The sequence below is a fragment of the Hordeum vulgare genome, chromosome 5H (assembly GCF_904849725.1).
Source record: "Hordeum vulgare subsp. vulgare chromosome 5H, MorexV3_pseudomolecules_assembly, whole genome shotgun sequence".
NCBI lineage: Eukaryota > Viridiplantae > Streptophyta > Magnoliopsida > Poales > Poaceae > Hordeum > Hordeum vulgare.
In genome coordinates, this window is record NC_058522.1 from 463,014,762 (window position 1) to 463,086,850 (window position 72,089).

Sequence of the window (72,089 nt, forward strand, 5' to 3'; positions counted from 1 at the left end):
TGTGGTTGCTAACGTCACCATCTTAACATACTTTGTTATCTTGGATATTCCCGAGGACGATGCCATGGCGGTCATCCTCGGAAGACCCTTTTTAAACACTGCAGGGACTGTTATAGATTGCAACAAAGGCAATGTCACTTTCCATGTCAACGGTAACGAACATACGATGCACTTTCCGAAGAAACAATATCGAGTACATTGCATCAATGCTATCAAAAAAACATAATCAATTCTTATTGGGAGCTTTGAATGCCCTATACCTCGTGTCAAGATGAAGTATGATTTGCTAGTTGGGGAGATACACATCCCCATTGAGGTGACCTAGTGATTATTCGTTAATTCTCCGTTCTCTTTTGTGATTCAAAAAGGTTTGTCGAGGAGGCTTGATCAACCTCACTGACGGATTTCTTTCGATGACCATGAGATGGTTGAATCGAGGAGTCACAAACCTCTGTTCCAAGCTTTCACCTTCTGTTGCTTAGAAGAAAAATGATAGGTTTAGTTTAGTTTTCCCTGTTTTCTGTTTTAGTGTCCGGTAGAAAAGTACCCCGAAAATAAAAGTTCTCCGAACGTCCTGAAAATCAAGTATGATTTTTTCTGGATTTTTTGAAAAATTCTAAGACAAAGAGCTTGTCTGGGGGCTGCACGAGTGGGCCACAAGCCTTGACGGCGCGGGCACCCCCCTAGCCACGCCACCCAGGCTTGTGGGGACCACAGGCACCCCTCCTCTCATTCTTGCTTTCATCTGGTTCTCCTACCTCTAGAAAAAATCGTTTCACAGCTCAAACCCGTGTTCTTGCTCCTCTTGCTGGGATTTTCGATCTCTTTGCTCAAATCACCATTCTCCGAACTGTTTTGGGAAATTACTCCTTGGTAAGTGACTCCTCCATTGGTCCAATTAGTTTTTGCTCTAGTGCCTTATACTCCGCGTATTTTTGTTGCCTTGGTGACCATGTTCTTGAGATTTGCATGCTGATTTTAGCTGGTCCCAAGTCGTTTTGATGCGTAATACGGCCTATAGGCACTTGTTGGAGTAGTTGCTCCTAGTTTTGTTGAGCCTTGTTCACTTTTCCTTAGAGTCACTAAAAATTTGAAAAAAATTCAGAGATAGAAAAGGGAAAAGATGAGGAGGTTCTTAAGAGGCTCTTCAAGCCGTGACCCCAAGGATGATGGAAGTGAGAAGAAGCCCAAGTATGTGGTCCCTCGAGTCGTGGAAGTTCGAGTTTGCGAGTGGCCAAGCAACGTGTTCTTACGCGCCACTGGAATTTATGAGGATTTTTATCACTTGGTGGAAAACGCAGGCCTTACCGCTTTCGTTGAAGATAAGTGTCCGCAATACCTCGTCCTCACTAATATCTTCGTACAAAGCTTTAACTTCTATCCGAGGAAGAATCCTCCTATGGTTGAGTTCAAACTTTATGATATCCCCCTGCGCATGTCACTCCAAGATTTTTGCAACGTTTGCAAATTACCTTACGTTGGGGATATTCATGAACCTCGTCCACGGGACTTGGAAGCTTTCATTGATACAATTGATGTAGGAGAGGATAGAGGAGTGTCTTGCGCTAGAGCTGCTAGCATTCATTTTCCCTTGCTTCGGTACTTCTCACTTTTTGTGGGAAAATGTTTGATTGGCCGTGGGAAAGCTGGGTCACTTAGTTCCCCAGATCTTGCGGTCTTGTGCGAAGCCCTTTATAACGATAAAACTTATGGCTTGGGCGCCATAGTAGCTCAACGGTTGAACATGAACCGTTCTAAGGGCATTGTCTATGGAGGTATCTATGCTACTCGTCTTTCTATACACTTTGAGATACCTATTAGACTAGAGGAGGAAGATGAGATTCTTCTTCCCGAGAGATATCTAGATTACGATAGCATGGTTCACCATGACTTTCTTGATAGAGATGTAAATAGAAGGATGATTTATAACCTGGTATTTAGTCTGGGTACTCGTGAGACTATTACTTTGCCTGCTCCTTCTTTGTTCAATCTTCATGCAGGCGGGTACAATATTATGCCCTCAGACATCTACGCATATTGGGGCCTAGACCAACCACAGGTGCCCGTGCCCGAGCCACCAGTCAAGTACCAGACGCCAGTTTATCAGTGGGAGCCAGAGGAGCTCACATAGCAGTGGCATCCTCAGTACACTCCGGAGTACCCCGGAGCTGGTTATTTCCCTCCTTGGGAGTAGACCAACTTAGGACAAAAGCCTAAGCTTGGGGGAGTACATGTTCTCACCGAATTTACATTCTTCCTTATGCTTTCACTTTGTTAGCCGGTGTTCACACTTTGCCACTGTATCATCCATGCTAGTTTATTTTCTTTTTCTCGTTTTCTTTTCGTGCGTCTGTCTAGTTTGAGAAAACCCAAAAATATTTTCTTTTTCTTCTTTTGCTTGTTGGGAGCTTTCCCGTGTAAATAGTTTTCTTTTCCTTTGGGTCAAGTTAGAAGATATTGGTAACAATGTTTAGTGGCTCTCGCATGCATACCTGTTTAGCTGTTAAAGAGCCATATTACTTTATCTTCTCCTTTGTGTTTGCATGCAAATTCCAGCGTAGTACAATGCACGAGCATGCTTATTATTGTTCACATTGTTCGGTCGTGCAAGTGAAAGGCAATAATGACGATATATGATGAATTGACTAAGCCTGGAAAAGCTGGTATGAACTCAATCTATTTTGTTTTTGTAAATATGACTAGCTCATCATGCCTGATTCAGCTTTGTTGTGAGAGAAACATGTTTGCAATGACAACTTAGAGATCGTAGTTGCTTATGTCATGCTTACTTAGCTAGGAGCTTATAATGGTTTGTCTTGGATGTCCACATGAATGTTGAGATGACTGTGTTGTAGTATGATAGGTGATTGACACTCTCTGGAAATGGCTAGACGAATGCTATTCTCGATTGCTCAACAATTAGAAATTGTCTTGCAATAACCCACCAGCGCGTGGGATCGAGACAGTTTTCGAGGGTAGAGTATTCGACCCAAATTTGTTGATTCGCCGGACAGGAAGTGAGAGTATACTCTCAAGTATTAGCAGCTGAATGTGTCAAATTCAACCACACCTCAAAGATTAGTATCCGCAAGCAAAGTATCAACAACAATGTAATATGATAACAAAGGTGTCAGAAATGATCTGTTGACGGCAGACTATTCCTAACGATTGTAGCAATGGCGCCAGCCGTTGCCTGAGACGGGAAATACTCTTTCCCGTCGTGCGAATAAGTATTGTAGCAGTTAGAAGCAGTGGCAAGGAACAACAGTACTGACAGCAGTAGCAAGTAGCAACAGTAGCAAGTAATAGCAGAGCAAGTAACAGCAGCAGCAGCAGTAGTAACAGCAGCAGAGCAAAACAAGTAACAGCAACAGTGCAAAACAAGTAGCACCAGCAATGGGACAAACTCGTAGGCAATGGGTCGGTGATTTGTTTGTATAATATTCATCATGCAACAGTTATAACACGGAGAGATATGTGGCTAGCTCCCGTTCTTCAATGTGATGTAGGCATGCATTCCGTGTGTCGTCATACGTGCTTAGGGAAAAGAACTTGCATGACATCTATTGTCCATCCCTCCCATGGCAGCGGGGTCCAAAAGGAAACTACATGATATTAAGGTTCTCCTTTTAATAAAGAACTAGACCAACACATTAGCACTTGGTGAACACATGAACTCCTCAAACTATGGTCATCATCGGGAGTGGTTCTGTTTATTGTCACTCCGGGGTTGCCGGGTCATAACACATAGTAGGTAACTACAACTTGCAAGATCGGATCTAAAACACACATATATTGGTGACAACATAAAAATTTCACATCTGAAATCATGGCACTCAGGCCCTAGTGACAAGCATTAAGCATGGCAAAGTAGTAGCAACATCAATCTGAGAACATAGTGGATACTAGGGATCAATCCCCGTCAAAACTAACTCGATTACATGATAGATCTCATCCTACTCATCACCGCCCAGCGAGCCTATGAATAGATTACTCACGAACGATGAAGAGCTTCATGGAATTGGAGAGGGAAGAAGGTCGATGATGACGATGGCGACGATTTCCCCTCTCCGGAGCCCAAAACGGACTCCAAATCTGCCCTCCAGATGAAGAACAGGATGTGGCGGCACCTCCGTATCGCAAACGCGACGAAATCTTCTCTCTTGATTTTTTTCTGGGACGAAAGTGAATTTATAGAGCTGAATTTGGGGGCAGCAGAGCCATGTGGGCCCCACATGCTTGCTAGCCGCCACCAGGGGGGTGGCGGCTACAGGGCTTGTGTCCCACAGGCACATCCCCTCCGGTGGATCTTTGCACAGCTATTTTTCATATTTTCCAGAAATATTCTCCGTAAATTTTCAGGACGTTCTGAGAACTTTCATTTCTGCACAAAAACAACACCAAGGCAATTCTGCTGAAAATAGCGTAAGTCCAGGTTAGTTCCATTCAAATCATGCAAATTAGAGTCCAAAACAAGGGCAAAAGAGTTTGGAAAAGTAGATACGATGGAGACGTATCAACTCCCCCAAGCTTAAAACCTTGCTTGTCCTCAAGCAACTCAGTTGACAAACTGAGAGAGAAAGAAAAACTTTGACAAACTCTCTTTGATCTTGTTGTTGCAACTATGTCTAACTCATAACCAAAATTTCAGCAAGATCACAAGTTAACCACATAAGCAAGTGACTCAAAGGTCTCACGGTAAACTAATATCAATGGCATAATCAGCTAACGAGCAAATAATAATGAGTTTCAAATACCAACACTTCAATCAAAACAAGCATGAAGCAATATGAATAGGTGGTATCTCGCTAGCTCTTTCTGAGACCGCAAAACATAAATGCAGAGCACTTTCAAAGATCAAGGGCTGACTAAACATTGTAATTCATAGCAACGAAGATCCAGTCATAGTCATACTCAATATCAATCAAAAGCAAAGCATAAAAATTACAGAGGTGCTCTCTAATTGGTGCTTATATAAGAGGAGGGGATGACACAATAAGAAAATAAATAGACAGGCCCTTCGCAGAGGGAAGCATTGATTTGCAGAGGTGCCAAAGCTCAAGCTTTGAAAACAAAGATAATAATTTTGGGTGGCATGCTTTCATTGTCAACGCAATCACCATGAGTTCTCAATATCTTCCATGCTACTCATGCTATAGGCGGATCCCAAACAGAAAAGTAAAGTTTTAACTCCCCCGCCACCAATCAATCACACTCCACGGCTAGCCGAATCCTCAGGTACCGTCCGTACTAACATCATTCCGGGGGGAGTCTTGTTTTACAGTTATGTTTTCGATTTAAGCGTGGAACTGGGCATTCCAATTACCGGCCCCTTTCTCGTGAATGACAGTGAAGAAACACATGTCGAGGATAACACTCCTAGCATGGAAGATACCAATAGCCCCTGTCACCACATGAGCGGTTCGGGCATGCAAAATAGATTATTTCTTGAAGGTTTAGAGAGTGGCACATGCAAATTTACTTGGAACGACAAGTAGATACCGCAAATAGGTAGGTATGGTGGACTCTCATGGAAAAACTTTTGGTTTTCTGGAAGTGGATGCACAAGCAGTATTCCGCTTAGTACAAGTGAAGGCTAGCAAAAGACTGGGAAGAGACCAACTAGAGAGCGACAACAGTCATCAAGATGCAAAGAGTTTGACTAACATTGAATGCAAGCATGAACAAGATATAAATCACCATGAACACGAACATCATAGAGGCTATGTTGATTTTGTTTCAACTACATGCATGAACATGCGCCAAGTCAAACCACTTGAATCATTCAAAGGAGAATACCATCCTATCATACTACATCATAGTCATCTCAAAATCTATGTTGGCATTCAAGACAAACCATTATAAGCTCTCAACAAGTTAAGCATGGCATCAGAAACTATGATCTCTAAGTTGTCATTGCAAACATGATTCTCTCACAACAAAGCTGGATCTGGGATGACAAGCTAGTCATATTTACAAAAACAAAATAGATAGAGTTCATACCAGCCTTTCCAGTCTCAGTCACTTCATCATATATCATCATTATTGCCTTTCATTTGCACGATCGAACGATGTGAACAATAATAAGAGCGCTCGTGCATTGGACTAAGCTCAATCTGCAGGCAAACACAAAGGAGAAGACAAAGTAATATGGCTCTTTGAAAGCTAAACAGGTATGCATGCAAGAACCACCAAACATTGTAACCAATATCTTCTACCTTGACCCAATGAAAAGAAAACTATTTACACGGGAAAGCTCCCAACAAGCAAAAGAAGAAAGGAAAATCTTTTTGGGTTTTCTCAAAAGGACACAAAACAAGAAAACAAGAAAACTAAAATAAACTAGCATGGATAATACAGTGGCGAAGTGTAAACATCGGCTAACAAAGTGAAAGCATAAGCACGAATGTAAGGTCGGTGAGAACACGTACTCCCCCAAGCTTAGGATTTTGGCCTAGCTTGGTCTACTCCCATGGATGGTCCTGGCGAAACCCAAAATCATAATGGGTGTTATACGGGAGTGCTGCAGCCACTACCTGAATAGCTGCCTCACGAAGTCGAGCAACTGTCGCCTCCCTCTCATACTCCTCTGCCTCTCCTATGGTTATGTAGTATCTTCATTTTACCTGAAAGTCAAAGAAAGCAGGAGCAGGAAGGGTAATATGGAAAACACGCTGCCAGTTAAATATCAAACGGAATAGGAGGGATCCATTATCCCTCTGAAGGAACTGGTAGCGTGTTAGAGCGACACGATCAAGGTAGGCTGTACGGAGAGGAGGGTCTTCTGAACGGATGGATACTCCAAGAAAATTTGCTAAGCGTGTAGCATAAATTCCACCAAAGAAATCCCCCTCAATGGCATTATTATTCAGCCTCCTTGCTATTATAGCTCCCATATTGAAGCTCCTGTCACCTGTTACTGCGCTCTTAAGGATACTAAGGTCGGAAGCGCATAGGTGACAATGTGCACCCTTGCCGTTAATGCACCTACCTATGAAGAGGGCAAAGTAGTGCAAGGCAGGGAAATGGATGCTTCCTATGGTGGCTTGCGTGATATCTCTAGTTTCTCCAACAGTTATACTGGAGACAAAGTCTCTGACCGAAGACTTAGAAGGATCATTAATACTACCCCCATCGGGTATCTTGCAAATCCTATTGAAATCCTCCAAATCCATGGCGTAGGATTTATCATACAGATCAAACAGTATGGATGAGTCACGGCCAATTGAAAATTTAAATCTACGCACAAAAGAGCAGTGAGCATAACATACTATTCACATTTATCTGAGAGGAATTCTTCTAACCCGGCATTGCGGACAAGCTTATCAAACTCATCCTTCAAACCTGCTTCGATCATGAACTCATCGGAAGGCCATTCACATGGTTGTACCGGTGCGTCCCTTAGTTGATAAGGTTCGGGCTCCCGAAAAGAAAGACGGGGACCCTTCTTACTTGAGGAACCACCATGAAACTTCCTCCCGAACATAATTTCCTTTTGCTGAAATTTTTGAAGTTCAAGAGAAAAGTGAATGGAGACCAACCACACCTTGTAGCAACTACTCCTACTAGTGCCTAGAGACCGTATCACGCGCTAAAACTACTTGGGACCAGCTAAATCAACAATTCTAGCTCAAGAACAGGGTCACCACGGTAGCAAGAATACGCGAAGGATAAAGCACTAGAGCAAAAACTAATTGGACCAATGGAGGAGTCACTTACCAAGGAGTAATTTCCCCAAAACGGTTCGGAGAATGGTGCTTTGAACAAGGAGATCGAAAATCACAGCCAAATCAGCAAGAACACGGGTTTGAGCTGCGAAACAATTTTTTTGGAGGTGGAAGAAGAGGATGGGAGATGGAATGAGTGGAGGGGGTCCATGTGGGCCCCACAAGCTTGCTAGCCGCCACCAGGGGGGCGGCGGCTGCAGGGCTTCTGGCCCACTGGTCTGGCTCCCAGACCAGCTCTCAGGCCCAGTATTTTTCAAATATTCCAGAAAAAATCATTCTAAATTCTCAGGACCATCGGCGAACTTTTATTTTTGGGGTATTTTTCTCCGGGACGCTAAAACAGAAAACAGGAAAAACTACACTAAATCTATCATTTTTCTTCTAAGCAACAGAAAATGAAACCTCAAAACAGAGGTATGTGACTCTTTGATTCATCCATTTCATGGTCATCGAAAGAAATCCGTCAATGGGGTTGATCAAGTCCTCATGACAAAATCTTCTCGAATCACAAGAGAGAACGGAGAATTTTCGAATAGCCACTAAGTCACCTCAATGGGGATATGTATCTCCCCAACAAGCAAATCATACTTCATCTTGACACGAGGAATAGGGATTCGAAGCTCCCAATAAAAATCGATGAAGTCTTTTCGATAGCATTGATGCAATGTACTTGATATCGTTTCTTCGGAAAGTGCACCGTGTGCTCTTTACCGTTGACATGGAAAGTGACATTGCCTTTGTTGCAATCTATAACAGCCCCTGCAGTGTTTAAAAAGGGTCTTCCGAGGATGACAGCCATGGCATCGTCCTCGGGAATATCCAAGATAACAAAGTCTGTTAAGATAGTGGTATTAGCAACCACAACAGGCACATCCTCGCAAATGCCGATAGGGAAAGCAGTTCATTTGTCGGCCATTTGCAGAGAAATTTCAGTGGGTGTCAACTTATCCAATTCAAGTCTACGATAAAGAGAGAGCGGCATAACACTAACACGGGCTCCAAGGTCACATAAGGCAATTCTTACGTAGTTTCCTTTAATGGAGCAAGGTATAGTGGGCACTCCGGGATCACCAAGTTTCTTAGGTGTTCCACCTTTGAAAGTGTAATTGGCAAGCATGGTGGAGATCTCAAGATCTGGTATCTTCCGTTTATTAGTCACGATATCTTTCATGTACTTGGCATACGGAGACATTTTGAGCATATCAGTTAACCGCATCTGCAGAAAGATGGGTCTTATCATCTCAACGAAGCGCTCAAAATCCTCATCATCCTTTTTCTTGGATGGCTTAGGAGGAAAGGGTATAGATCTCTGAACTCATGGCTCCCTTTCTTTACCATCCTTCCTAGCAGTGAAGTCATTCTTATCGTATCTCTTAGGTTGTGGGTTATGAGGATTAACCGTAGGTTCAATCTCCACATCCTCATCATTGCTAGGTTGAGCATTATTATGAACATCATTGTCCATATTGTCACCAGGTTCATGTTCATCACCAGATTGTGTTTCTGCATCAGACGCAGAAATATCATTAGGTTCTTCAGGTGTGATAGTATTTGGCGAACTGGCATGTAGGTTTCTATCATCCTTCTTCTTCTACTTAGGATGACTGGGTGTATCAGCATTAATTCCTTGAGAATCTTGATCAATTCTCTTAGGATGACCCTCAGGATATAAGGGTTCCCGAGTCATTTTTCCTCCTCTAGTAATGACTCTGACAGAGTTTTCATTTAATTCATTGAGCAAGTCATTATGAGCTTTAAGTACTTGTTCTACCTGAGTAGTAATCATAGAGGCATGTTTACTCAGAAGCTTCAGATCATTGACATTTCTGTCTACACAAGCACTTAAATGGCTAAGCATATGAGTACTTTGTTCCAAATGTCTGCTAACATAATCATTAAAACTCTGTTGTTTGGCAACAAAGTTGTCAAATTCATCAAAGCATAGGCTAGCAGGTTTGTCAAAAGGAATATCACTCTCATCAAACCTACGCAGAGAATTCACTTCTACTACCTGTATCGGGTTATCGAGACCATGGATCTCTTCGATAGGTGGTAGATTTTTGACAGCTTCAGATCTAATGCCTTTCTCTTGCATAGATTTCTTGGCTTCTTGCATATCTTCGGGACTAAGGAATAGAATACCTCTTTTCTTAGGAGTTAGCTTAGGAGGTGGTTCGGGAATAGTCCAAGCATTATCGTTGATCAAGATGTTATTTAGTAGGGTCTCAGCTTGTTCTACAGTTCGTTCCCTAAAAACACAACCGACACAACTATCTAGGTGGTCTCTAGAGGCATCGGTAAGTCTGTTATAGAAGATATCAAGTATCTCGTTCTTCTTAAGAGGGTGATCAGGCAAAGAATTTTGTAGCTGGACCAGCCTCCCCCAAGCTTGTGGGAGACTCTCTTCTTGGAGTTGAGCAAAGTTGTATATTTCCTGCAAGGCAGCTTGCTTCTTATGGGAAGGGAAATATTTCTCACAGAAGTAATAGACCATATCCTGGGGACTACTCACACATCTAGGAGCAAGAGAGGTGAACCAGGCTTTAGCGTCATCCTTTAAAGAGAAAGGAAACAACTTAAGGATGTAGTAGTGGTAGATCTTCTCCTCACTAGTGAAAAGGGTAGCTATATCGTGTAGTTTGGTAAGATGGGATACGACCGTCTCGGACTCATAACCGTGGAAAGGATCAGATTCGACTAGAGAGATTATCTCAGGATCGACAGAGAATTCATAATCCTTATCGGTGATAAAGATAGGTGAAGTGGCAAACTTCGGGTCGTATTTCATCCTAGCTTTCAGAGATTTTTCCTTCCACTTGATAAGTAATTTCTCAGCGTCATAGGCATCCTTACACGCAAGAAAATCCTCAGCTATCTCTCCCTCCATAACATAACCCTCAGGTATATCAAGCAATTCATATCTAGGAGAGCTAGATCTAGCAGGAGCAAAAGCAGGTTCTATCTCGATAGTATCGACAGTTTGAGAAGCATCACGAGCATTGGCAGTAACTCTAGCAATATGAGCATCAAGGAATACCCCTAGTGGAACATCAGGCAAAGTAGTGTCTCTAGCAGTATCAAGCATATCATCATCAGGCAAGGCAGGATCAGGCATAACATCTCTAGCAGTATCAGGCATTGCATCTCTGGTATCATCAGGCAAAGCAGTATCAGGCATAACATCTCTAGCAGTATCAGGCATAGCAGCATCATAAGCATCATCAAGCACACGCGACATATCAGGATTTCTAGCAGGAGGTGATGTCGCAAACTTACTCATAAATGAAGGTGAATCAAGAGCAGAGCTAGATGGCAATTCCTTACCTCCCCTCGTAGTTGAGGGCAAGACTTTGGTTTTTGGATCCTTCAGATTCTTCATAGTGATCAGCAGATATAAATCCCAAGTAACTCAGAGAATATAGAAATCCTTCCATGGCAACGGCGCCAGAAAAATGCTGATTGGCACTCTCTGGCAATGGCTAGACGAATGCTATTCTCGATTGCTCAACAATTAGAAATTTTCTTGCAATAACCCACCAGCGCGCGGGATCAGACAGTTTTCGAGGGTAGAGTATTCGACCCAAATTTGTTGATTAGCCGGACAGGAAGTGAGAGTATACTCTCAAGTAATAGCAGCTGAATGTGTCAGATTCAACCACACCTGAAACATTAGTACCTGCAAGCAAAGTATCAACAACAAAATAATATGATAACAATGGTGTCAGAAACGATCTGTTGACGACAGACTATTCCTAACGATTGTATCAATGGCGCCAGCCGTTGCCGGTAGACGGGAAATATTCGTTCCCGTCGTGCGAAGAAGTATTGTAGCAACTAGCAGTAGTATAACGAGTAGCAGCAGTGGCAAGGAACAGCAATAGTGATAGCAGTAGCAAGTAGCAAAAGTATCAAGTAACAGCATAGCAAGTAACAACAGCAGCAACAGTAGTAACAGGAGCAGAGCAAAACAAGTAACAACAGCAGTGCAAAACAAGTAACAGCAGCAGTGGGACAAACTCGTAGGCAATGGGTTGGTGATTTGTTTGGATAATATTCGTCATGCAACAATTATAACACGGAGAGATATGTGTCTAGCTCTCGTTCATCAATGTGATGTAGGCATGCATTCCGTGTGTCGTCATACGTGCTTAGGGAAAAGAACTTGCATGACATCTATTGTCCATCCCTCCCGTGGTAGCGGGGTCCAAAAGGAAACTACGGGATATTAAGGTTCTTCTTTTAATAAAGAACCGTGCCAACACATTAGCACTTGGTGAACACATGAACTCCTCAAACTATGGTCGTCACCGGGAGTGGTTCCGGTTATTGTCACTCCGGGGTTGCCGGGTCATAACACATAGTAGGTAACTACAACTTGCAAGATCGGATCTAAAACACACATATATTGGTGACAACATAATAATTTTAGATCTGAAATCATGGCACTCACGCCCTAGTGGCAAGCATTAAGCATGGCAAAGTAGTAGCAACATCTATCTCAGAACATAGTGGATACTAGGGATCAATCCCCGTCAAAACTAACTAGATTACATGATAGATCTCATCCTACTCATCACCGCCCAGCGAGCCTACGAATAGATTACTCACGAACGATGAAGAGCTTCATGGAATTGGAGAGGGAAGAAGGTTGATGATGACGAAGGCGATGATTTACCCTCTCCGGAGCCCAAAACAGACTCCAGATCTGCCCTTCAGATGAAGAACAGGATGTGGCGGCACCTCCATATCGCAAACGCGACGAAATCTTCTCTCTTGATTTTTTCTGGGACGAAAGTGAATTTATAGAGCTGAATTTGGGGGCGGCAGAGCCACGTGGGCCCCACAAGCTTGCTAGCCGCCACGAGGGGGGTGGCGGCTACAGGGCTTGTGGCCCACTGGCCCATCCCCTCCGGTGGATCTTTGCACAGGTATTTTTCATATTTTCCAAAAATATTCTCCGTAAATTTTCAGGACGTTCTAAGAACTTTCATTTCTGCACAAAAACAACACCAAGGCAATTCTGCTGAAAACAGCGTCAGTCCAGGTTAGTTCCATTCAAATCATGCAAATTAGAGTCCAAAACAAGGGCAAAAGAGTTTGGAAAAGTAGATACGATGGAGACGTATCAATAGGATGGTACCCTCCTTTGAATGATTCAAGTGGCTTGACTTGGCACATGTTCATGTATGTAGTTGAAACAAAATCAACATAGCCTCTATGATATTCATGTTCATGGTGATTTATGTCCTACTCATGCTTGCACTCAATGTTAGTTAATCTCAATGCATTTCGATGACTGTTGTCGCTCTCTAGTTGGTCGCTTCCCAGTCTTTTGCTAGCCTTCACTTGTACTAAGCGGGAATACTGCATGTGCATCCACCCCCATAAATCCAAAGTTGTTCCATATGAGTCCACCATACCTACCTATATGCGGTATCTACCTGCCATTCCAAGTAAATTTGCATGTGCCACTCTCTAAACCTTCAAGAAATAATCTGTTTTGCATGCCCGAACCGCTCATGTGGTGACAGGGGTCTATCAGTATCTTCCGTGCTAGGCGTGTTATCCTCGATATGTGTTTATTCACTATCATTCACGAGAAAGGGGCCGGTAATTGGAATTCCTAGTTCCATGCTCAAATCGAAAAGATAATTGCAAACAAAACTTCCCCAGGATTGATGTTGGTATGGACGGTACCCGAGGATTCGGCTAGCCGTGGAGTGTGATTGATTGGTGGTGGGGGAGTCAAAACTTTACTTTTCTGTTTGGGAACCGCCTATAGCATGTGTAGCATGGAAGATGTTGAGAACTCTTAGTCATTGCGTTGACAATGAAAGCATGCCACCCAAAACTATTATCTCTATTTTAAAAGCTTGAGCTCTGGCACCTCTGCAAATCAATGCTTCCCTCTGCGAAGGGCCTGTCTATTTATGTTCCTGTCGAGTCATCCTCCTCTTATAAAAGCACCAATTACAGAGCACCTCTATCGTTTTTATGCTTTGCTTTCAACTGTGTTGAGTATGACTGTGACTGGATCTTCTTTGCCATGAGTTATAATGTTTAGTCAGCCCTTGGTCTTTGAAGGTGATCTGCATTTATGTTTTGCGGTCTCAGAAAGAGCTAGTGAGATACCATCTGTTCGTACTACTTCATGATTGTTTTGATTGAGTGTTGACATTTGAGACATATTATTATATGCTCGCTAGTTGATTATGCCATTGATATGAGTTTACCGTGAGACCTAGATGTCATTTGCTTATGTGGTTTGCTTGTGATCTTGCTGAAATTCTGGTTATGAGTTAGACATAGTTGCAACAACAAGATCAAACAGAGTTCGTCAAAGTTTTTCTTTTGTCTATTTCAGTTTGTCAACTGAATTGCTTGAGGACAAGCAAGGCTTTAAGCTTGGGGGAGTTGATACGTCTCCGTCGTATCTACTTTTTCGAACTCTTTTGCCCTTGTTTTGGACTCTAACTTGCATGATTTGAATGGAACTAACCCGGACTAACTCTGTTTTCAACAGAATTGCCATCATGTTGTTTTTGTGTAGAAATCAAAGTTCTCAGAATGACCTGAAAATTTACGGAGAATTTTTCTGGAATTAATGAAAAATACCTGCGCAAAGATCCACCGGAGGAGGTGAGCTAGTGGGCTACAAGCCCAGGGGCCGCGGCCACCCCCTGGTCGCGTCGCCAGGGCTTGTGGGGCCCACGAGGCTCCACCGCCTCCAAACTCAGCTCTATATATTCCGTTTCGCCCGGAAAAAAAATCAGAGAGAAGGATTCATCGCTTTTTACGATACGGAGGCGCCGCCACCTCCTGTTCTTCATCTGGAGGGCAGATCTGGAGTCTGTTCTGGGCTCCGGAGAGGGGAAATCGTCGCCATCGTCATCATCAACCTTCCTCCATCGCCAATTCCATGATGCTCTTCACCGTTCGTGAGTAATCTCATCGTAGCCTTGCTGGACGGTGATGAGTTGGATGAGATCTATCATGTAATCGAGTTAGTTTTGACGGGGATTGATTCCTAGTATCCACTATGTTCTCAGATTGATGTTGCTACTACTTTGCCATGCTTAATGCTTGTCACTAGGGCCCGAGTGCCATGATCTCAGATCTGAACCTATTATGTTGTCGCCAATATATGTGTGATTTAGATCCTATCTTGCAAATTGTAGTCACCTACTATGTGTTATGACTTGACAACCCCGGAGTGACAATAGCCGGAACCACTCCCGGAGATGACCATAGTATGAGGAGTTCATGTATTCACTAAGTGCTAATGCTTGGTTCCGGTTCTCTATTAAAAGGAGAACCTTAATATCCCGTAGTTTCCATTAGGACCCCACTGCCACGGGAGGGATGGACAATAGATGTCATGCAAGTTCTTTTCCCTAAGCACGTATGACTACATACGGAATACATGCCTACATTAGATTGACGAACGGGAGCTAGTTAGTTATCTCTCCGTGTTATAGCTGTTACATGATGAATCACATCCGGCATACTCATCCATCACCGATCCAATTCCTACGAGTCTTTTACTACTGGTCCTTGCTACTGCTGTCACTACTGCTGTTACTTGCTGCTGTTGTCACTACTGTTGTTCCTTGCTACTGCTGTCACTACTGCTGTTACTTGTTACTTTGATGTTACCTGCTGCAAGATTTTTCTGGCGCCATTGATACAACAAGTCAGGAATAGTTTGCCATCAACACACCCTTTTCTGGCACCGTTGCTATCATACCACTTTGCTACTGATACTTTGCTTGCAGACACTAATCTTTCAGGTGTGGTTGAATTGACAACTCAGCTGCTAATACTTGAGAATATTCTGTCGCTTCCCCTTGAGTCGAATCTATAAATTTGGGTTGAATACTCTACACTCGAAAATTGTTGCGATCCCCTACACTTGTGGGTTATCATGTAGTAGACATCAATTACCGGTGACGCCCGAAACACTTCCAACGATCAAATCCTCACTTCCTATATATGAATCTTTACCTCCGGACCATTTCAAAGCTCCTCGTGACATCCGGGATCTCATCCGGGACTCCGAACAACCTTCGGTAACCACGTACACCATTCCCATATAACCCTAGCGTCATCGAACCTTAAGTGTGTAGACCCTACGGGTTCGGGAAGCATGCACACATGACCGGGACACCTCTCCGGCCAATAACCAACAACGGGATCTGGATATCCATGTTGGCTCCCACATGTTCCACAATGATTTCATCGGATGAACCATGATGTCGGGGATTCGATCAATCCTGGATGCAATTCCCTTTGTCTACCGGTATGATTCTTGCCCGAGATTCGATCGTCGGTATCCTTATACCTTGTACAATCTCGTTACCGGCAAGTCTTTTTACTCGTTCCGTAACACATCATCCCGTGGCTAACTCCTTAGTCACGATGAGCTCAGTATGATGATGGATTACCAAGTGGTCCCAGAGATACCTCTCCATCACACGGAGTGACAAATCCCAGTCTTGATTCATACAACCCAACACACACTTTCGGAGATACCTGGAGTGCACCTTTATAATCACCCAGTTATGTTGTGATGTTTGATACATCCAAAGAACTCCTACGGTATCCGGGAGTTGCACAATCACATGGTCTAAGGAAATGACACTTGTAATTAGAAAAGCTTTAGCAGACGAACAATATGATCTAGCGCTACGCTTAGAATTGGGTCTTGTCCATCACATCATTCCCCAATGATGTGACCCCGTTATCAATGACATCTAATGTCCATGATCAGGAAACCATGATCATCTATTGATCAACGAGCTAGCCAACTAGAGGTTCACTAGGGACATATTATGATCTATATATTCAAACATGTATTACGGTTTTTGGTTAATACAATTGTAGCATGAATAATAGACAATTATCATGAACTAGGAAATATAATAATAACCACTTGATTATTGCCTCTAGGTCATATTTCCAACAGTGTCCCACTTGCACTGGGGTCAATAATTTAGTTACATTGTGATGCATCGAACACCCATAAAGTTCTGGTGCTGATCATGTTTCGCTCGTGGAAGAGGTTTAGTCAACGGATCTGCGATATACTGATCCGTGTGTACTTTACAAATATCTATATCTCCATCCTGGATGTATCCATGAATGGAGTTGAAGTGGCGATTGATGTGCTTGGTCTTCTTGTGAAACCTAGGCTCCTTTGCAATGGCAATAGCTCCAGTGTTGTCACAGAACAGAGTCATCGGGCCCGACGCACTTGGAATCACTCCTAGGTCGGTGATGAACTCGTTCATCCAGACTCGTTCATGTGCTGCTTCTGAAGCAGCTATGTACTCTGCTTCACATGTAGATGCCTCCACGACGCTTTGCTTGCAACTGCACGAGCTAACTGCCCCATTATTAAAAATATACACGTATCCGGTTTGTGACTTGGAGTCATCCGAATATGTGTCGAAGCTAGCATCGACGTAACCCTTTACGACGAGCTCTTTGGCACCTCCATAAACGAGAAACATATATTTAGTCCTTTTCAGGTACTTAAGGATGTTCTTGACCGCTGTCCAGTGATCCACTCCTAGATCACTCTGGTACCTCCCTACCAAACTTATGGCAAGGTTCACATCAGGTCTGGTACACTGCATGGCATACATGATAGGGCCTATGGTTGAAGCATAGAGGACGGTACTCATGTTTTCTCTATCTTTCGCCGTGGTCGAGCGTTGAGTCGTACTCAACCTCACACCTTGTAATATAGGCAAGAAACCCTTCTTAGCCTTATCCATATTGAACTTCTTCAATATCTTGTCAAGGTATGTGCTTTGTGAAAGACCTATGAGGTGTCTTGATCTATCTCTATAGATCTTGATGCCTAATATGGAAGCATCTTCTCCAAGGTCCTTCACTGAAAAACTCTTATTCAAATAGGCCTTCATGCTTTCCAATAGTTCTATATCATTTCCCATCAATAATATGTCATCCACATATAATATGAGAAATGCTACAAAGCTCCCACTCACTTTCTTGTAAATACAGGCTTCTCCATAAGTCTGTACAAACCCAAATGCTTTGATCACCTCATCAAAGCGAATGTTCCAACTCTGAGATGCTTGAACCAGCCCATAGACGGAGCACTGGAGCTTTCATACCTTGCGAACATTGCTAGGATCGACAAAACCTTCCGGCTGTATCATATACAATTCTTCCTTAAGAAAGTCGTTCAGGAATGTCATTTTGACGTCCATTTGCCAGATTTCATAATCATAAAATGCGGCAATTGCTAACATGATCCGGACCGGCTTCAGCATCGCTAGGGTGAGAAGGTCTCATCGTAGTCAATCCCTTGAACTTGTCGGTAACACTTAGCGACAAGTCAAGCCTTATAGATGGTCACATTGCCATCCGCGTCAGTCTTCTTCCTAAAGACCCATTTATTTTTTTGGCTCGCCGATCATCGCAAGTCCACCAAAGTCCATACTTTGTTCTCATACATGGATCCTATCTCGGATTTCATGGCTTCAAGCCATTTGTTGGAATCCGGGCCCGCCATCGCTTCTTCATAGTTCGAAGGTCCACTGTTGTCCAACAACATGATTTCCATGATAGGGTTGCCGTACCACTCTGGTGCGGAACGTACGCTTGTGGACCTTCGAGGTTCTATAGCAACTTGATCTAAAGTTTCATGATCATCATCGTTAACTTCTTCTCTAGATGGTGCAGGCGCCTCAGAAACATTTTCTTGCGCTGCTCTACTCTCTGGTTCGAGAGGAGGTACAATTACCTCATCAAGTTTTATTTTCCTCCCACTTACTTCTTTCAAGAGAAACTCTTTCTCTAGAAAGGATCCGTTCTTGGCAACAAAGATTTTGCCCTCGGATCTAAGATAGAAGGTGTACCCAATAGTTTCCTTAGGGTATCCTATGAAGACACATTTTTCTGCTTTGGGTTCGAGCTTCTGTGGTTGAAGTTTCTTCACATAAGCATCACAACCCCAAACTTTCAGAAACGACAGCTTAGGTTTCTTGCCAAACCATAATTCATACAGTGTCGTCTCAACGGATTTAGACGGTTCCCTTATTTAAAGTGAATGCGGCAGTTTGCAATGCATATCCCCAAAATGATAGTGGTAAGTCAGTAAGAGACATCATAGATCACACCATATCCAATAAAGTGTGATTACGATGTTCAGATACACCGTTACACCGCGGTGTGCCAGGCGGCGTGAGTTGTGAAACAATTTCACATTTCCTTAGGTGCGTGCCAAACTCATGACTCAAATAATCTCCTCCACGATCAGATCGTAGAAACTTTATTTTCTTGTTACGTTGATTCTCCACCTCACTCTAAAATTCCTTGAACCTTTCAAAGGTTTTAGACTTGTGCTTCATTAAGTAAACATACTCATATCTACTTAAATCATCAGTGAGGGTGAGAACATAACGATAGCCACCGTGAGCCCCAACACTCATTAGACCGCATACATCGGTATGTATTATTTCCAACAAGTTGGTTGCTCGTTCCGTTGTTCTGGAGAACGGAGTCTTGGTCATCTTTCCCATGAGGCACGGTTCGCATGTGTCAAATGATTCAAAATCAAGAGACTCCAAAAGTCCATCTGTATGGTGTTTCTTCATGCGCTTGATGCCGATATGACCAAGGCGGCAGTGCCACAAGTATGTGGGACTATCATTATCAACCTTACATCTTTTGGTACTCACACTATGAATATGTGTAACATCACGTTCGAGATTCATCGGGAATAAACCATTGACCAGCGGGGCATGACCATAAAACATGCCACTCATATAAATAGAACAACCATTATTCTCAGATTGAAATGAGTAGCCATCTTGCATCAAGCGAGATGCCGATACAATGTTCATGCTCAAAGCTCGTACTAAATAAAATTTATTAAGTTTAAAACTAATCCCGAAGGTAGATTAGAGGTAGCGTGCCGACGGCGATCACATCGTCCTTGGAACCATTCTCGACGTGCATCGTCACCTCGTCCTTTGCGAGCCTACGCTTGTTCCACAGTTCCTGCTTAGAGTTGCAAATGTGAGCAACAACACCGGTATCAAATACCCAGGAGCTACTACAAGCGTTGGTAAGGTACACATCAATAACAAGTATATAACATATACCTTTGACGTTGCCGGCCTTCTTATCCGCTAAGTACTTGGGGCAATTCCGCTTCTAGCGACCGCCTTGCAGTAATAGCACTCAGTCTCAGGCTTGGGTCCTTTCTTTGGCTTCTTCCTGGCAACCGGTTTACCGGGCGCGGCAACTTCTTTGTCGTCTTTCTTGAAGTTCTTCTTACCCTTGCCTTTCTTAAAACTGGTGGTCTTATTCACCATCAACACTTGATGTTCTTTTTTGATTTCTACCTCCGCAGATTTCAACATTGAATACAACTCGGGAATGGTCTTTTCCATCCCTTGCATGTTATATTTCATCACAAAGCCCATATAGCTAGGTGGAAGCGACTGGAGGATTCTGTCAATGACCACGTCATCCGGAAGTTCAACTCCCAGTTCAGTCAAGCAGTTGTGCAACCCAGACATTATGAGTATGTACTCACCGACAGAATTACTCTCCTCCATCTTACAGCTAAAGAACTTGTCGGAGACCTCATATCTCTCGACCCAGGAATGAGCTTGAAAAACTAGTTTCAACTCCTCGAACATCTCATATGCTCCGTGTTGCTAAAAATGCCTTTGGAGCCCCGGTTCTAAACTATAAAGCATGTCGCACTGAACCAGAGAGTAGTCATCACTCCGTGACTGCCAGCGTTCCTAACATCCTGGGTTGCCATGAGAACGGTAGGGTCACCTAGCAGCGCACTAAGGTCATATGCCTTCTTGGAAGCAATGGGGATGATCTTTAAGTTACGAGCCGAGTCCGCATAGTTGCTCCCACCGTCTTTCAGCTTGGTTTTCTCTAGGAACGCGTTGAAGTTGAATGAGACATTTGCGTTGGCCATTGGATCGACAATATTTGTAATGACAATTTTAGACTAAGTTCATGATAATTAAGTTCATCTAATCAAATTACTAATGAAATCCCACTTAGATCGAAATCCCTCTAGTCATCCAAGTGTTACATGATTTATGTCGACTAGCCTGTGTTCGATCATCATGTGAGACGGACTAGTCATCAATGGTGAGCATCTCCATGTTGATCGTATCAACCATACGACTCATGTTCGACGTTTCGGTCTCCCGTAATCGAGGCCATGTCTGTACATGCTAGGCTCGTTGACTCAACCTAAGTGTTTTGCGTGTGTCAACCGGCTTACACCCGTTGTATGCGAACGTTAGAATCTATCACACCCGATCATCACGTGGTGCTTCGAGAAAACGATCCTTCACAAAGGTGCACGCTTAGGTGAATACATATCTCAAAATTTTAATGAGGGATCATCTTATCTTTGCTACCATCGTTCTAAGCAATAAGATAAAAAACATGATAAACATCACATGCAATCATATAGTGACATGATATGGCCAATATCATCTTGCTCCTTTGATCTCCATCTTTGGGGCACCATGATCATCATTGTCACCGGCATGACACCATGATCTCCATCATCATGATCTCCATCATTGTGTCTACATGAAGTCATCACACCAACTATTACTTCTACCACTATAGCTAACGTTTTGCAATAAAGTAACATAATCACATGGCTTGCATCTCATACAATAAATTAAGACAACTCCTATGGCTCCTGTCGGTTGTCATACTCATCGACATGCAAGTCATGAATCCTATTACAAGAACATGATCCATCTCATACATCACATCCTTTTGGCCATATCACATCACATAGCATACCCTGCAAAAACAACTTAGACGTCCTCTAATTGTTGTTGCAAGTTTTACGTGGCTGATTTGGGTTTCTAGGAAGAATGCTTCTTACCTATGTGACAGCCACAACGTTGATATGCCAATGCTATTTACCCTTCATAACTATTCTCTTCATCAAATCTGATCCGACTAAAGTGGGAGAGATACACACCCGCTAGCCACCTTATGCAACAAGTGGATGTCGGTCGGTGGAACCAGTATCACGTAAGAGTACGTGTAAAGTCGGTCCAGGTTGCTTCATCCCACGATGCCGCTGAATCGAGAAAGGACTAGTAACTACAAGCAATTGACAAAATCAGCGCCCACAACTTTTGTGTTCTACTCGTGCATAGAATCTACACATAGAACATTGGCTCGGATGCCACTGTTGGGGAACGTAGTAATTTCAAAAAAACTCCTACGTCACACAAGGATCTATCTATGGAGAAACCAGCAACGAGCTAAGGGGTAGAGCATCTTCATACATTTGAAGATCGCTAAGCACAAGCGTTGCTTGAACGTGGTTGATGGAGTCGTACTCGCACCGATTCAGATCGCGGTGGATTCCGATCTATGCACCGAACAACGGTGCCTCCACGTTCAACACACGTGTAGCCCGGTGACGTCTCCAACGCCTTGATCTAGCAAGGAGGGAGGAGAGGTTGAGGGAGAGCTCCGGCACCACGACGGCGTGGTGACGGTGGAGCTGTGTGGTACTCCGACAGGGCTTCTCTAAACACTACGGAGGACGAGGAGGAGCAGGAGGAGTAGGGTTGCGCCGAGTAAGAGAGAATTGTGTCCCAAAACAGCCCCAAACCCTCCACTATATATAGGAGCAGAGGGAGGAGGATGCCCACCCATAGGGTTTCCCACCCTAAGGCGTGCAACAGCCCTACGTGGGAAGGAGGGTGGCGGACAAGGGTGGAGGCGCCCTAGGGTGGGCCTTGAGGCCCAGAAAGCCCCTCCACGCCTAGGGTTTGGCCCCCTCCACCCCTTGCTGCGCCTTGGGCCTTTAGTGATGGCACACCAGACCACATATGGGCTGGTTCCCATCCACCTTTAGGCCCATATACCCCTTGGGGGCTGGTGGCCCTTCCCGGCGGACCCCCGGAACCCTTCCGGTGGTCCCGGTTCATTATCGGTGACGCCCAAAACACTTACTGTGATCAAATCCTCACTTCCTATATATGAATTTTTACCCGCAGACCATTACGGAGCTCCTAGTGATGTCCGGGATCTCATACGGGACTCCGAACAACCTTCGGTAACCACATACACTATTCCCATATAACCCTAGCGTCATCATAACTTAAGTGTGTAGACCCTACGGGTTCAGGAAGCATGCAGACATGACCGAGACACCTCTCCGGTCCATAATCAACAACCGGGTCTGGATATCCATGTTGGTTCCCACATGTTCCATGATGATCTCATCCGATGAACCACGATGTCGGGGATTCATTCAATCCCGTATGCAATTCCCTTTGTCTACCGGTATGATACTTGCCAGAGATTCGATCGTCGGTATCCCTATACCTTGTTCAATCTCATTACCGGCAAGTCTCTTTACTCATTCCATAACACATCATACCTTGGCTAACTCCTTAGTCACAATGAACTGAGTATGATGATGGATTACTGAGTGGGCCCAGAGATACCTCTCCGTCACACGGAGTGACAAATCCCAGTCTCGATTCGTACAACCCAACAGACACTTTCGGAGATACCTGTAGTGCACCTTTATAATCACCCAGTTACGTTGTGATGTTTGATACACCCAAAGCACTCCTACGCTATCCGGGAGTTTCACAATCTCATGGTCTAAGGAAATGATACTTGACATTAGAAAATATTTTGCAGACGAACAATACGATCTAGTGCTACGCTTAGGATTGGGTCTTGTCCATCACATAATTCCCCAATGATGTGATCACGTTATCATTGACATCTAATGTCCATGATCAAGAAACCATTATCATCTATTGATCAACGAGCTAGCCAACTAGAGGCTCACTAGGGACACATTGTGATCTATATATTCACACATGTATTACGGTTTTTGGTCAATACAATTATAGCATGAATAATAGACAATTATCATGAACTAGGAAATATAATAATAACCACTTTATTATTGCCTCTGGGCATATTTCCAAGAAGGGGCTGGCTGTCTAGCCCACGAGGGGCTGGTGCGCCACCTCTTAGGCCTATATGCCCCCGGGGTGGGTGGCCCCTCCTGGTGAACCCCCGGAACCCATTCGTCACTCCCGGTACTCTATTGGCAATGCCCGGAACTTTTCCGGAACTGGTATATCTCTTTCCTATATATGAATCTTCGTCTTCGGACCACTCCGGAACTCCTCGTGACGTCTTGGATCTCATCCGGGACTCTGAACAACCTTTGGTCAATAAATACAAAATTCAATTATACTGAAACATCACCGAACCTAAAGTGTACACATCTTGCGGGTTCGATAACTATGTAGAAATGTTCGAGACACTCTCCGATTAATAACCAATAGCGGGACATGGATGCCTATATTAGCTCCTACATATTCTATGAAGATCTTTATTGGTTGAACCTCTGTGTCAAGGATTCAGTTAATCCCGTATGTTGTTCCCTTTGTCCATCGTCATGTTACTTTCCCGAGATTCGATCGTTGGTATCTCCATACCTAGTTCAATCTCGGTACCGGCAAGTCGCTTTACTCATTCCGTAATAGAAGATCCTGATACTAACTACTTAGTCACATTGTTTGCAAGTTTCTTGTGATGTTGTATCACCGAGTGGGTCCTAGAGATACCTCTCCGTCATAAGGTGTGACAAATCCCATTCTCGTTTCATGCTAACCGAACATACACCCTCGGAGATACCTGTAGAGCACCTTTATAGTCACCCAATTACATTGTGACATTTGATACACACAAGGTATTCCTCCGATGTCCGGGAGTTGTATGATCTCATGGTCATAGTAACAAATACTTGACATGCAGAAAACAATAGCAATAAACTAACATGATCGTATGCTACGTTCATAGTTTGGGTCTTGTCCATCACATCATTCTCCAAACGATGTGATACCGTTATCAAATGACAACTCTTGTCTATGGCCAGGAAACCTTGACCATCTTTTATCAACAAGCTAGTCCATTAGAAGCTTACAAGGGACAGTGTGTTGTCTATGTATCCACACATGTATGTGAGTTTCCAATCAATACAATTCTAGCATGGATAATAAAAGATTATCTTGAAAAAAGAAGTACAATAGTAACTATTTGTTTCAAGCGACTCTCTAGTGCGTGGTCGACACGAGGACATGTAGCACCCAACCGACGTGGCGGATTTGTTTCAAGAAATCAGTCGAATGTAACTAAGCGTTTTCCAATAATTAATTCCTCCAAAAAATATAAGGATACTGTATACTCACAATCAATACCTTCATATTTTATATACAATTAAATATCAAAAATAGATAGCTTCGTAAGGAAAAAGGACTGAATTTTATTGCAATACATTAAAGACATACCCGAAAAATTACAATAAATACCTGAGGATTTTTTGTGATATTATATTCTAAAAATAGGCATCCTTAAATAATAACTTAATGTCCTCCAATGCATTATATCCCTAATTAAAATTTAAATATATGCTTAAGTGACATGCGCTACTTTCATATATATATATATATACTTTGCTTTACATTTCTATGAGCTACAACACAAAAAACCTAAAAGGTCCTTTTCAAGTTATGTCCATGGGAAGACTTGCAGAAGTGTTTATCGCCCTTACTGTCCTCTTTCTTTATACCGGCCTCCTAACTGAAGGTATGTGTTTCATACAGTGGCGAAGCCACACTATTGTTATGTAGTCAATTGACTACACAACTTTTGATCAAAACCGTCTAAATATACAAGTAAAATGTATTCATAAATTTATAAATATTGTAAGATTTAGAGAGGAATTATAGTTGACATCACAGGTTTATCATTCTGGCACCGCTGGTTTCATATCCTATATTATAGTTACTATATTACCACATGGTGTAGGTGATAAGCAACCTTAAAACAAACAAAAAATGTCAAGACAAAAGTTACTATATCAAGAAACAAAATTGCAATGGTAGATTTGCTAACACAATTTCACACAAACTTACTAATACACATTATACAATGTTGCGTGTAAATAACATGTACTCATGTAGCATGAAAGATATTTTTTCTAAGTTTGTTCATGTCAACTTTGAACCAACCTGCAATGATTGATACGGTAGCACAATTTTATTAATATAATATACATGTCAACTAGGAGCAATGGGCACCAACGTCATCGAACACGTCCCCATAGAATCACTGGAGCTCATGGGTTTGTCACAGGAAGTTGACCAAAAGATATGTAGACCATGTCATTGTTGCCATGACGGTACCTGCAACCAAACAAAGTGTTGCTATATGACGAAGTGTAACCAGCCCGGGAATCCACCCTTCACTTGTACACTGACTAAGCTCTCATGCGGCAGTTGTGATCCAGACTGCGCGTGATTATTTGCATGTACCCGATGGATTGATGGTGGATTAATAAAATATAGTCATATTTCCTTAATAAAATCTTTTGGTATTTCTTTTCTACCTGTTGAAGTGACATTACAAACAATTTTTAATATATTTCCGTGACATAATTTCACACCGTCGCCTTGCGAGTTTGTGCGATACAAGGGTCCAACCCACACGACACAAAAAAAATTTGTCTGTGATACGGATCAAAAATGCATACGTACGTTTGGCACAACTAAGCATATGCGATGTCCACATCTATCACCAACATGAGTCATGGGCCAACCATTTGTGATGTATCATATTTCCCAAATACTCCATCCTTGCTACTCGTGTGGGATCGCATTACCATCACATAAGCTATTCTGTGGTGCAATGTTTATGATGCGTGCCACATCACAAACAATTCATGATTATGAAGCGTGTGTGAGAAGGAGACTATCACGCAAATTTAGTTCCATGGTACCGTTTGTGATAGGATCTAAGAGTGCATACAGTTGTTCGTATAAAACCGTATGCGAAAGTCGAATCAATCGCACATGTTGCGCTGGTGATAAACGTTTGTGATATATAAAATGTTCAAACATTTCATACGTAATGCCCTTGTCGGATGAAGGCCCATCACACGCCTTCTTCTGTGACCAACGTTTACAATGTACACGACATCATAAACAGTTCATGATTGCAAAACTTGTGTGATAAGGAGAGTATCACAAACATTTGATAAGAAGGAAATGTGTGCGATGTTGTTTTTAATCTCACATGTTATTTCTTGGCTGATCATGTGTGCAGTAGAGATTTATCGCACACGTCATGATCTGAGAAACATGCGTGATCTTGATGTTGACCACAAACGTTGTGCTTTCACAAACTGTGTACATTGTAATGGTCTGCATAGCATAATTTATCCCTAATTTAATTCATGCATTTAAAATTCATAGATTTTAGTTATCATGATTACAAATATAGGTTCAAAAATGAATGCATAATTAAATTCACAAGTACATATATTGAAAAACTACAGAAGCACTAAATAAAGAATGATGAATCATAATTGTATTAAAGACCGAAAAGAGAGATACGAAAGATATTCTGGTTGGTGGAGAAGGTGAAGCGGAATGCCAATATTGTGCCCTCCTTCACGCCAATATTGTGCCCTCCTCCATGCCTAATGCACACACGACTCTAGACCAACCCCTTGGGATGGTCGCCTGCTCACGCTACTATGGAAAAGCATATAGGTGGTGATTTAGCAGTAGCACGTACTAGAGAAACTCACTACTGCTACATTACAGTAGCGCGGTCCAGTAAAACACGCTACTCATCCAGACTAATCAATAGCGCCGAAGAATAAAAATCGCTGCTGGTATGGTTACCCACCCGACCATCCAGAGTAGTAGCGCACGTCGTGGAAGCGCGCTACTACTATGTAGTTTAGCAGTATCATGTTTTAAAAAGACATGCTGCAAGTACTCTCAGGTTGTGCCACTTGATCGGCCCCACTTAGCGACCGCACGTCTTTAATAGACGCGCTACTACTAATGCTGATAGAAGTAGCCCATTCCACAGAAGCACGCTACTCCTAAGGTGCACAACCACCTTTAATTCCCCTCTCCCCTCCCCCTTCCTCTCTCCCTCACTTTCTCTCCCACTTTCTTCTCCCCCATTACTACTACCTCAGATTTCTTCTCCCTTCCATCTCCTACCTCTCTTCTCTATACTTTAATGCCCCCTCCATCATGTCCACTAATGTAGCTAACTAGATCTATTCCCTCCTCCCTCCACTTTAATGCTTCATCACTTTTCTCTCCTGCCTCCAATAATTAGAGCTAGCCATGCATCTCCTTCCCTACTAGGTAGAACCTATCAACTCCACAAGTAGATGTATTATTTAATGAAGTAAAGCCATCATCTTGTCACTTTGCTTCTCTCTCGAGATAGATTTGTGAGTAAAAAATTGTGCTTTGAAAGAACTAATGGAATATATGTGTTCGATATGACCGATAATAATGGCGGCGGAGAGTCGTCGCCTATATGTGTATTTGCTGAATTGTGGGTGACATGAGAGTCTCTTGTGTTTTTTCGAACTATCGATTTATTTCCATTTCGGTGAATTGCACGCAAACTCTATATGTCCTTTTTAGGAAGGTCATGCCCAATTTTTGTATGACTTTGATGCATGCATGCATGGATGCATTTATCATCCTTTTGCTTATTAATTATATCGCACGGGCAATCATGAAGGTCACTGGAACGATGGTGGAAAGATGGTTCCGATCCACGGGGCACGACATGTATGAAAATAACCGGAAGGAGATTTTACGTCCGTGTGGAAGATGCAAACGAGGAGTCTTGCACAACCCCTTTGAGGCCTGACATTTGAAAGAGCACCTGCACTCAGTGGATAAGTGAAGATGATGATTGTACCATTCGGTGGGCTCGCTGCGAAGGTGCAACGCGAAAAAACACCCCAAAATATGGCTATTAAGAGCAACTCCAAACGACCGACCTAAACGGACGACGCTTTTGTCCGCTTTTTATCCGTTTGGGTTGGCCGCTCGTCCCGCGTCCGTCTTTTGTTCGTTTGGGTTGGCCGCCCGCCCCGCGTCCGTCTTTTGTTCGTTTGGGTTGGCCGCCCACCCGCGTCCCTTTGTTTTTATTTTTCGGTCGGCTCTGCGTCCAATGCAGGCGACCTGTTTATGTTCGCACATTTAAATTAAAAAGCTCCCGATCACAGATCTTGCCAACGCCCAAGAGTTTATGTCGGCATCATGCCAGCGGCCAGCATACATTGCCAACCTATAGAAAACCATCACGCAGTTCATGCTGGTGCATTTGCCAGTGGCCGTCACACATGCCAGTACACCAAAAAGAGCGGGAATTCGATCACGCCATGTTGGCCCGTGGTCTTGATGACCCACAAGTATAGGGGATCAATCGTAGTCCTTTCGATAAGTAAGAGTGTCGAACCCAACGAGGAGCAGAAGGATCTGACAAGTGGTTTTCAGCAAGGAAAAACCTGCAAGCACTTAAATTGTCGGTAACAAGTGATTGTGTGGTGAGAAGATTCGTAGCAAGCATCAAGTAACAAAAGTAGCAACGGTGCAGCAAAGTGGCCCAATCCCTTTTGTAGCAAGGGACAAGCCTGAACAAAGTCTTATAAGAGGAAAAACGCTCCCGAGGACACACGGGAATTTCTGTCATGCTAGTTTCATCATGTTCATATGATTCGCGTTCGTTACTTTGATAGTTTGATATATGGGTGGACCGGCGCTTGGGTACTGCCCTTACTTGGACAAGCATCCCACTTATGACTAACCCCTCTCGCAAGCATCCGCAACTACGAAAGAAGAATTAAGACAAAGTCTAACCATAGCATTAAACTAGTGGATCCAAATCAGCCCCTTACGAAGCAACGCATAAACTAGGGTTTAAGCTTCTGCCACTCTAGCAACCCATCATCTACTTACTACTTCCCAATGCCTTCCTCTAGGCCCAAGTAATGGTGAAGTGTTACGTAGTCGACGTTCACATAAGACCACTAGAGGAAAAACAACATACAACATATCAAAATACCGAATGAATACCAAATTCACATGACTATTATTAGCATGACTTATCCCATGTCCTCAGGAACAAAAGTAACTACTCACAAAGCATAATCATAATCATGATCAGAGCTGTAATGAGTAGCATCAAGGATCTGAACGTAAACTCTTCCACCAAGTAATCCAACTAGCATCAACTACAAAGAGTAATCAACACTACTAGCAACCTTACAAGTACCAATCGGAGTCGCGAGACGGAGATTGGTTACAAGAGATGAACTAGGGTTTGGAGATGAGATGGTGCTGATGAAGATGTTGATGGTGACGAGTCCCTTCTGATGAGAGGAGTGTTGGTGATGACGATGGCGACGATTTCCCCCTCCCTGGCAGGATCGTCCTGCCGGAGCTATAGATTGGTTCTGCTCAAGTTCTGCCTCGTGGCAGCGGCGAAACCACGAAAAAGCTCCCTTCTGATTTTTTCCTGGAAGAAACCCTCCATATAGAAAAAGAGGGGGGCCAGTGGGCTAGTGGGCTGCCCACAAGCCCCCATGTCGCGGCCTCGAGGGTGGCCGCGCCGTGCAGGCGTGTGGGCACCCCCTGGTGCACCTCCGGCACTTCTTCGGCTCAGTATTTTTTTATAAAGTGGGAAAAAATCTCCGTTGATTTTCACGGTGTTTGGAGTTGCGCAGAATAGGTATCTCAACTTTGATCCACTTTCAGGCCAGAATTCCAGTTGCCGGTATTCTCCCTCTTCATGTAAACCTTGCAAAATAAGAGAGAAAAGGCATAAGAATAGTACCGTCAAGTGAAATAACAACAAAAGAAGCGATAAATATCAACATGAAAACATGATGCAAAATGGACGTATCAACTCCGCCAAGCTTAGACCTCACTTGCCCTCAAGCGAAAGCCTAACTCACTAAATATGTCCACATGTTTAGGGAGCAAGGTGTCGGCAAAACAAGATACGAACATGCATGCATCATGATCAAAATCATAACAACAATACCAACATATAATCTCTCATGCTAAAATGATAATTCCTTCACAAAGTAAAGCATGGATCAAGAACCTTACCGAGAAGTAACAACCAATAGCCTTTAGTCATTGAAGCAATTGCAATTTATCACAACATCAGGAGTCAAATAAGAGATTGTAAAGCAAATCCACATACTCGATCATTCTTTTGTTCTCTACAATTGCTACAACTCACGTGGTACTCATGAGATCAAAGTTTCAGCTGAACACACAGAAAGATAGGGGCTTATATTTGCCTCCCAACTGCTTACTTCAAGGGTAATGTAAACAATAATAATTCATGAATACTTACCTCCAAGTTGACATATGAATATAGATCTTTCCCAAGCATGTGACGGTAGCCAAGACAAAGGCAAAATAGGGAATTGGTGAAGATCACCATGACTCTTTCAAGGGCAAAAAGTAAAGGTACAAGATAGGCCCTTCACAGTGGGAAGCAGAGGTTGTCATGCGCTTTTGAGGTTTGGATGCGTGTCCTCTTAGTACGGAGGAACGTCACTTTATATTGCCCCCTGTGATAAAGAACTTTATTATGCAATCTGTCGCTTTTATGTCTTCTTCATCACATGTTCGTATAAAGCTTATTTTCCACACACTAATAGATCATACATATTAGAGAGCAATGTTTATTGCTTGCACCGATGACAACTTACTTGAGGGATCTTATTCAATCCATAGGTAGGTATGGTGGACGCTCATGGCAAAACTGGTTTGAAGGTTTATGGATGCACAAGTAGTATCTCTACTTGGTGCGGGAGTTTTGGCTAATATGAGGTGGAAGCAATCGTCACATGCTAAGGGATATCTAATCATATAACATTGTTCAGAGCCAAGCAAACACAATCCATTACGTTGTCTTCCTTGTCCAACATCTACTTCTAGGCATGCAATAGTTTGGTGAGTGTTCACAACAATAGATGGTGTCAGAGATGATATATTTATATGTGAACCTCTCCTTCCTTATCACTTCCTATTGATTGCAGCAATGACCAAGGTCTACGTTTGCCTACCCTCAACAAGTTTCAATCCTCATTCTTTTTATATGTGAAGCCATAACTTCCCATAAGATCATTACATGATCTTTCATGCTTTTGTTCTATTCTCACTCTTTTTATCATGGCAAGAGGCAAAGCCCTTCAACTAAGACACTCTTTATTATAAGGCTCACGAGCAAGAATACATCGGGGGTGACACAAGGCTAAACTCAAGACTAAAACGCTAAGACTTTTACTCTACTAGAAAAAAGAGAAAACTGAAAAGGAAAACTAAAACAAAGGTAAAGGCAAAAGATGTGATGGTGATACGATACCGGGGCAACTCCCCCAAGCTTGGCACAAGCCAAGGGGATTGCCCATACCAATGCTCAGTTGTCTTCCTTTGGTGGTGATGGTGGAGTTGTTGCAGAGGTCTTGAGCTTGTCTAATTTCCACTTGAGCATAAAGTTCTGCTCCCTCAGATCATCATTTTCCTCCTCAAGCTTCAACACCCTTTGGCATAATTCCTTCTTACTCTCCTGCAAGAAACGAGAAGGAATAAACAAGGTCTTAGGCTTCTTCCTTGAACTCCACATGAGTGCGTCCAGGTTGAGGTAGAGGAGCCTTCTCTTCATCGGAACTCGTTGGTTCCTTCCCCTTAGGATCATAGTCTTCTTCCTCATCAGTGGTCCAGCCATATGGCTCCAAGTCCCCATAGACCTTGCGGTTAGCAAGGTAATCTGCCACATAGCTCTCCCCCTGTGAATCCTGATAAGACATCTCGACCTAGATCTGCGGCAGAAAACAGGCTCGAAACGAAAAACAAAGGAAATATGCGTGATGCAAAGGTCAGACCAAACGGAAGTATATATAATGATTTTTTCAGACCAGAAGGAGTCCCCTGCACGAAAACAGAGTCCGGGAAGCGCACGAGGTGGCCACAAGCCCTCACGGCGCGGCCAGGTGGTGGGCCCGTGCCATGCAGGCTTGTCGCCTCCTCGCGCACTTTCCGGACTACTTCCATTTTTTGTATTTTTTCAAATATTCCAAAACGGAGAAAATTCCCTACTGGAAAAGTTTTGGACTCTGTTTTCTTACCGAATCACATACCTCTTCGTTTTCGGAGTCTGAAACAGGCTGATAAACATCCCTTAGGTATTCCTCCGGAGTTATGGTATTGATGATATTGCTTTCAACATTTATGGGAGTACCTAAGATATAATGCTTGATTCTCTGCCCATTTACCACTCTCGGACAATTACCTTCCGTGTTGTTGATCTTGATAGCACCGGAACGATATACTTCCTCAACAACATAGGGACCTTCCCATTTAGAGAGGAGCTTGCCTGCAAAGAATCTTCAACGAGAGTTATATAGCAAGACATAATCACCTACATTGAACTCACGCTTTTGTATCCTCTTGTCATGCCACCTCTTAACCTTCTCTTTGAACAACTTGGCATTCTCATATGCCCGAGTTCTCCATTCATCAAGCGAGCTAATGTCAAATAACCTCTTCTCACCGGCAAATTTGAAATCAAAGTTGAGCTCTTTGATTGCCCAATAAGCTTTATGCTCTAGCTCAAGAGGCAAGTGACATGCTTTCCCATACACCATTTTGTACGGAGACATGCCCACAGGATTCTTATAGGCAGTTCTATAAGCCCACAGTGCATCATCGAGCTTCTTAGACCAATTCTTTCTAGACCTGTTGACAGTCTTTTGCAGAATCAGTTTAATCTCTCTATTACTTAGCTCTACTTGACCACTAGACTGAGGGTGGTAGGGAGACGCAATTCTATGGTTGACATCGTACTTAGCAAGCATTTTACGGAAAGCACCATGAATGAAGTATGAACCACCGTCGGTCATTAGATATCTAGGGACTCCAAATCTAGGGAAGATAACTTCCTTCAGCATCTTGATAGAGGTGTTGTGATCAGCACTACTAGTGGGGATAGCTTCTATCCAATTAGTGACGTAATCAACAACAACTAAGATATGCGTATACCCGTTGGATTTTGGAAAAGGTCCCATATAATCAAAGCCCTAGACATCAAATGGTTCAATGACAAGTGAATAGTTCATAGGCATTTCCTGACGTTTGCTAATATTACCTATTCTTTGACATTCGTCACAAGACAAGAAAAACTTACGGGCATCCTTGAAGAGAGTGGGCCAATAAAACCTGATTGCAATACCTTGTGTGCAGTTCTATCTCCCGCATGGTGTCCTCCGTAGGCCTCGGAGTGACACTTCTGTAGGATCTATCCCTGTTCATGTTCAGGTACACAACGTCTAATAACACCATCTACTCCTTCCTTATAAAGGTGAGGATCATCCCAAAAGTAGTGTCTTAAGTCAAAGAAGAATTTCTTCTTTTGCTGGTACGTGAAACTAGGTGGTATGTATTTGGCAACGATATAGTTTGCATAATCAGCATACCACGATGCACTACGTGAAGCATTGATGACATTCAGTTGCTCATCGGGAAAGCTATCATCAATAGGTTGTGGGTCATCAAGAACGTTCTCCAACCTAGACAAGTTATCCGCTACTGGGTTATCAGCACCCTTTCTGTCAACAACGTGCAGATCAAATTCTTGTAGCAAGAGAACCCATCTGATAAGTCTAGGTTTAGCGTCCTTCTTCTCCATGAGGTACTTAATAGCAGCATGATCAGTGTGAATAATGACTTTGGAATCAACTATGTAAGACCTAAAATTTTCACATGCAAACACGACTGCTAAAAATTCCTTCTTCGTAGTAGCATAGTTTCTTTGGGCACTGTCTAGAGTTTTACTAGCGTAATGAATTACATTCAACTTCTTGTCAACTCTTGGCCCTAGGACAGCACCAACAGCATAATCACTAGCGTCGCACATGATCTCAAAAGGCAAGTTCCAATCAGGTGGTTGAACAAATAGGTGCAGCTATCAAAGCCCTTTTAAGTATTTCGAAGGCTTCCTCACAATCAACGTCAAAGACAAAAGGAATATCCTTTTGCAAGAGATTGGTAAGAGGCCTAGAAATCTTAGAGAAGTCTTTGATGAACCTTCTATAGAAACCAACATGACCAAGGAAACTTCTTATTCCTTTGATATCTGTGGGGTATGGCATTTTCTCGATTGCATCAACCTTAGCCTTATCGACTTCAATACCTCTTTCAGGAATTTTATGTCCTAAGACGATGCCTTCATTAACCATAAAGTGGCACTTCTCCCAATTCAAGACAAGATTGGTGTCTTTACATCTCTGTAAGACTCGATCAAGGTTGTTGAGGCAATCATCAAAGGAAGACCCGTAAACGGAGAAGTCATCCATGAAAACCTCAACAATCTTTTCACAAAAGTCAGAGAATATAGCCATCATACATCTTTGAAAGGTGGCAGGTGCATTACATAAGCCAAAAGGCATATGTCTATAAGCAAAGGTACCGAAAGGGCAGGTGAAAGTGGTTTTCTCCTCATCAGATTGTGCAACTGGTATTTGGGAGAAACCAGAATAACCGTCTAGAAAGCAAAAGTGTGTGTGTTTGGACAGCCTTTCTAGCATTTGGTCGATAAAAGGCAGAGGGTAATGATGTTTCCTAGTCGCCTTATTCAACTTCCTAAAATAAATCACCATCCTATAGCCAGTAATAATCCTCTGTGGGATCAACTCATCCTTATCATTAGGGACAACGGTGATGCCTCCCTTCTTAGGAACGCAATGCACTGGACTCACCCAATCACTGTGAGCAATAGGATAGATAATACCCGCTTCCAGGAGCTTTAATATTTCTTTTCTCACTGCTTCTTTCATCTTAGGATTCAATCTCCTTTGATGATCAGCAACTGGTTTGAACACAGGATCAGTTTTGATCTTGTGCTGGCCTAGAGTGGGACAAATGCCCTTAAGATCATCAAGCGTATATCCTATAGCAGCACGGTGCTTCCTCAGAGTTTTTCGTAACTTCTTTTCTTCGTGCTCCGAGAGGCTAGCACTAATAATAACAGGATATATCTCTTTTTCATCAAGATAGGCATACTTAAGAGTATCAGGCAACTGTTTAAACTCGAACACAGGATCACCCTTTGGTGGGGGTGGATCCCCACGCAGTTCAACATGCAGATTATTCTTAAGGATAGGATATTGTTCTAAGAAAACTCTATCTATTTCATCCCTTTCATCCATATGCATATCATTTTCATGCTCAAGCAAGTATTGCTCTAAGGGATCAGTAGGAGGCACGACAATAGAGGCTAAGGCAATAGTTTCATCCCTACTAGGCAACTCCTTTTCATGAGGTTGTCTACCAAACTTAGAGAGGTTGAACTCATATGACACACCTTCAAAGCCAACAGTGACAGTTTGCTTCTCACAGTCAATATGAACATTGACGGTATTGAGAAAAGGTCTGCTAAATATGATGGGACAAAAGTTATCTTGTGCGGTAGCAAGAACGAGGAAATCAGCAGGATACTTCGTTTTACCACACAAGACTTCAACATCCCTAACAATTCCCATAGGGCAGATAGTATCTCTATTGGCAAGCTAAATAGTGACATCAATAGATTCTATCTCAACAGGTGCAAGCTCATCTTTGACTTCATTGTATAAGGATTGAGGTATTGCACTAACACTAGCACCCAAGTCACATAAACCATGATAACAATGATCTCCTATCTTAACAGAAACCACAGGCATGCCAACAACAGCCCTATGTTTGTCTCTAACGTGAGGTTTAGCAATTCTAGCAGCATCTTCACAAAAGTGAATATTATGTCCCTCAACTTCTTCAGACAGAAGATCTTTGATAATAGCAATGCTAGGTTCAACTCTAATTTGCTCCGGGGGTGTAGGTGTTCTAATATAGCCTCTACGTATCACAGTTGAAGCTTTAGAATGATCCTTTATCCTAACAAGGAAAGGTGGTTTCTCAATGTAAGCACTGGGAACGACGGGATCATTATAGGCAATGACTTTCTCTTCAACTGGAGTGGGTTTGACTACATTGACTTCTAAAGGAGGATGATATTTAAACCACTTCTCTTTGGGGAGATCAATATGGGCAGCAAAGGATTCACACAATGAAGCTACTATCTCAGAGTCAAGTCCATACTTAGAGCTAAAGTCACAAAAAGTATTTGTCTCAACAAAGGATTTAACGCAATCAAACCTGAAATTCATACCTGACTCCTTAACTTCTTCAAGCTCCCAATCTTCAGAGTTGCGTTTAATTCTCTCCAATAAATTCCATTTGAATTCAATATCTCTCTTCATAAAAGAACCGCTACAATAAGTGTCAAGCATGGTGCGATCATCATGAGAAAGCCGAGCATGGAAGTTCTGAATGATAATTTCTCTCGAGAGCTCATGATTGGGGCATGAATATAGCATTGATTTAAGCCTCCCCCAATCTTGAGCGATGCTTTCTCTGTCACGAGGCCAAAAATTATAAATATAATTCCAATCACGATGTACTAAATGCATAGGATAAAACTTTTGATGAAATTCCAATTTCAACCGATTGTAGTCCCATGATCCAGTATCATCACATAGCCTATACCATGTCAACGACTTATACTTCAAAGATAAAGGAAAGACCTTCTTCTTGACCTCATCCTCAGGCATACCTGCAAGCTTAAATAAACCACAAACTTCATCTACATAGATCAGATGCAAGTCTGGATGTGATGTTCCATCTCCTGTAAAAGGATTAGCGAGCAGTTTCTCAAGCATACCCGAAGGAAATTCAAAGCAAATATTTTCAGTAGGTGTAGCAGGTTGAGGAGAAACTCTTTGTGCTTCCGTTCGAGGTGAAGATACCCCGAACAAGCCCCTCAAAGGATTAGTATCCATAGTGGCAAGTGACAACAAATTTCAGCACACTATATGAATGTTTCCTTACCAAGTTCCACTTACCAAAGGCACTTCACTCCCCGGCAACAGCGCCAGAAAAGAGTCTTGATGACCCACAAGCATAAGGGATCAATCATAGTCCTTTCGATAAGTAAGAGTGTCGAACCTAACGAGGAGCAGAAGGATCTGACAAGTGGTTTTCAGCAAGAAAAAATCTGCAAGCACTGAAATTGTCGGTAACAAGTGATTGTGTGGTAAGATGATTCGTAGCAAGCAACAAGTAACAAAAGTAGCAACGGTGCAGCAAAGTGGCCCAATCCCTTTTGTAGCAAGGTACAAGCCTGAACAAAGTCTTATAAGAGGAAAAACACTCCCGAGGACACACGGGAATTTCTGTTATGCTAGTTTCATCATGTTCATATGATTCGCGTTCGTTACTTTGATAGTTTGATACGTGGGTGGACCGGAGCTTGGGTATTGCCCTTACTTGGACAAGCATCCCACTTATGATTAACCCCTCTCGCAAGCATCCGCAACTACGAAAGAAGAATTAAGACAAAGGCTAACCATAGCATTAAACTAGTGGATCCAAGTCAGCCCCTTACGAAGCAACGCATAAACTAGGGTTTAAGCTTCTGTCACTGTAGCAACCCATCATCTACTTACTACTTCCCAGTGCCTTCCTCTAGGCCCAAGTAATGGTGAAGTGTTAGGTAGTCGACGTTCACATAACACCACTAGAGGAAAAACAACATACAACATATCAAAATACCGAACGAATACCAAATTCACATGACTATTATTAGCATGACTTATCCCATGTCCTCAGGAACAAAAGTAACTACTCATAAAGCATAATCATAATCATGATCAGAGCTGTAATGAGTAGCATCAAGGATCTGAACATAAACTCTTCCACCAAGTAATCCAACTAGCACCAACTACAAAGTGTAATGAACACTACTAGCAACCTTACAAGTACCAACCGGAGTCGCGAGACGAAGATCAATTACAAGTGATGAACTAGCGTTTGGAGATGAGATGGTGCTAATGAAGATGTTGATGGTGATGAGTCCTCTCCGATGAGAGGAGTGTTGGTGATGACGATGGCGACAATTTCCCCCTCCGGGAGGGAAGTTTCCCCGGCAGGATCGTCCTGCCGGAGCTCCAGATTGGTTCGTCTCAATTTCCACCTCGTGGCGGCAGCGAAACCACGAAAAAGCTCCCTTCTGATTTTTTTTCCTGGACGAAACCCTCCATATAGAAAAAGAGGGGGGCAGTGGGCCAGTGGGCTGCCCACAAGCCCCCATGGCATGGCCTGGGGGGGGGGGTGGCCACGCCATGCAGGCTCGTGGGCACCCCCCTGGTGCCCCTCCGACACTTCTTCGGCCCAGTATTTTTTATAAATTGGGAAAAAAAATCTCCGTTGGTTTTCACGGCGTTTGGAGTTGCGCATAATAGGTATCTCAACTTTGCTCCATTTTCAGGCCAGAATTCCAGTTGCCGGTATTCTCCCTCTTCATGTAAACCTTGCAAAATAAGAGAGAAAAGGCATAAGAATAGTACCGTGAAGTGAAATAACAGCAAAAGAAGCGATAAATATCAACATGAAAACATGATGCAAAATGGACGTATTAGTCATGCCAGCACACTTGTGGGCATACAAAAAAGGGAATGTGATTTTCATTGCAGATCACAGTTGGTCGAACTTGAGCATTTCGGTGTGATCTTCTCGAACCATAGCATCTTCCTCGACGACACGGTGTTCATATCAACCTTCATGATCTCCACGCCCGCCTTCATGCTTATGAGGGCCACTTCTTTTGCCTTGGTCTTGGCATTCGTGGCCTCGATCTCGAGCATCTTGGCTTGCTTCGCCTCCTCCAACTCAAGCATCTTGGCTTGCCTCTCCGTGTCCACCTCGAGCCTCCTACTTTGGATTTCCATGACGGCGTTCATTTGCTCTTCCTTTTCTTGCCGACGCTTCTCCTCTCTCAAGTCCTTCTTGCTTATCATGCCCTCCACTTTTTCAAGCAAGGCGATCGACACTGCGTCTCGCTTGTCCTCCTTCTTTGAGTTGGTCTTCTCCCACGGCAGGGCCTTCTCGCTGTCACCATAGTCCTTCACTGCTTCTTTCCCCCCACGCGCCAAGATGCCGGCATATTGCGCCTTGAAGTTCTCCTCCCCGTTGATGGTAGTCCAACAATGAGAGAGATGGAAGGCCTTGCCGTCGTGTTGAACCTTGAATGCCTCCAAAGCTTGGAACACCTACAATTCAAACCAAGCAAGCATATGTGGGGCAAATGTACATGCAATCAACGGGAGAATGCGTGTCACCAAAAGGAATGAGAGTTCATTCATACCATGTCTTGAATGCCGAGGCCACTCACGGGGCGTGCCTTGATGCTCTCATAGGTGGCACAAAACTTGTTGCATTCTTGTTGAATCACCCTCCAACGCTTCGAAAGTGACACCCATCCACGATTGCTTTCTATTTGGTATGGGGGAAACTTCTTGCGCTCATGGAACTCACGATGAACACGAGTCCATAAGGATGAAAACTTTGGTTCGGCGCCGACCTTCGGGTCTTGCCCAATGTCCCTCCAACACCCACAAAGGAGCTTGTCCTCGGACGGCGTGTATGCCTTCATCTGCTTGCTCTTGCGCTTCGGCTTTGCCCCGACAAAAGTTTGGTTGGCGAGCTCCTCCTCGAACAAAGGCTCCCCATCGATGTCCATGTCATCCTCCTCCTCCTCGAGGCCATAGTCCTCCGGGAACTCATGGTCGAGCGGGAAGCCGTCTAGGCCGACCAGATCTTTCATGAAGGCGTCCTTGCTGGCTTGTGTGAATGGAGCTCGACCGTCTTGGCTTTGGATCTCATCAGGATCGTAGGCAGCCGTTGAGTAACCATCAGTTGCCGGCGCACCGCCTTCAGAGATCATGTCCGCGAGGAGAAGGTTGGCCGTGTCATCGTCGATGGCCGTCGGCATTCCGTCGAACAGATTGCGGGCACCGGTGAGTATGTCGGCTGGCATATTGCGCTGGCGTTTCCTCGTGCCTCCGGACGATGATCTGCGTGCCACCGACGTGGCATTAAGGTCGATGGTCGTCGGCGTGGGCGTGGAAGGGGCCACAATTCTCACCTCCGGCGAGCATTCCCTGAAGAAGCGACTGCCTTGTGGGTAGACATGGTAGCCGGGAATCGGCTGCGTGGAAGATGCGCGCGGCGACTCCGGCAGCATCATCCGAGGATATGCTGACGAGCCTGTGCTGGCCGCGGTCGTAGCAACGGCGGCGTTTGACAAGCCCGTGCTGGCTAGGGTTTACCCTAGGTACAACAAGGCCTTCCTCGTTGCCTCCTTCACCCGAGCAATTGTGTCAACCTGCTGCGCGACAACAGCGATGGTGGTGGCAGCTGCCTCGCCCCTTGCATCCTGCGCGTGCCTCCGGCCCTTCCTCTTGGCCGACTACACGGCCCACTCCTCATGCGCCAACTCCTTCTTCTTCTTCTTGGGCGGCGCAGCGGCCTTGTGGGGAGCGTGGAGCTTGCTTTTGGCTGCGGCGGCGGCACCGGAGGAGTCGAGGGAGGCGATTATGGCGTCGGCCTCGAGGTCGTCATCCATGGTGGTGGGAGCGGGCGCGGGAGCGAGCAGGAGGGTTGGGCGAAAATGGAGGAAAAAAGTGGTCTCTTTGCCATCGACTTGCGGGTCACGGAGGCGAGTAGGCGCGCGTCACGGCCGTCCGCTTCGTGTCCGTGCCGACAAAAATCAAGCTCAAAATTGGGTCGGGAATGGGTCGGCAGACGGACAAAAAGAGGATGTGCATCGACTTGGGTTGGCGCGTTGGGCCAACTTTTTATCTGCACGGACCTAAACGGACGGCGGCGGACGAAATGGGTCACCCCGTTGGAGTTGCTCTCACGGAATTGATCACGCTCTGTCACACTCCGATAGGCGTCACGCTAACCACTAGAGAAACTAAGTGCTAAAACAAAAAAAACAAAGTGTTAGTGACTGTTTTTTGCATGGTAATATGTGTCTCATTCATATCATAAAATACAAAATACAAGTCACTTAAAGACCGATATGACAAAACTAAAAAGATAGCAGAACATCGCTAAGCTTCACACCAACGCCTGTCACCTGCCTCCGACACCACCAAAGTAGCCACCCGAGCTTGACGCGGCTCCATTGCTGATATGCAGCTTTGCGGTCCTTCAAGCTGGCTCACCAAAAGTGAAGCCATTGTTGTTGAACGAATCAGACCGGGGCAACACCCCGGACACGCCATCAATCTCCAGATCTCCCACCCCACCACGACTGAGACGTCGAAGGAGGAAACCATACCTCACATCCATCAACCATGAACCCTGCACACATTCTGTCTTCCAGATGTCGACGATGCAGACCACAATCCACATCCGCTCCTGGACTACCTCCCAAGCTCCCCAACGGCGTTGGAGCAAACACCATCGCAAGGACGGTACCCGAGGACACATGTCCACCACGAGGATGACGCCGCCACAGCATCCTTGCTTAAACAAACTGATTTCCAAATTCATCCCCAACCATAGGATTGATTGCCTCGTTGGGAATAGATCTGAACCTTCTTTATTCAGCGCCACCATCATCGCCTCCGAAGCGAAGACGATGAACATGTGAAAAAACCAAAGCTACTTGGGCCTAACCTAAAGCTACACGATCCACACACGTAGATCCGGCGACCCCCCTCACCACCGACGATCGAGGTCGCCGGCGGAGGGGAGCCATCGGAGGAACGAGGCGAAGGGACTCTCCTGGCGGCGGCTAGGGTTTCTAGTCGCTCGCTTGAGAGGATAGTGTATTGGATCTAGTTGGACTTTGTTTCTTCGCTAATGACTGTTTACAGCATGGATCTTGTAAGAACAATAATAGAAACACTATTTATTGCACATTACAGTGTACCATTTACATTTTTGCATTTTTTCCGAACATTTTGGAAAACATGATTTAAAAAAAAACTATGAACCAAATTTGTTAGTTCACAGATTTCAGAAAAGTTCACGAATTCGAAAAAGTCCATTTATTAAAAATACATGTTTTAAAAAAACAGCAAATTTGAAAACAGATCATGAATTTGAAAAATCACAAAATTGAAAAAAGTTTGTGTTTACAAAGAGCGCATCGATTTTGGAAAAATGTTCATTGAATACGAAAAAAGTCCATCAAAGTGAAAAAAGTTCATCAAATTTGAAAATTTTGATTGAATTTTTAAATATATCACCAAATTTGGAAAACAAAACCATCAAATTTCAGAAAATTTCATCAAATGTGGGAAAACAAATCATTGGTTTTGGAAAAAGTTCAGCCAATTTAACTTTTTTGATGAAATTCAGAAAACAAAATCATGAATTTAAGATAATAAGAAAAGGAAAAAGAAAAACAAATAAAAACCATTGGGCCAGCTAATGAAGCATATGGGTAACCATTGTCCGTCCTTGATAAATATACAAGGCAACTACAAATGCAATACAAATATAATCACATGCGTGAAATTCACGAGAAACATTCTTCAAATGGTTTACTTGATTTCATTGTTGTTATTATTTTGTCGTAATTATGAGATGAGGAAAGGCCGAAGCATAAAAGAGAGTCTCATAGTACATTCACCTGCTCAAGAAAACGGCTTATGTATCGATAAATGAAGTATGGGAATGATCATTGTTAATGTAAAACCCACATAATATAACAATAATCATTTGAAAATAGCATAGTATTTGTTTTTTTTTTCAAATAAGTAGCTTAACTTACGGGCTCTAGTTGTTCGATTCTCTTCTTGGCTGCGATTGGTCTTTGCGCCAGCTGCAATTGGCTTGTTTAGATTGTCCACATAACTTTCATTTTATGTTTCAAACAGTCCACTTAACTTTTGAGTTGTAATTGGTGAGTTGGTCTCTTAAAATAGTTCACTTGACTTCTAGTTTATGCTCAACAAAGTATACTTAACTTCAGAGTTGCAGTTGGTTTCTGCGCCAATTGACGAATAGGGCCATCTAGTTCCTATAAAGACTAATTTCCAGCGGTGCAGAACGGATACCCGATGCCAGGATTCTAGGGTCATAGGGGAGCGGAGTTTGAAGTTAGCCCATAATGTGTCGCCCCGTGCTAAGGGTGCCTGGGAGTGTGTGTGTGTGTGGGGGGGGGGGGGATCAGTATCGACTTAGGTCACAAATGTTGTACATATCTTTTAAAATCTCGTGTCCTTTATGTTTGATCCCTTCTTCGTTTTCTTGCATCTCGTATCTCCAACATCCTCAATTGTGGGGAAGAGGAGCGCTAGAACGAAGGCATGCTAGTGGAAAAGTAAAGACTGTTCGTCTGCCACGAGGCTCACTAGCATAACGCCTCCTTGCTTCCACAAAAGTTATTGGGATTCCCTCAAGTGTAAGGATGAAGTAACCTGACAACAAGTATTATCCGTAGTTAAAGATTACGTATCAGTTCAGTAGGAGTCTTCCAACTAACAAAGTGAACGATACGTGCATTGTTTGGACTGATTTTTATTTTATTTCTGCTGAGCAACATTCAGATGTCCGAACAAGCTGAAAATAGAAATGGATCTCACACCCTCAAACATCTTCCAGAAAAAAAAAGTCATTTTTTATATTTTTAATATAGTTTAACTGTTCACCGAGATGAGATGAGCTCAGGTGCGGAAATGGATTTCACCTCTACACAGCACATCATAAAAGCAACACTGGTTGCACATCACTCATTACACCGAATCCCTCCACCGATGCGCAGAACTATTTTCTTTCCCGCAAAAAAAGACGTGCGGAGTTAATCACCCCTCCATCTCCCGCCAACCCTTTTGTCTCGGCCCGATGGCCACTCATCACTCGCTTGAATCATTTGGTTTCGGGAGCTGAATGCCAGACCAGACCACCACTTGCAGCCATGCTGTTTGCAACCAACCACATGGTGTTGCTGCCCCTCTGCTGTTCGTTTGTTTGTTTGTTCGTTCGTTTGTTTGTAGGGTAATAACTAATACAAGTAATAACACAAACGATAAGCACACTTGTTACCCGGCCAAGCGAGGATGAAAGGAGGGGCCCGGGAGGCCGGGGCACGGCCAGTCCAGCTCAGGCTTGATTTGGCCGCGCGCCTGCAGCGCCACACGCAGGTTGCAGGCAGGAGGTCGTGGTACGTCCTGACATGTGTTTTTTATCTGTCATTACCGGCGGCCAGCCTCAGGTTGAATTCGTGTGTAGGTGGCGTTGCACTGCGATGCCGTTTTTCCATTTCGTGATGGGGCGTTTTGTCCTGGGGTGGGCAGAGTGGACAAGTGCTAGAATCTGAATCTGTGGGTGCAACTTGCAGCAGGCTGCTTGTTTTTCTCCGGTGCCAGCCAGCCACAATGACGCACGTATAACATACTAACATAGCCTGCAAAGCCGCCTATCGCCTAGGATGCATATCCGCTTGGCCTCCGGCAAGGCATCACGCACGCGGTTTCTCAAATTCTTGTTTTATATTACGCGCGTCAATCTTAACTTCTTCGCAGAGATATCTCATCTCCACGCAAAATCAACTGAACCCAAATCAATGGAGAATTTGAAAAGAGATGCAACTATTTTCTAAAAAAAAATCGTAAAGGTGAATATACACTCGGCCTCAACCGTATTATTAGTTATTGAAACAATGTCACGCAAAGCTAAGCACCGAGGCCGATCGAACGAATGAACAAAAATTGAAATGAAGAAAAATGAGCTCATCCACATATGACATGCCTCACGGCAGCATATCCAGATCCTACCACAAAATCTAGAAGCTATGTACACTAGTAGAAAAAGGGCATTTAGCCCCGGTTTAGTTGGGCCATTAGTCCCGCTTCGCGAACCGGGACTAATGCTAGCCCCGGTTCGGTCCCGAACCGGGGCTAATGGCCTTCCACGTGGCGAGGCTGGGAGCGAGGGGGGAGGGGTACTACGAACCGGGGCTATTTCTTCGCTGTTTTTTGAGTAATTTTTTGGTTTAGGGTTTTGCACTAAATTGGATGGGGCTATTTTGCTGCCCCTATTTTCCCATTTATTTGTTTTGGGCATTTTTTTAATTTTTGTTTTACACTAAATTGGATTGTACATACACAACAATAAATAAACAACTATATTGCACATCGTCACGAATATATTACACCATCTCATCCATCGTGCTTTGTCGAACGTATTTACAAAATGTAGACATGAGTTACATGCACATATATGCATCTTTTTTACACTATATCATTTCATATCTTTTTCATCGAATGGCAATAGTATTCTCCCTTGGGATTTAGGACCTGTGCATCAAAGAATCCGGCAATTTCCTCTTGAATTGCTCGTACACGTTCGTGTGGTAGAAGACCGTCCCGCAACCGTTCGATCTAATTTAAAGAATGGATCGATATATATATATATATCAATGAAACCGAACACAATTCACGGTAATAAAATAAAGCTGTGAGTATTGTTTATCGTACTTCGTTTTTTATGTCTCGGGTTTTGCCCTTCTCATGGGTCGTCTGGCGAATGAACTCGCAAACATAGTATCCACATAAATTGTTCCCGTGTTCCTGCCTCAAGCACTTTACGAGAACAGAGTTCAATCAAAAACATAATCAAGAATTATAATGGTATTGAAACTAGAATAAAGAGATGCGCGGATCTAGCTAGTAGTTACTTACATCTATTTGTTTAAATGTAAGCTCTAGCTTCCAATCACCTCGAGCCTTGGCGGTGAACCATTTCCAAGCCCTGCCAAGAAAATGAAATGAATAAAAGAGTTCTATATTAATTCCTTGCTATCAGGAAATGAACGAGAAGTTGCCGATATAGTGCCATAATAATTGAAATTACCTCTGGAGGCATTCTTGCATGTTCGTCCATTCAACGAGGGGTGTGCGTTTCGGGTCCATGACTATTACTTGTCCATCTTTAGATACAATGATTAAGAAAATAAAGTGGAACCTACGCGCGCATAACGAGTCAATTATATGTACACTTATAATAACATCGAGTAAGCGAAAATAGAATGTGTGTATAGTAACACTCACTTGAAGTTGTAAGGAAATAGTATTTCCCTTTTGGTACTACAAAACCTTAACCCTTGTACCAGGTTATTCTCTGTCTCGCGGGGATTCGTTTCGACACTTTGGTAATGATTGTAATATGGGTCAATGAACCCAATGTCATAGATTTGTCCTTTTTTACATTCGAGAATCTTCATTCTACAAAATTAATATAGTGATGAGTAAGATTATACATGCAAGAACGAGCTGAGTACGACTTAATGACATAAATTAATAATACTTACAAACAATAGGCACTGATGATAGATTTGTCGAGGGCGTCTTGTTTGTATAACTGAAATAATTCGTCGAATTCAATCATAATCACGCCTCGTCCAGTCCCGAAATGCTCGTCTTCATATACAACGTAGATCCAGTTTTTCTGTTTATCACATGCTTGCATGTACCAGTCATGCAATCTTCACATTTTTGTTGGTAGCTTGTTGACTAACTCAGGTTTGACCAGAGGACGCCCGTACCGGTACGTGTATTCTATGTCAGTGAATACCTCCAAATGGTTTAAGTACTCATCAATAGACATGCCTTGAGCCTTGGTCGCTTCTCCGTATTGTGCAAGAAATGCCGGATCGATGTCAGCTGTTTCATCATTCCTCTGCTGGACCGCAGCTCCGCTCGAGCACACATTTGTGTCGGAATACACTTTGAGCGGGGGGCACGATTGGTTTTTCTATTGTGCGAGCTGGGCAACTGATTTCCCGGTGGACGTACTACTCTTCAACCGCTGCTTTTTTGCCTGAGCCGACTTGATAATAGATCGTTCATAGTCTGCTAGCAACGGTGGCGGGGGATCTGCAAGGTTTTTCAGCATTTTCACACACGCGGCGGGATCTTCTGGGGTGGCCGGGTACTCTGGCTCTTTCGGTTTATTCTTGTTAGCCACTTGAGCCTTCCACTGTTCGTGATGGGCGCCTGCCCTCTTAATATTATCCTCTCCAGTATAGTCCCAAGGTCTCTTCATCATATTCTTATGAGGTACTTTTAGGAGGGGCGACAACTTACGTTTTGGTGACCAGATCCCCTTTCTGCCGCCACTACTAGCGGGGGTATGTTTCCGCTTTTTGCTCTGATCCTGAGTGGATGGAGATGGCTGACGGGGCGGTGGAGACGGTTGACGGGGCGGTGGAGACGGCGGATGCAGCGGTGGAGACGGCTGCGCTGGAGACTGGTGAGGCGGCGAAGACGACGGCTGCGCTGGAGATTGGTGAGGCGGCGAAGACGACGGTTGCGCTGGAGACTGGTGAGGTGGAGGCGAAGAAGGATTGCTGCTATGAGGAGTCGGTGGTCTTGGCGTCCAATTTGGAAGGAAGATGTCCTCCTTTGGCCATACAATGGTTTGTTTCTTGACTTCTCCAAGTTGAGTCAAATCCCTATCTTCACCTGCAGGGTGGTCGAGCTTCAGCTCCTCATAATCTTTCATCACTTCATCCACCGCGACGATAACGTACCCTTGTGGAACCGGAGAGCAATGCTAAGTTGGATTACGTCCAATTTGTATGGCCATGCCGACCGCCACTGTCAACCTTAAGTTAGCAAGTTTCACCTTTAGCTGACAGGGTGTGCTCTCTGTGATATCATCCACTGGGTAGCGACGAGGAGGATCCGTCGTCAGTGTACCATCACCCTCATCCTGGAGCTGCGTGGAAGCGACACTGCTTTTCCGATTTGATGCAGCTTATATCATGAGCCGCTGAGGGCCACTACCTTGTTGTCTATCGATTTGATCCTGCTGCAGCCGCTTTATTGCTTCTTCTAGATTATGCAGCCGGTCTTCCTCAGCCGCTATATCAAGTGTATCCTTTTCCTTTCTCCTCTGATGGCTTATATCGGGAAATTTCTTCCTTTCCTCGGAGAACGCAAGAATCCACGGTGGGGAGCCTGGTAAGCCTCGTGCTCACCCTTTGTGTTCCTTATTCCCAAGGGCGCATGTGAGCTCGTCGTTCTCTCTATCGGGTAAGAACCGTCCCTCTTCAACATCCTGTACTGCACATCTAATCTCCTCAATGGGTAGGAGATTATCCTTGTGTCTTTGGTTATATATTGCCTTCCCTTCTGTGTCCAACAAGCCCCCATGCCCGTAAAACCAGTTTCTTTCCCGTTCGAGCCATTTTATGGGCTATGGAGTGATTTTTTGTCCAGAAATGATGCCTCAAGTGCTTCCCACTTAGCCATCTTAGCACCGTAGCCACCAGGTCCCATAATATGGTGGTACTTCTTCTTACCTGCATTCATCCTATTTGTTGTAGACTTTTTCAAGGCGTCCTCCGATTTTTTGTACGCCACAAATTCGGCCCGGTAGTCTTTAATCTTCTCATAGCCGTGATCGAAATCTGGAGTCTTATCTTTCAAGATAAAATCCTGGTGCAATCTTTTTTTCCAGCCCTTGAATAGATCGGCCATCTTCTTAAGAGCCCACTCCTTGACTTTTTTCTCTAGGGCCTCTTTTTGCCTATTCATTTCCTCCTCATTTGGCTCCTCCTCATCTGGATCCACCTCTGGCGCCGGCACGGTGAAATGAAGCATGAGCTTTCTCCAAAGGTTTTGTTTGGTTGCTGTGCATATGAGACTCCTTCCTCCCTTGGCTTAATCCATTCTCGAGTGGTGATAGGGATGTGGTCCCAAACAACAACTCCGCATGCCTTCACAAACTTATGCTTTACATGTGTGGGAGCAATTGGTTGCCCGGAATTTGAGATTGTTTTGATCATGTATCTCTCGCCGTCATCCATCTTCTTGGTTGGGCCTCGTTTCGTTCATACTGAAGATTTGCTCGATCCGGAGGGCTAAAAGAAAGAGCGTTAATATATGTATTTAGACAAGAGAGGATTAATTTATTTTATATATATATATATATATATATATATATATATATATATATATATATATATATATGCACCTCGCCGGAGCGGTCGGCTTCTCCCTCATCGGCTTCTTCCTCATTGGAGCCGCCGATTCCTCCCTCGCCCGAGGCATGGGCGTCTACCTCACCGGAGCTTCTACCTCGTGTGTTGAGAGACTCATCTCCCTCGCCGGACTCGTTCAGAAACTGATTGGTGACATCGACATCACGAACTAAAATATCATCCCCGCGGATGACACCATGCATCACGTCTTCCTGATATTCGTCACTGCCGTGTATCGGATCCATATTATCTACAAATTAATTAAACATCATCGAATAATCCACTTAATTAATGCATCATCGGATAATCCACTTAATATTATCGAATATATAATCTGGAATACATAAATAATACATCTCTCGAATACAGTAATACATCGAATAATATATAACTGATCAATCAACAAAGAGATGTCACTGTACTAAGGCGCGGGCGGTGGACACTCAAGGAGAAGGTACCATCACCGGATCATAGCTCGGGTAAGATCACTGAAGAACCTGTCAGGTACTGGAGAACCTGGCATCCAACGCCTCCATGTACCGACGGACGTGCTCGTCCTCCTCCCTGACATGGCGACATACGTCCTCCTCGGGGGCCGGCAACCTAGGCACCAAAAGTGCCCCCGCCACCGCCACCAAAGAAGCTCCGAATCGACGATGGAAGCCTGGTTCCTCACCAAGGTGCGCGCCCCGGAAGGAAACTCCTCTCAGTGCCAGCCCGGCGGAGCCCAGTCCCACACATGTTGGCGCCTATCAAGCAGGTGGCCGCCACCGAGTCGACGACGAGGATGCGGACCGGGCATCGTATCTCCTACTATTTAAATTCCTACTATTTAATAAACTTTTCTAAACTTGTACTAGCTACCTCCGTTCCAAAATATAAGAACTTTTAAAGATTTCATCACAAATTTACGTAACAAAAAAAATAACATAAATAACCTAATCTACTTATTAAGCATCTACCTAATCTACAAATAACCTAATTAATCTACTAATTAAACTAAAAGGCCTTAAACTCTAATTAACACTAATTAACATATTTAACACTACTAACCTACCTAACCCTAAATTCATCAAATATTCCACAAAACACTAATTAAGCAATAATCTACAAAATACTAACCCTAAATAATCTACTAAACACTAACCCTAAACAATTAAGCACATACATATAATCTACAAAAACACTAATAAAACAATTATAAACATATACGTACACATATGCATGTTGATCGATGATCGATCGAGAGGAGAGGAGAGGAGAGAGGCTCACCGGTGGGGAGGTCCGGCGCCGGCGAGGAGGACGGCACGACGACGACGACGGCAGGGCGCGTGACAGTGACGACGAGGAGGACGGTCGGCGTGTACGGCGAGGAGGCGAGGAGGTCTGGCGCCGGTGACGGAGAGGAGGACGGCAGGGGCGACGGTGACGGCGAGGAGGACGACAGGGGCGACGGCGACGGCGTGCAGCAGCCTGGCGGTGTCGAGTTCGTCCACGCGGTTGTAGGGGCGAGCGGGACGAGGAAGAGAAAGATCAAACTGCCCTGAAAATTTACAAGTCCCGCTTATATAGGCGGAGCTTTAGTCCCGGGTCGTGGGAAGACCCGGGACTAAAGGGGGTCTTTAGTCCCTCGTCGCGCCACGACCCGGGACTAAAGACCAATTTTTGGCAGGCGGAGGGACGGGAAGCGAGGGCCTTTAGTCCCGGATCGTGGCTCGACCCAGGACTAAAGGGGGTCTTTAGTCCCGGTTTGCGCCATGACCCGGGACTAAAGGCCTGGGTTGGCTCCGGCGCAGCGCAATGCAACCTTTAGTCCCACCTCGCCTAGCGAGGAGCGCCGGCAGTGCTTTATAAGCACTGCCGCGCCATCTCAGTTGAGCTTCTCTCTATTGCAGGCCTATGGGCCTAACTCTCTTGTTGTTGCATGTTGGGCCTATTGGGCCCGCGGCCTGCATCCTGGCCCACCTGTCGGGTAGGGGTTCTAGTCGTATGCAAGCCGTGATGGCCCAATAGGCGGCATTCTTTTTAACAAATAAAATACTTTGATAATTTTAGTTCATTCTTTTTAATTTTTTCTTCTTAGTTAATGTTTTAGTTGACACTTTTTTTGTTTTCTATTAAATATTTTAACAAAAGAACTTTATGAAATTTCTAACTTCATTTGGTATTTTTCGTGCATTTACTTTTTTTAAAGCTAGTTGACCGTGAAATTGAAAAGCACTACAAGTGAACTCTGGAAATGTTGGAAGTTGGAATGGTATCATCATTTCACCCACATAGCATGTGCTAAAAAGTTGAGAGGGTTACGGCAAAAACTGGATGCACTTCGTGTACAAAACGGACAATCTCTCTCGAGGTATCAGGGTTTCGAACGAGAACTCATCTATTACAAAGGGATTTCGTTTTTTTGAGCTGATTTGAACTCCATACTTTTTGTGTGTTGAAAATGCACCATTCAAAGGCACATCACAAATTTTCAACAATTTCTTACTTCATTTGATATTTTTCGTGCATTTACTTTTTTTTGAGCTAGTTTACCCTGAAATTGAAAAGCACTAGAAATGAACTCTGAAAATGTTGAAAGTTTGCATGGTATCATCATTTCACCCACATAGCATGTGCTAAAAAGTTGAAAGGGTTACGACAAAAACTGGATGCACTTCGTGTACAAAACGGACAATCTCTCTCGAAGTATCACGGTTTCGAACGAGAACTCATCTGTTACAAAAGGGATTTCATTTTTTTGAACTGATTTGAACTGCATAACTTTTGTGTGTTCAAAATGCACCATTCAAAGGCACATCACAAATTTTCAACAATTTCTAACTTCATTTGATATTTTCCATGTATTTACTTATTTTTTTTGGACTAGTTGACCGTGAAATTGAAAAGCACTACAAATGAACTCTGAAAATGTTGAAAGTTGACATGGTATCATCATTTCACCCACATAGCATGTTCTAAAAATTTGAGAGGGTTACGGCAAAAACTGGATGGACTTCGTAGTACACATCACATAAAGTTTAATACATCACATAAAGTTTAATACATTAGTACACATCACATACAGTTTAATACATTACATAGATTTATATTTTGATCCCTTGCCTATGATCTCTTTGGACGTAACCATGGAGAATCTTCATTATTTAACGGGATGCTTGGGTCAATTCTCACTATGAAGGGCAGAATTTCATCAAACTTATTATAATCTGCTGACATGTCTGTCTTGTCCTCGATCCCCATGATGTTTCTTTTCCCTGAAAGAACTATGTGACGCTTTGGCTCATCGTGCTATGTATTCATTTGCTTATTTTTTTTCCTTTTTTCGGTCTGGAGGACATGTCTTTCACGTAGAAAACCTGAGCCACATCATTGGCTAGGACGAATGGCTCGTCTGTGTAACCAAGATTCTTGAGATCAAATGTTGTCATTCCATACAACTGGTCTACCTTTACCCCTTCTCCATTCATGTTCACCCAACTACACCGAAACAAAGGGACCTTAAAAGTAGGTCCGTAGTCAAGTTCCCATATCTCCTCTATGTAACCATATTACGTGTCCTTTTTCCCATTCTCGTGTGTTGCATCATAGCAGACACCACTATTTTGGTTGGTACTCTTTTTATCTTGGGCGGTCGTGTAAAATGTATTTCCATTTATCTCGTACCCTTGCAAATGTAATACAGTCGAAGAAGGTCACGCAGCCAACAAGTAGAGTTGATCTCCAACAGTGTTGTCATTCATGAGACGTGCTCGCAACCAACTGCCAAAAGTATCCATGTGTTTTTCTTCAATCCAGGAGATAGCCTTCCTCGGGAACTCGGAGCGTACCAAATTCTTGTGCTCCTCGATATACGAAGCCACGAAGGTGGAACTTTTTAGAACTGTGTAGTGTGCTTGAGTGAAAGAATGCTCGTCCCTACATATCATTGCTTTCTTTCCTAGTGTGCCTTTTCCACTTAGTCTCCCCTCATGTTGCAATTCAGGAACACCAATCGGCTTAAGGTCAGGAAGAAAGTCTACACGGAACCCAATGACCTCCTTTGTTCCATAGCCCTTGGAGATGCTTCCTTCTGGCCTAGCACGGTTATGAACATAGTTCTTTAAGACAGCCATGAACCTCTCGAAGGGGAACATATTGTGTAGAAATACAGGACTGAGAACGGAAATCTCGTCGACTAGGCGAGCAAGGAGATGCGTCATAATATTAAAGAGGGACGTGGGGAACACCAACTCAAAACTGACAAGACATTGGACCACATCCTTCTGTAGCCTTTCCAGACGTTCTCGATCAATTACCTTATGATATATTGCATTAAGGAATGCACATATCTTCACAATGGTAATCGAACATTTTCCAATAGAAGCCCCCTCAATGCAACCGGAAGCAACTACGTCATAATCACGTGGCAATCATGACACTTCAGGTTCTTGAATTTTTTGTCTGCCATATTTATTATTCCCTTTATATTAGACGAGAAGCCAGCGGGGACCTTCATACTGCTGAGGCATTCAAAAAAGATTTCCTTCTCTGCTTTGGTAAGAGGGTAGCTGCTTAAGTATTGACGCACTTTATCAGTCTTCTTGTCGTATGGGTCTTTCATACGTTGCTGCTCCTCCCGTGCTTCTGTTGTATCTTTTGTCTTTCCATACACTCCCAGGAAGCCTAGCAGGTTCACGCAAAGATTCTTCGTCACGTGCATCACGTTGATTGAAGACCGGACATCTAGGTGTTTCCAATAGGGTAGCTCCCAAAATAAAGATTTATTATTCCACATGGGCATGTGTCCGGTAACGTCGTCTTTCGGAACAGATTGACCATTGCTACCTCTTGAGCTTGCGTTGGTTTTTCCCTTAAAGAGGAAAGGGTGATGCAGCACAGTAGCAGTAAGTATTTCCCTCAGTTTGAGAACCAAGTTATCAATCTAGTAGGAGTATCAAGGCAAGTCTCCAAAGTACCTCCGGAAAAACAAGAAAACTTGCACCCAACGCTACAAAGGGGTTGTCAATCCCTTCACGGTTAAGTGCAAGGTGAGATCTGAAGGCGGAAAGTGCAACAAAGTAAAAGTGTAGAGCTGGAAATATGATGTGAAGTAGACCTGGGGGCCATAGTGTTCACTAGAGGCTTCTCTCATGATAGCAAATATTACGGTGGGTGAACGAATTACTGTCAAGCAATTGATAGAACCGCGCAAAGTCATGATGATATCTAAGGCAATGATCATACATATTGGCGTCACGTCCGAGACAAGTAGACCGATACTGTCTGCATCTACTACTATTACTCCACACATCGACCGCTATCCAGCATGCATCTAGTGTATTAAGTTCATAACAAACGGAGTAATGCCTTAAGCACGATGACAAGATGTAGAGGGATATATTCATGCAACATATATAAACCCCATCTTTTTACCCTTGATGGCAACAACACAATGCGTGCCTCGCTACCCCTTCTGTCACTGGGTGAGGACACCGCACGGTATGAACCCAAAACCAAGCACTTCTCCCATTGCAAGAATTATAGATCAAGTTGGCCAAACAAAACCCACAACTCGAAGAGAATTACAAGGATACGAAATCATGCATATAAGAGATCAGAGGAAACTCAAATAACATTCATAGATAATCTGATCATAAATCCACAATTCATCGGATCTCGACAAACACACCGCAAAAGAAGATTACATCTGATAGATCTCCATGAAGATCATGGAGAACTTTGTATTGAAGATCCAAGAGAGAGAAGAAACCATCTAGCTACTAGCTATGGACCGGAAGGTCTGTGGTGAACTACTCACGCATCATCGGAGAGGCAATGGTGTTGATGAAGAAGCCCTCCGTGTCCGAATCTCCCCTCCGGCAGGGCACCAGAACGTGCCCCAAATGGGATCTTGCGGAGACAGAAGCTTGCGGCGGCGGGAAAGTATTTTCGTGGCTCTCTCCCGTGGTTTCAATTTTTTAGGGAATTTATAGGCGGAAGAACTGGGGCAGGGGAGCCACAGGGGGCCCACAAGCCTGCTAGGCCCGGGCCTCCTAGGCCGGGCCTGGGTGGCTTGTGACCTCCTCCGAGGTCCCGTGCCTTGGTTCTCAAGTTTCCTGTGTATCTTCTGTTATGGAAAAAAACATTCCGCATGTTTTATTCCGTTTGGACTCCGTTTAATATTCCCCTCTGAAAAAGGTCAAAAATACGGAAAAAACAGGAACTGGCACTTGGCACTGAGTTAATAGGTTAGTCCCAAAAAAGATATAAAATAGCATATTCATGCATACAAAGCATCCAAAGTTGAGAAGATAATAGCATGGAACCATCAAAAATTATATATACGTTGGAGACGTATCAAGCATCCCCAAGCTTAACTCCTGCTCGTCTTCGAGTAGGGAAGTGATAAAGACTAAATTTTTGATGTGGAATGCTACCTAACATACTTGTCCTTTGTAACTTCTTTCATGTGACATGAATGTTCAGATCTGTAAGATTCAAAACAATAGTTTGCTATTGACATGAAAACAATAATACTTCAAGAAAACTAGCAAGGTAATCATGAACTTTCGAAATAACAAGGCCAAAGAAAGTTATCCCTACAAAATCATATAGTCTGGCTATGCTCCATCATCCCCACACAATGAATTTAAATCATGCACAACCCCGGTATTGGCCAAGTAATTGTTTTCGCACTCTTACTTTCTCAAACTTTTTCAACTCTCACGCAATACATGGGCGTGAGCTATGGATATAACACTATAGGTGGAATAGGGTGTGGTGGAGGTTGTGAGGCAAACAGGAGGAGATGGTCACATTGACTTGGCGTACTAATGAGCTATGGAGATGCCCATCAATAGATATCAATGTGAATGAGTAGGGATTACCATGCAACGGATGCACGAGAGCTATAAGTGTGTGAAAGCTCAAAAGGAGAACTAGTGGGTGTGCACCCAACTTGCTTGCTCACGAAGACCTAGGGCAATTTTGAGGAAGCCCATCGTTGGAATATACAAGCCAAGTTATATAATGAAGATTCCCACTAGTATATGGAAGTGTCAAAACAAGAGACTCTCAATCATGAAGAACATGGTGCTATTCTTGAAGCACAAGTATGGAAAAAGATAGTAGCATTGTCCCTTCTCTTTTTCTCTCTTTTTTTCTTTTTTTTGTTTGGGCTCTTTGGCCTCTTTTCATTTTTTTGGTGGGCATTTCTGGCCTCTTTTTTCCCCTCACATGGGACAATGCTCTAATAATGATGATCATCACACTTTTATTTACTCACAACTCAACACTTAGAGCAATGATGACTCTATAGGAAATGCCTCCGGCAGTGTACCGGGAAGTGCAATGATCTAGCTTAGCGTAGGACGTTGAAACATCTCGCTAGCTATCTTACGATCATGCAATGGCAATATGAAAGTGACGGCATAAGTCATGAGATGGAACAGTGGGAGTTGCATGGCAATATATCTCGGAATGGCTATGAAAATGCCATAATAGGTAGGCATGGTGGCTGTTTTGAGGAAGGTATATGGTAGGTTTGTGCACTGACAAAAGTTGCACGACACTAGAGAGGCTAGCAATGGTGGAAGGTGAAAGTGCATCTATACCATGGACTCACATTAGTCATGAAGAACTCATATACTTATTGCGAAAGTTTTATTAGTAATCGAAGCAAAGTGCTAAACGCATACTCCTAGGGGAAGGGTTGATAGGTGTTAACCATCGCGTGATCCCGACCGCCACACAGAGGATGACAATCAATAAATAAATTATGGTCCGACTTCCTAACATAGCGGTTCACCATACGTGCATGCTACGGGAATCACTAACTTCAGCACAAGTATTTCTAGATTCACAACACCCTACTAACATAACTCTAATATTACCAAATCCATGTCTCAACACTAATTGAGAGGAATCAAACTTCTCTTTATAATCAATGCACAAGAATATGGAAGTTTTTATTATATCCTCTTTGGATGCCTATAATCTTTTGGACTACTTTCATAGCAAAAGCCAACTACCAAGTTACTCAGAGAGAGCACTTTCAAAAAGATATAAGTGAAGATCGAGAGTTCTTATTTCTCCAAAATATGACACCGTCGTGCTCTGAAAATATCTAAGTGAAACACTTAGATAAAAATTATCTAGTTCAAAAGATATAAGTAAAGCACATGCGAGCTAAATTGACTAACTCAAAAGATATAAGCGAAGCTCAATGAGTATTCTAGCAAAATCACGATGAGTGCATGTCTCTCTCAAAAGGGTGTGCAACAAGGGTGATTGTGACACAACAAAAAGAAAAGACTCCTATAATACACGATGCTCCAAGCAAAACACATATCATGTGGTGAATAAAAATATAGCTCCAAGTAACGTTATCGGTGGATTGAAGACGAAAGAGGGGATGCCTTCCCGGGGCATCCCCAAGCTTAGAATTTTTGGTGTCCTTGAATTTGGCTTGGGATGCCTTGGGCATCCCCAAGCTTGAGCTCTTTCCACTCTTTATCCCATTGTCCATGAGAACATCACCCAAAACTCGAAAACTTCACAACACAAAACTTAAACAGAAACTCGTGATATCATTAGCATAAGAAAACAAACCATCAACTCTTTAGGTACTGTAGAAAACTTGATTTATATTTATATTGATGTTAGATTACTGTATTCTCACTTTTCCAAGGCTATTACCCCCGATACTATCCATAATTTCATCACAATAAGCAATCAACACAACAAAAAACAGAATCTGTCAAAAACAGACCTGTCTGTAACAATCTGTATACTTTGCATACTTCTGTTATCTCAAAAATTCTGAAAAAATATGAAAATTTGGCAAATTAGCATATCAACCAGCATAAAAAATAATCAACTCAAAAGCTCTTTCTGGATAGGAATGAAAAATAATTTCGTGAGCGCAAAGTTTTTGTCTTTTTTTTTGAGTGTAAGACAGTAGGATAAAATCCTACTGCATGTATATATAAAGCCAATAGTTACACATGTACATGATGGGGAGGGGGTGGAATGGGGATGGGGGGAGGTGGGCAGGGTGAGGTTACATATTACATGATATCAGCTAGGGTTGCCACAATGTTATCTATGTTTTGCACCTTGCTAGTAGGCACACGGTGTCTAAGATTGGAGAAGTCTAGTACAAACCGACGTCGCGAGGCCCCAAGAGATGGGGTTATTTTCTCAAAGCACTTGTTATTTCTTTCCTTCCATAGACTCCAGGCTGCCACCAGAAAAATATCCATGAACATGTCCCTGGGGTGTGTTGTCCTCTGATGCTGTAGTTTCTCTAGTCTATGTTGTTGTTCTGACCATTTGATGTTGAGCATATTCCAACAACGTTGGCTAAAGCTGCATTCGAAGAAGAGATGTTCCAGTGTTTCCTCCATGTTTCGATCGCATAGCATGCAATCGAGAGTATCCCCTATGTTGTAATGTCTCCGTTTGAGCATATTCCTCGTGTTGAGCCTGTCCATGAGCAAAAACCATCCAAATACCTTGATCTTCGGGACACAATTTGTTTTCCACAACCAGTGAAACGCTGGGTGCACCGTAGTCTCTTTGAAATAGAAACGTCGATATGCTGCCGTTTCAAAGGTGCCAGCCCCCCAAGAACACACCCAGTCATCTCCCCTAGGGTTTAGCTGCACGTCTCTGATTTTTTGTTGCATCATTGTGAGTTCATCATGCGCTTGTTCTGACAGGGGCAGCGAGAAGGCTTCTTGAAGCGAGCTAGTCCCCAAGAGGTTCTGAACCGAGGCATCTTCAGTTCTAGCAAAGGAGAAAGACCGAGGGAACTTTTCTGCATATACGACATTGTTCCAGTTGTCTTTCCAAAAGAGCGTTGAGAGGCCATTGTTAACATTGACTCATGTTATCCCTCGGAACACCGACATAAGTTTAGTCAATTCTCGCCACCAGAAAGAGCCACAACGATCTTGCACATGGGGGATTGCTCCCCCGTAGTGTGTGTTCCAGATCAATGCTACCCATGGGATTTCTTTTCTGTTGTAGAACTTGTGAAGCATCTTTAGAAGCATCGCGTCATTCTGTAGTTTGAGATTCAGGACCCCTAGGCCGCCGTACTCTTTCGGGCGGCAAACTGCGTTCCACGCCACTAGTGCATTACTTTTGAATCCATCTTCAGTCTTTTTTCTCCATAGGCACCTCCTCCGGAGTTTATCAAATTGTTCTACAATCGTTGGGGGGATTCTGAGGGTCCCCATTGGGTACACGAGTAGCGACGTGACCAGTGAGTTCATCAAGGCCAATCTGCCCGCATGCGACATCAGCGCCATGGCAGCTATGATTTTCCTCTCCGCTTTACAAACTAGCGGTGTCATATCCAGGACAGTAGGTTTAGATGTACCCAACGGGAGCCCTAGATAGGTGAACGGCATTGTTGCCTGCGCACAACGAAAGATCGAGATGATGTTGTCACATATCTCTTGAGTCACATTGATAGGAACTAGGGTTGATATCTGATAGTTAATCCTGAGCCCTATCGTCGTGGCGAAGTCATCTAGTATTCTTTTCATTCTCGCAGCCTGGACATCACACGCCTGCATGATGATGATGGTGTCGTTGTCGTATTGGATTACTGGAAAGTCAGCATCGCCTCTTGGTTCGATAGGGTGGGATAACAAGCCCACATTTAGTTGTTTGTTAATCTATGTTTGGGGTATGTCCGCCGCCAGCACAAATACCAATGGTGAGAGAGGGTCTCCCTGTCTTACTCCACATCTGCAGGGGAATTTTTTACCAGGGACTCCAGTCAGTAATACCGATGATTTTCCTGACGAGAAGATGCATTGCATCCATTGGATCCACTTTGAATTAAACCCCATATGTTGCATGATGGTGATCATAGCCGAATGTTCAGCCGTATCAAAAGCTTTAGCAAAGTCTAATTTAAGCAGGACTATCTCCTTTCGAGAGCTTTGACATTGGTGTATATACTCGAAAGCCCATGCCATGAAGTCATGTATAAATCTACCACGGAGGAACCCGTACTGGTTTCGATGCACAATCTCTAGAATGATCTTCTGGAGTCGCTGCGCCAGTATCTTCGTGATCATCTTGATGCAGCAGTTAAGCAAGGTAATGGGACGATAGTCGTTCACTATCTCAGGAGAAGCCGTCTTGGGGATGAGCGTGATGTGCCCATAATTCAGAGATTCCAAGTTGAGATTACCTCGGTGGAATTCGTCACAAAGATCATAGAAGTCTTTCTTGATGATGTGCCAACAAGTTTTAAGAAAGGCGCCGTTAAAACCGTCCGACCCTGGAGCAGCTGGCATCTCTTTCACTATAGCGTCTATTTCCTCTTGTGCAAAGGGGATCTTAAGAGCTTCAAAGTCGATGCCTTGTCGCCGTAGTTGCATTAAATCAAACCGTATATCGGGAGCTCTCGCCGCGCCCATCCTTGTTCTATAGGTGTCAAACAGGAGAGCCTCCTTGCTGGCATGTGTCTCAACCACGATCCCTGCATCAGTTCTGAGTGTAGCCACAAAGTTGCGTCGATACCGTTCAGTTGCCACTGTTTGAAAAAACTTTTTGTTTTCATCTCCAAACTTGATCCATCTAATGGAGCATCTCTTGCGCCAGTATTCTTTCTGGTATTTTAGCAACCTGAGAAGGTGATTTTTGAGGATGCGTTGGAAGTTTCGTTCTGGCGTGGTGAGAGTACGTCGATCTTTGAGGGAGTCTAACTCCAGCAACGCCTTGTTGGTGTTGATGGTTGCTACCTTAAGGCGGGAGATACCGCTACTCCATCTTCGTAGTGCAAATCGAACAACTTTAAGTTTCTGACATATTATCACCGCTGCATTGCTATTCCGACCATGTTTGACGGGTTTATTCCATGCTAGCGAGACTGTCTCCATAAACCCTGGGTGGGCAATCCAGTATGTTTCAAAGCGGAACGTTTTGTTGCTTGGGATGTTGGTTTGTATTTCGACCGAACAGGGAATATGATCGGATACAGGCCGTGGAAAGGGACATACCAAAGTGTTGGCAAAGGAGGTAGTCCAATTCAGAGACATAAAGAACCAGTCGAGTTGTTCGAGCAGAGGGTTTAGCTGCATGTTCGACCATGTATATGCTCGGCCTTTGATTGGGATCTCCGTTAACATCTGCTCACTGATGAATTCATTAAACGTAAACATGTCTTGAATGTTACCTCTGGGTAGGTTGCGGTTCGTTGGTGCCCTAATGAAGTTGAAATCCCCTAGGATCAACCAGTCCTCAGTCGGCACAATGTCAAGATCAAAGAGCCAAGATGTGAAACGAACCCTTTGATCCCCTTGGCAGGGGCCATATATGTTCAATAGCTTCCACGTATGCAAAGTTTGTGTTGATGAGAACTAGACCCCTAACACGAAATCCTCTTCTACAAACGTAGTTCCTATAAATAAAGAGCTGTTCCAAATCGTGACTATCCCACCAGAAGCCCCTCGGGAGGGAATATATGCAAATTTGTCAAATCGTTTAGGACACAATGTACGTAAAGCATGTTCATCAAATGAGGTCATTTTCGATTCTTGTAAGCAAATAATGGAGCAGTTGCTGTCACGAATAGCATTCGATAGATCTAGATGTTTTTTGGGCGAATTAAGTCCACGAATATTCCAACATAAGACGTTCCAACTACGCAAAAGTACCATATAGATTCAAAGAGGAGGTGGGTCAGGCACAATATCAAACTTGGCCATCTGTCGGGCCTGGATCTTCTCGAAGAAGCTCCTAGTCTGCAAGCTCTGGTTCAGGTATAGCACACAGTTGCGTCCCAATGGCTTGCATGGTGTTGATGGCAGTAGGAGGGGGAACCTCAAGCGTTAGAGCACGATCAACTTCCTGAAGATCAATATTGGGGATCATCCTGGGCTTAACTTTGGATTTAGTGATCTTGCCCTCTGCCATGGATGGGATCTTGAAACCATCAGCAAGATCAAACAACCATCACCAAAACTAGTCATAAAGGTTCTACTTGTCTCAAACACAAAAAGAAACACAAAAACACAATCATAACAGAATTATGATGGTGTGGACATAACAAAACAGAAAGCAAAAAAGCAAAGATAAATTCATTGGGTTGCCTCCCAAGAAGCGCTATTGTTTAACACCCTTAGCTAGGCATAAGGCGATTGAATCGAGTATCGTCGTATTTGGTACTCAAACCATAAGTAGCCCTTATCATGTATTCACAAGGTAATCTTATTTTATTTCTAGGAAAGTTTTCCATGCCCTTCTTTAATGGAAATTGAAATCTAAAATTCCCTTCCTTCATATCGATGATAGCACCAATAGTCCTTAGGAAAGGTCTACCAAGAATGATAGGACATGTCGGATTGCAATCAATATCAAGCACAATGAAATCTACGGGTACATAGTTCCTATTTTCAATAATAAGAACATCATTTATCCTTCCCATAGGTTTCTTAACAGTAGAATCCGCAAGATGCAAATTAAGAGAGCACTCATCAATCTCATTGAAGCCTAGAACATTACATAAAGACTTTGGAATAGCGGAAACACTAGCACCCAAATCACACAAAGCATTGCATTCATAGTTTTTGATCTTGATTTTGATAGTAGGTTCCCACTTATCATGAAGTTTTCTAGGAATAGAAACTTCCAATTCAAGTTTCTCTTCAAGAGATTTCATCATAGCATCGACGATATGATCGGTAAAGGCCTTGTTTTGGCTATAAGCGTGTGGAGAGTTTAGCATGGATTGCATCAAGGAAATACATTCAATCAAAGAGCAACTATCAAAATTGAATTCCTTGAAATCCAAATTAGTAATTTCATTACTACTCAAAGTTTTGATATCCTCTACTCCACTTTCAATGCTTTTAGCATCAAGATAGATAGACTCTGAATCATTGGGGTGTTTCTCAACCAAAGTGGATTCATATCCAGCCCCATAATCATTAGGTTTGACATTAGAAAACAAGGATTCAATGGGAGTCACACCAAGCACTTTAAGATCTTCGTGACTCTCATCACGATGACAAGCCTTTTTAAGCCATTCATGTCTACCACGAATTTGGGCGGTTCTTTCTTTACTCTCATTCATGGAAACACCCATAGCTTTCAAAGTTTCATCCATATTGATCTTGGGAGGAGCACATCTCAATTTCAAAGCATCAACATCAAGAGACATTCTATCAATGGTCCTAGCCAAGACATCAACTTTGAGCAGTTTTTCTTCTATGGACGCATTGAAAATCTTTTGTGAGTTGATAAACTCTTTAATATTACTCTCTAGATCAGAGGGTAATTTATTGTAATTTCCATGAGCATTGTTGTATGAATTGCCAAAGTTATTAGAGGGATTACTAGGAAAAGGCCTAGGAATATAGTTACCTCTAAAAGCATTGTTGTGGCCAAAATTATTCCTACCAACAAAATTAACATCCAAGCTTTCATTGCTACTCTCAATCAAGGAAGACAAGGGCATATAATTTGGATCTAAAGGAGCACCTTTACTAGCAAACAATTTCATTAACTCATCCATCTTAGCACTTAAAGTGTTAATTTCTTCTATAGCATGCACTTTTTTACTAGTAGGTGACCTTTCAGTGTGCCATTGAGAATAGTTTGTCATGATATTGTCTAGGAGTTTTGTGGCTTCTCCTAGTGTGATTTCCATGAAAGTTCCACCGAGGCGGAATCCCAGATATTTCTAGAAGCAAAATTCAAACCAACATACAAAATTTGTATAATCATCCACAGACTCAAGCCATGAGCGAGACAATTTCTAATCATCAATTTCATTCTCTCCCAAGATTCTGCAACATGTTCATGATCTAGTTGCTTAAAATTCATGATATCATTATGGAGAGAGATAATCTTAGGCGGTGGAAAATACTTGGATATATAAGCATCTTTGCACTTGTTCCAAGAATCAATACTATTTTTGGGCAAAGATGAAAACCAAGTTTTTGCTCGATCTCGCAATGAGAACGGAAATAGCTTCAATTTAATCACATCATTATCCACATCTTTCTTATTTTGCATATCACATAACTCAATGAAGGTATTAAGATGGGATGCGACATCTTCACTAGGAAGGCTGGAAAATTGCTGTTTCATAACAAGATTCAGCAAAGCAGCATTGATTTCATATGATTCCGCACTAGTGGCGGGAGTAATCGGAGTACTAATAAAATCATTATTATTAGTATTCCAGAAGTCACAAAGTTTGGTGTTTTCAGTCATGGTGACTTCAGAAAGCAGACAAGCACACAAGCGAACAGAAAGCAAGCGAAAGAAAAGGGCGAATGGAAAAGGCAAATATTTTTGTAATTTTTGTTTTTTCAGAAGTGGGGGAGAGGAAAACGAGAGGCAAAAAAGTAAATGCAAGAGATGAGTTTGCGACAGTTACTTGGATAAGCTTCACTTAGAATAGTCCCCGGTGCGAGAAATTGACACATCGGAGGAAGACTATTCTTGACTTGATACTCCCCGACAACGGCGCCAGAAATTGGCATGTTGGCGGGAGACTATTCTTGACTTGATCCTCCTCCCCGGCAATGGCGCCAGAAATTCATCTTGCTACCTCTTGAGCTTGCGTTGGTTTTTCCCTTGAAGAGAAAAGGGTGATGCAGCACAGTAGAGTAAGTATTTCCCTCAGTTTGAGAACCAAGGTATCAATCGAGTAGGAGTATCAAGGCAAGTCTCCAAAGTACCTGCGCAAAAACAAGCAAACTTGCACCCAACGCTACAAAGGGGTTGTCAATCCCTTCACGGTTAACTGCAAGGTGAGATCTGAAGGCGGAAAGTGCAACAAAGTAAAAGTGTAGAGCTGAAAATATGATGTGAAGTAGACCTGGGGGCCATAGTGTTCACTAGAGGATTCTCTCATGATAGCAAATATTACGGTGGGTGAACGAATTACTGTCGAGCAATTACTAGAACCGCACAAAGTCATGATGCTATCTAAGGCAATGATCATACATATAGGCATCAGGTTCGAGACAAGTAGACCGATACTGTCTGCATCTACACTATTACTCCACACATCGACCGCTATCCAACATGCATCTAGTGTATTAAGTTCATAACAAACGGAGTAAGGCCTTAAGCAAGATGACATGATGTAGAGGGATAAATTCATGCAATAGATATAAACCCCATCTTTTTACCCTTGATGGCAACAACACGATGCGTGCCTCGCTACCCCTTCTGTCACTGGGTGAGGACACAACACGGTATGAACCCAAAACCAAGCACTTCTCCCATTGCAAGAAATATAGATCAGGTTGGCCAAACGAAACCCACAGCTCGAAGAGAATTACAAGGATACGAAATCATGCATATAAGAGATCAGAGGAAACTCAAATAACATTCATAGATAATCTGATCATAAATCCACAATTCATCGGATCTTGACAAACACACTGCAAAAGAAGTTTACATCGGATAGATCTCCATGAAGATCATGGAGAACTTTGTATTGTAGATCCAAGAAAGAGAAGAAGCCCTCTAGCTACTAGCTATGGACCCGAAGGTCTGTGGTGAACTACTCACGCATCATCGGAGAGGCAATGGTGTTGATGAAGGAGCCCTCCGTGTCCGAATCTCCCATCCGGCAGGGCACCAGAACGTGCCCCAGATGGGATCTTGCGGAGATAGAAGCTTGCGGCAGCGGAAAAGTATTTTCGTGGCTCTCTCCTGTGGTTTCAGATTTTTAGGGAATTTATATGCGGATGAACTAGGGCAGGGGAGCCACAGGGGCCCCACAAGCCTGCTAGGCCAGCCCCCCTAGGCCGGGCCTGGGTGGCTTGTGACCTCCTCCGAGGTCCCCTGCCTTGGTTCTCAAGTTTCCTGTGTGTCTTCTGTTATGGAAAAAATAATTCTATAGGTTTTATTCCGTTTGGACTCTGTTTAATATTCCCTTGTGAAAAAGGTCAAAAACACGGAAAAAACAGGAACTGTCACTTGGCACTGAGTTAATAGGTTAGTCCCAAAAAAGATATAAAATAGCACATTCATGCATACAAAACATCCAAAGTTGACAAGATAATAGCATGGAAGCATAAAAAATTACAGATACGTTGGAGACGTATCAACCGTCAGGACCCTTTCCAAAGATTACTATTTGATTCAAATCCTTGACCATAGCCAATAACTCATCACCAGTAGGGAGGTTAGGGTTCTTCAAGTGATCTGCCTCACCGTTGAAATGCTTGCCTTTCTTTCTTATGTAAATTGACGACACCCTAGGTAGACAGCCTTCTTAGATTTTTCCAAATATGTACCTTCAGTCTTATCTAAACAGTGAGTGCATGCATTGTATCCCTTGTTTGACTGTCCTGAAATGTTACTAAGAGCAGGCAAATCATTGATGGTTACGAACACCAATGCTCGTAGGTCAAATTCCTGCTGTTTGTGCTCATCCCACACACGTACACCTGTTGTGGCCCACAACTGCAAAAGTTAATCAACTAATGGCCTTAGGTACACATCAATGTCGCTGCCGGGTTGCTTCGGTCCTTGGATGAGCACTGGCTTCATAATGAACTTCCGCATCATGCACAACCAAGGAGGAAGGTTGTAGATACATAGAGTCATGGGCCAGGTGCTGTGACTGTAACTCCGCTCCCCAAAAGGATTCATGTCGTCTGTACTTAGACCAAGCCATAAGTTCCTTGGGTCATCTGCGAAGTCTGGCCACTTCCTCTCGATTTTACTCCACTGCGACCCATCTACGAGGTGTCTCAACTTTTCCCGTCTTTCTTACGCTCGTCATTGTGCCATCGCATCAACTTGGCATGCTCACTGTTTCTGAACACACGTTTCAACCGTAGTATTATAGGAGCATACCACATAACCGTAGCAGGAACCTTCTTCCTGGGGGGCTCGTCATCGCCCTCAACATCACCAAGGTCATCCTGTCTGATCTTGTACTAAGATGCAGTGCATACCGGGCATTTATCCATATTCTCGTACTTCTCACCACGGTACAGGATGCATTCATTAATGCATGCATGTATCTTTTACACATCTAATCAAAGAGGGCAGATAGTCCGCTTTGCTTCGTACGTAGTCTCAGGCAATTCGTTATCCTTTGGAAGCTTCATATTCAATATTTTCAGTAACTTCTCAAATCCCTTGTCAGATAAACCAGTTTCTGCCTTCCATTTCAACAGTTCCAGTGTGGTATCGAGCTTTGTGCTGCCATCTTTGCAATTTGGGTACAACAAATTTTTATGATCCTTTAGCATGGCCTCCAATTTCAGCTTCTCCTTTTCTGTATCGCATTCTCTCTTTGCATCAGAAATGACCCGACCAAGACCATCATCGGGCTCATCTGATGCCGGTTGTTCTTCACCTCCTTCTTCTTCATTGTCTTCCATTGTAGTATCACCGTATTCTTTAGTGAACATAGGATAGTTGTCATCATCATCTTCTTCTTCATTGTCTTCCATCCTAACCCCTCTTTCTCCGTGCATGGTCCAACAATAGTATGTGGGCATGAAACCTCTCTGAAGCAAGTGGATATGAATGTTTTTCAAGCTAGAGTACTCGTTCACGTTTCGACAGACAACACATGGACAAGGCATAAAATTATCCACTTTGTTTGCCTCAGCCACATTGATAAATTTATGCAGGCCTTTTATAAATCTAGAACCACATCGTTCGCCGTACATCCATCGCTTCCGTGCATCGATCTAGCATCATACATGAATAGTGAAATGACCACCATACATTGAAACATGCAATATTTTTGTATCAATTACAGATGAAAAGGATAAGGTTGCTAACCTCGGTCGAGGATACCATTTTGTGTGAACTTAAGCGTGACCCGGGCATTAGTCCTGGTTGGTAATGTACTCCGAAGTGCGTCGGTCACCGTACATCCATTGATGGTTCATCTCTATTATGAAATTAAGTATATCAAAAAAACCATTGCAGAACATATGACCAAATTAATACAAGTTCATCATCACATTAAAACCGAAGCAAAGTAGTGATCAAATGTTATTATAGCAAAAAATAAATACATAAAGTTCTCTCATAAAACAACATACAACTATGTAAAACATTTAAATGCAACAACAAATGCGATCAAAATCGCAACTAAGGTAACAATTGACCCAACAACATAATGATACCAAGCCTCTTTATCAATGACATATTTTCTAATATTCCTAATCCTCAAGCGCATTTCATCCATCTTTAAGCGCATTTCATCCATCTTGAAGCGCATCGCGTCCATCTTCATCTGCATCGCATCGATCTTCATCTTGCAATCATCGATGACATCGGCGACATGCAACTCCAGTTCCATATTCTTATCCTCAATTATTTTCAATTTTTCCTTCAAGTATTTGTTTTCTTTTTCAACAAAATTTAACTTCTCGACAAGAATTTCTATGTGGGTTGGAATTTCCGGTTCACATAACTCCTAGATTAAAAAATATATGTCACGTTGGTCATCATAATTGTCATAAACACTAAATAAAACAGATAGTTATAAAATATAAATATACCACATCCGAATCATAGACAGGACGAGGGCCGACGGAGGCGGATACCAAAACCATCGCACTATATAATAACAAAAAATAATGAAAGTAAGTAATTTATACAAGTATGTACCTAAATCATACAAGTAAGATTTTTTTCTTTTAAAAAGAAGATAAGAACAAGAGGCTCACCACGGTGGTGCTCGCGACGAGATCAGCGCGGGGCGATCGACAACGGTGGGGACGGGCACATGACGACACTCTACACATGTACAGTCTCTAAGAAGTTAATTTGAGAATTTGAAATGATTTAAACTAGCAGTGCCAGATGAAAGGATGAAGTAGCTAACCTTTTAAAACACTTGTGTAGTTGGTACACGGCCAAACCTAGACAAATATTGAGGAAAATGGACTTTGGAGGTCGAGTTTGGAGAGGAGAAAGCTTAAGTAGTGAGGCTCGGGCATTTCGTCGAACACGTCATGTGCATGAACTAGAGTGGCAAGGGCATGGCATGGGCACACTTCAACAACCAAAAAACAGAGGAGAGGGTGGGCAGGGGCAACGGTATATATAGGCAGAACTTTAGTCTCGGTTTTTTCTAAAACCAGGACTAATAGCCTACCATTTAGTCCCGGTTCGTGCCACAAACCGGGACTAGTGCTCCGCGGCACGCCACATGGCAGTTGCTGGATCTTTAGTCCCAGGTGTTTCCCCGAACCGGGACTAATGAGGTGAACCGAACCGGGACCAATGCCCCGGCAAACCGAACCGGGACCAATGCCCCGGCAAACCGAACCGAGACCAATGCCTGACATTGGTCCCGGTTTTCGTTTGAACCGGGACTAATGGTCTTTCGGCCCTCGGCCGAAAGACCCTTTTTCTACTAGTGGTAGGAGACAAAGGACACACCAATTTAACAACACCTTCAAGAAATATATCCACCCACACGCTGATCTTGGCTGGTATAACCAGATGTTAGAATAACCCTCGAAGCACACTTCAGATCAACACCTTCAATAAGGCAGAACGTGTGTATGCCAAAGCAGCCTTATCCAGCCATACGGCTAGTCGTACTACAGATCGGTATACTAATAACCCTCATCACAGACTCACCTCTGACCACGCGTTAGTGACGAGGGTGAATAGTGCTCGACTATGAAATCAGTGTCACTTATGACCGTTTTGGACAAGTGATCACTGACTTGCAAATTTCGGAACACCTGTGACCGGTTAGTGGGATCATCACTTACAATCGAATTTCGGGACACCTCATCACTGACCGGCTAGTCTGGGGCGGGGTGGGGTGGGGATTGGGGGGTCACTCATGACTTGTGAGCGGTCAATGATGAGGCTCGTCACTGACCCGTCGTTTCATATTTGGGGTCATTGATAAACTTGATATGTACTTCCTCTGTAAACTAATATAAGATTGTTTAGATTATTAAAATAATGTTTTAAATGCTTTTATATTAGTTTACGGAGGGAGTACTACACAACTTTATTCATATAGATTTTGTTGGGTCTTCAAGCATAGAGTTTTATAGGACAACAATAAATTTGCCTCAAGTAGATGATCCAAAGTTTATCAATTCGTGGGAGATGTATCTCTCTCAAACAACACTGTAATCATATACAAGCAATTTTTTTTCCAACACAGCAAATACAATTATAAATTGTATAGACACACTAGTTCAACAAAGAGATAGTGATACAAGTGTAGTATGGATAGTAAATATAGTTTTTAGTCTTAGATAATAATAAAATAAAATAAAAAGTGATAAAAATAAGCACAAATGGTATTGCAATGCCTAAAAACACGGCCTAGAGTTCATACTTTCACTAGTGCAATCTCTCAACATCATTAACATAATTGATTAACGTAAGAATCTCTCAACGTGCCATAAAGAATCACTCCAAAGTTGGTATCTATAGCCTAGAACATAAGATGAAATTGTTGTAGCTAACAGAACCACCTCAAAGTTATCTTTTTAAACAATCTACCGAGCCACCCCTAACTGTCTCGAATAGACCTAGAGATCGCATTAAGATAACCTCATATGATACACATCAATTAACTCTAATGTCACCTAGATACCCTGATATCACAACGAGTATCTATGAGTTAATTATTTGATATGCATTAAACAATTTTAGATTCACAATATTTGATCCAACATAAAGAACCTCAAAGAGAAGGACTCAATTCATCACAACAAAGATAGACACGGAAGAACATCATATGATCCAACTATATTAGCAAAGTTCATGGTACATCAAGATCATACCATATCAAGATCATGTGGGAAAGAGATCAAACACATAGATACTAGTACATACCCTCATCCCCGAGGGTGAACTACTCCCTCCTTATCATGGACGCCGCGGAGATGATGAAGATTGACTCCGTTTATGGATACCCACTCTAGGAGAGCGCCGAACAATGGCTCCAAATGAGATCCACTACTAGGGAAAACCTTATAAGTGGAGGCTTAACAATAGTGCGGCTTAGTGCAACGCGCTACTGCTACTTAATAGTAGCAGTGGGATGCCGAACGAGCTACTGCTATGCACTTAGCATTAGCGGTGGTGAAAAAACGGTGTTGCTGGTACGGTGTCCCCACCGTACACTGTAATCACCCGACTTTGTAGCTTAGCAGCGCGGCGGCAAAGTAACACGCTACTGCTAAAACATTAGCAGTAATTTGTGTGTGAAAGGCACACTACACTATTGGTGCACTGTGCCACATGATGGGACCCATTTAGCATTAGCACGTCCCGAGGACTACAACTCTTAACAACATCGCCTGTCCTGGACCGGCTCTGCTGCTAAGGCGCAACAACCACCTTTCACTCCTCCCCTCCCTCCTCCCCCTCCTCCCTCCCTAACTTGCTTCTCCCACATTACTACTAGGTAGATTTGTTCTCCCTTCCTTCTCCTACCTCTCTTCTATCTCATTTAATGCCCTCTACATCATGTCCATTAAGGCACCTCTAGTTAGAGCCATCTCCTACCTATCTCTCTTAATCCTCACTTTTCTCTCCTCTCTCCACTAGTTAGAGCCATCTCCTTCCCCAACT

At 43.3% G+C, this 72,089-nt stretch overlaps 1 long non-coding RNA gene and 1 pseudogene across 1 annotated transcript; one reads left to right on the top strand and one right to left on the bottom strand.

Annotated features, from left to right (window-relative positions):
* The first annotated feature begins 25,267 nt into the window (after nt 1-25,267).
* On the top strand, nt 25,268-26,192 carry LOC123398389. Its single transcript, XR_006610145.1, has 2 exons — nt 25,268-25,394; nt 25,876-26,192. It is a non-coding gene; the product is annotated as an uncharacterized LOC123398389 (long non-coding RNA).
* A 32,390-nt stretch (nt 26,193-58,582) lies between these two features.
* Nucleotides 58,583-72,089, bottom strand: part of LOC123396888 — a 14,268-nt pseudogene continuing 761 nt past the window's right edge.